This window comes from Lissotriton vulgaris, chromosome 8 (assembly GCF_964263255.1).
Source record: "Lissotriton vulgaris chromosome 8, aLisVul1.2, whole genome shotgun sequence".
In the NCBI taxonomy this organism is placed as follows: Eukaryota; Metazoa; Chordata; class Amphibia; order Caudata; family Salamandridae; genus Lissotriton; species Lissotriton vulgaris.
Genome location: NC_141696.1, coordinates 272,515,048 through 272,587,136, shown reverse-complemented (window position 1 = coordinate 272,587,136; position 72,089 = coordinate 272,515,048). Strand labels below are relative to the sequence as shown.

General features: G+C 44.6%; 1 protein-coding gene across 1 annotated transcript; it reads left to right on the top strand.

Annotated features, from left to right (window-relative positions):
- Positions 1 to 17,637: 17,637 nt before the first annotated feature.
- On the top strand, positions 17,638 to 30,670 carry LOC147696959 (inhibin beta B chain-like). Its single transcript, XM_086936093.1, has 2 exons — positions 17,638 to 17,779; positions 30,162 to 30,670. Exons 1-2 carry the CDS (start codon positions 17,638 to 17,640, stop codon positions 30,668 to 30,670), a joined length of 651 nt encoding a protein of 216 aa, XP_086792219.1.
- Positions 30,671 to 72,089: the final 41,419 nt, after the last annotated feature.

The following is a 72,089-nucleotide window of genomic DNA, read 5'->3' as shown; positions in this document are numbered from 1 at the left end:
ATGTTAAAGACAAAAGCGGCCATATTAGCAATACTGCGCATGAGCGAAAAATCCCTCCAGAACTACGAGTGCATCACATCACATGGGTATGACCGACGCATGCGCAGACTGGATTTCTGCGAAGCAGCGATTCTGTAGTATGCAAGCCTCATTACGATTAATAGACACATAGGCAAGCATCTCTGGGACACCCGCGTGTAGTGTGAAAGTGCAATATTAATGACAAATAGGTTGATTAATAACATTATAGATTAGGCGAGGTTCTTGAATGTGAGCAAGTCGCTTTACGTGCGAATCCTTGCTCCATCAATCCCCTCTTTGATGATATTTACTATCATCACTATTAATGGAAAAAGATGCCAACTTCAAATCTCATCCATCTCAATCTCCACAAATTTGTTGTTAATTATTTTTCCTGCATCCTTATTAGGATGGAAACTCTTGGCCTTTTTGTATATCTGGTTTCTCAGCTCTTCTAATTCAAGTTCATCTATATTCCGTTTCACTCCTCTCCTATTTACAGTATATTTCTTTCTGCATTTTTGACATTTGCAACAAATTATAATGATCAGCACAACCAAACTTATTCCAGCTATTGGCATCAGTATTTTTCCCACAATGCTCCTACCTATGTTAAAAAACCAACTACCTACAGAAGAGAGACCATCAGTTAGTCTCTTCCAGGCACTATCAACCTCCAGTGGTTTGAGTTCTTTTTCCAAATTAGTTATGTTTCTCACATATTTCTTAATTTCTACGCTCTTATCAGAAATGTAAGTGCAACAATGTTGCGCCTTCAACATCCTGCAGACTCCGCCCTCTTTTGCCAATAAGGTATCAAGAGCAAGTCGATTCTGTAAAACCATTGATCTGATCGCAACCATTTCAGTATTGTCCAGCAGGAATCCAGCAGCAGTGTCAGTAGATAACCGATCCACTACTGTAGACAATTTACAACTTCAGTGAGTATTCAGAACCACTCCCACTCCAGGTATCAGTGCACTAAATATATCACCTATAATTTCTCCAACACTTTCACGTTTACTACGTACTAAACCATTAGTATTTTCATTGCTTCCAGCAGCGTTGTTCACATGGTATATTTTTGGGAAGACAATGCCAAAATAGCAGCTTCCATACCAGTGATCCGGCAATTTGAAATAAGCCTTGTTTCCACATATATAATAAATTCCGGGAAACACAGGTTCTGACCCATTTTTGAAACCCCAACCTCCAATTACCTTGTAATTGTGTTCGCATTCACTAGAAGCGATGAATACATTGTTATAATAACTAGTCTTTTCTCTATGAAGACAGAGTTTCCCTTTTCGTTGGAAGTCCAGCAACAGTGCAGGATTAGCTTCACCATTTGAGGTGCTTTCTATGTTTTCAGCCCATTTAGGAGTTTTCTGTCTCTTATCATCTGCCTTTTTCTGGAAACTCTCCCATCTCTTTTCTGCCATTTTCAAGAACATTTTCTATTGTTCATGTAATGAACAAGTTAAATTACTTCTGCGTGCTTCACTTAAATCTATGTCACCTATAGTCAGAAAGTATTCTCCCATATAACGAGTCACGTCACTTTTGGTATGTACAATGTTCAGGTTTCCCCGAATAGGAAGTTCAGAAAAAATCTCGTCAGAGTGAATAGTAGTACTGTAAGGTGCTTCTATAAAATAAGCTTGCTAATATACTACAGGAAATTCCATAGGTCAGGGGTAGATGGTGATAGGGCACACCTTCAGCTACAGAAGTAGGTAGCTTCATGCAGACATAGCAATCTTTTATTTCCATGGCTTCTACATAGTGCACTAAAAGATTTGCAAAGACATTTAAATGTGTTCTGTTTTTGATTCTGTGATAATGTAGTCCTCCCTCATCTGATGCATCTTAGTCAGGTCTAGTTTGTTTTAGGCTAACTGCATTCTCACGTCTTTCTACACTTCGTGGTGTTTCTTCGGTTTGTACAACTTCAGTGTCTCGGGCCACTTGTTTAGTAGGGTACAGGTTAGTATCATTACTTATCATAAAAGGTATAAAGACTGTTAGCCCTATCCACACTATCAGTACTATTGCTACACTACATAAGCATATCTTACAGCAGGTTTTACAACAGTTTCCTCTAGGTCTTCCATTCACATTTGAATCAGACATTTTGGCTCACAAGAAGCTTTCCAACCCCTCTTTGTAACTTTACACAAGAGGCTTACGCAGTTTCACTTTCAGGTTGGGTCTTCTTCTTCGGAACCCTGATCAGTAATTGATTCTTTGTCACTTTTGTCGCTTATTTCGAGATCTTCAATTTCTTCCAACACCAAGTAAGTCCATTCAGGACTCCGATAATTTTTGTTTTGTCTTTTTATTCTGGTACTTCGTCTGTTTGGCTGAGTTCCTGTTTTCTGTCTTTCACTGGCAGCCCTTTTTCGGTCTTCTAATTTCTCTTCTACTGTTTTTAATCTTAGTTTCAGTCTTTTTATGTATCTGGGTTAACTTTTCTTCTTGAGCCTTTTAGCTGTTACTGTAGTTTGGCTCTCCTCACGAGCACTTTTATTTTCGTTCAGTTGTGGCACTATTTCTTCGACAGTGTCTTTTTCCCTTCCTGTCTGATTAGTCCCAGGTCTTTCTTCAGTTTCTTCTGCCTGGTTTCTAAGCTGGCCTTGTTCAGGTATACTTTGGGTTTGTCTTTGGTTTTCAACTGTTTCAGGTTCTGCTTCCTGAACACGTTCGTCTATTCCTATCTGTTCCTGTTCATGCACTTTGAACCCTTGATCTTCTTCCGCATGAACTTCAGCCCTAATTACTATCTGTCCCTTTTCAGTTTCTGGAGTCTTTGGAGGTGTGTCGATGACTTGGTCTGTCCCTACTTGACCTATTTCCTGATCAGGTCTGATGTTAATCTCGATAACCTGATCTTCTCCGTCTGTCTCATCCTCACTATCCCACTCTCTATCTAGATAGGAATACTTTCTGGTTCTTACTGGATCAAGAATAAGATCGTCTGCTGGGAACCATTCGTCTTGACTGGTGCTCGGTAGTATGACATCAGCTAGATCCGGACCCTCATCTGGAGACTCCTCAGCTGCACCACCTTCAGCTTCAGTCGCTTCTTCTCCGGTTACCCTTTTTGTATGACTGGCATGGATCCACTTCGGCACGCCTGCGCACTTCACTGCAGTTGTAGTGACAAGGATCACCTGTCTCGGTTTTCCCCACTTTGGTCCGAGGCAACTCTTCTGGGTGTGTTTCTTTAACACAACCCAATCACCAGGTTTCAGTTTATGAGCCGGAGTGGTTGGCCAGGCGACGGCGTCCTCCCCAAGCTGGTGAGCGATAGAACGCACTTGGTCACCCAGCTGCTTGCAGTATTCTAGTACCAAATCATCAGAAATACTTAGCAGTTTGTGTCCAGGTACCCATGCCTGTCGCATCACTCTTCCCATTAGTATCTCATGGGGACTCAGGCCTGTCTTTCAGTCTGGAATGCTTCTCAATCGCATCAGGACAAGGGGCAAAGCTTCTATCCAGTTCAATTTTGTAGAGTTACACATTTTTGCCAATCTTGATTTTACAGTGCCATTCACCTGTTCGACTACTCCAGAAGCCTCTGGATGATATGCACAGTGCAGTTTTGGGGTAATCTTGAATGCTTTATAGAGTTCTGTTAAGATTTCGTTGGCAAAATGCCCACCTCTGTCTGTTTCAATTGTCTCTGGAAAACCATACCTAGGTATTAGTTCCCTTAGTAACAATTTGGCCACGGTAATGGCATCATTTTTCTTTGCTGGGGAGGCCTCCACCCATCTTGCGAACAGGCAGACTATAACTAGGACATACCTGTATCCTTTGCACATAGGCAACTGAATAAAGTCAGCCTGCAGTCTGATAAAGGGACCCTCTGCCTTTCCAATCGTTCTCTGGTCCACTACTGTTCTTTTCCCTGGGTTAAATTTCTGACAAACCAAGCACCTCTGGCAAAGTGCCTCTGCAATGTTTCTGAATTTTGAATTATACCACACCTTTTGGAAAACACGGCACATTGCATCCCTCCCTACGTTTGTTTCTCCATGTATTAATCTGGCCATGGGAGCAACCATACTGTCTGGCAATACAGGCATACCCTTCCCACAGACAATAACACCATCCCTATCTCTAGGTTGACATCCATCTGTCTCCCATCTCTCCTTTTCCTCTTCTTCTGCTGCTTGCTGCAACTCTTTCAGTTCCCTCCAAGTAGATACATTCTCAAACACCATAAGTTGGCAGCTGTTTCCGCCTCCCCCCAATTTGATTTTTAGGGACATTTTGTATCGGGCACAATATTGGGCAATTTGGTCAGCATATCGATTTCCGGCTGTCACATCGTCGTTGCCAGATTTGTGAGCAGCACATTTGACCACCGCCAATTCTTTGGGCAACTGGATTGCTTCCAGTAGGGTCTGTACTACTTTTCCATTTCTGATAGGGGTACCTGAGGAAGTCATGAATTCTCTTTGCAACCACAATTGGCCGAAGTCATGCACAACCCCGTAACCATATTGACTGTCAGTGTATATGGTTACTCTCTTATTTTTCCCTTGTTTACAAGCTCTTGTCAATGCAATTAATTCAGCTACTTGGGCAGATTTTATTTCACTTAAGTAGGATGCCTCTAGGGTCGTTTCTAGAGTGACTACCGCATAGGCAGCACTCAGACCTCCATCCTCATGTCTTAAACAGGAGCCATCCACAAAAATCACAAGGTCTTCTGCAGGTAAGGCTGCTTCTTTTATATCAGGACGTGGTTTAGTGCTAAATTCAGTTAGGTCAATGCAGTTATGCTCCATTTCACCCCCAATTTCTGCACTTTGGGTGTTTGGCAACAAGGTTGCAGGATTCAGAATATTACATCGGAAAATGATCACATTTTCTGCACCTATAAGAATTCTCTCATACTTAGTCGGCCGACTGGGTGTGAGATACTGGGTCTTAGTTCGGGTCAGCAGAATCACAACTGAATGTGGAACATATACTGTTACAGGATGCCCCATAACAATGTTTTCACTTTGTTCTAAACTAGCACAAGTTGCAGCTACTGCTTTCAAACATCCAGGTAATCCAGCAGCCACCGGATCTAGGGTGGCCGAAAAGTAGGCTACTGGACGTCTAGTCAACCATGTTCTTGTGTCAGGACTGAGAGTGCACAATTGTCTCGTGTGTAACAAAACAATTCAACGTTTTTGGAATAGTCAGGCATTCCCAATGCAGGAGCTGAACATAGACAATTTCTTAATTTTATCCAAGCTGCAATACTTTCGTCATCCCAGGTAACTGGATCTTGTACTCCTTTCTTAGTCATTTTTATCAACGGTTTGGCTAGAACAGCAAATCCCACAATCCACTGTCTGCAGTATCCTACAACTCCCAGGAACATTCTGACTTCCTTCTGGGTTCTAGGTCACTCCATATCTCTAATTATTTTAATTCTTTCTGAAGTGACTCTTCGGATACCTTTTTCTATCTGGTGCCTCAGATATTTCACTGAGTTTTTACAGAACTGCAATTTGTCAGGTGAGACTTTATGTCCTCCCTTGCCTAGATGATTCAATAAGGCAATGGTATCAGTAACACAGTCGTTCCGACTTTTAGACACCACTAGGAGGTCGTCTATGTACTGGACCAAAACTGATTCTTTAGGCAGAATTAGGGATTCAAGGCATCTTTTTAAAATCTGATTGAAAATCGAAGGACTTTCGGTGTACCCTTGAGGGACACAATTCCAGACGTAGACATGACTGTCGAATTCAAATGAGAAAAGAAATTTGCTGTCTGGATGTAATGGGATGGAAAAGAATGCGTGACACAAGTCAATAACGGTAAACCATTCCGCATTCCAGGGAATCTGGTACAAAATCACTGCAGGGTTCGGCACAAGAGGACAGCACGGTACAACAATCTGGTTTACCGTTCGCAGGTCCTGTACTACCCTGTACTTTCCGCTAGGCTTTTTAATTCCAATTATGGGTGAATTACAAGGACTGCTCATTACTTCCTGTATTATGTTTGCTTCTAGTAACCTTTTTACTTCAATTGCAACTCCAGCTTTAACTTCTGCACTCATTTTATACTGTCTGGTTTTTGGGTAAACAGCATTTGTTTTAATGGCTATTTTAACTGGGTCCACATTTGCCATTAATCCCACATCTCTCCCAGTGAAATCCCACACATCGGGTATCACTTTTTGTTGGAGCTCTTCAGGTAAGTCCTGTATTGTCAATATTTTAATTTCCGTGTCAGGCCTTAGTAACATCAATTTGTACAGTCCATCTTCATCGGGGGTATGAATTTTGACGCCTTTTGGTGTGCAAAAGATGGTACAGTTCATTTTGCACAACAATTCACGTCCCAGTAGATTCACTGGACTAGAGTCACAGACAACAAATCTGTGCATTTCTTTGAAGTTCACTATAGAAATCTCCATTGGTTCAGTTACTGGAGTACTAATTATCTGATTTGACACGCCCACTAATTGGATGGCTTCTCCCGAGAGGGGTAGGTTTGGAACGTCTGCTGTTCTCACAGTAGAACGGGTAGCACCAGTGTCCAACAGAAAGGTGACATCATTTCCTTCAACCTTTCCTTCAATATATGGCCCAGTCTGGTCTACCGGTAAGGAGGCGCCAAGCACGCACTCCTCGTCCTCCCCCCTCAGGACCCGTCAGTATGGTTCATCACAGAGGAATGTATAATTTAACAGAAATTGCGAAGTTGCTGCATTTCTCTCATCCCCTCCTTCCCATACCTCGATCCCCTCATTTTGCTGAGCCTGATTCTTATAGTTAGGTCTAGGAGCTCGAGGCAAAGGATGCTGTTTTACCTGTTGCTGGTTCTTTCGTGGCCCCTCTTTCTGCACCTGTGGATTTAAACCATTTATGGGGGCATTACCAGCCTGCAAATGTGGACACTCGTCTCTCCAGTGCCCTATCTGACCGCACCCGTGGCAGGGGAACTTTTTCTTAGCCTCTTCTTTACTCATCTTTACTCGAGGCTTTCCCCCTCCCCATAGGTAGTATTTTGAGTATTATTTTTCATTTTACTTAACTGTTTCTCTTGTTGTTTGGCCAATTCTACTTGTGCCCACATGACTTTTTCCTTCAGGGCTTTTCTTTTGTTCTCCAACTCATCCTCACAGTACTTAGCGTACTTGAGGACCTCATCTATTCGTTTGCCCTGCCAACAGATTTTATTGTCCCTAATCCACTGGGATATTTCTGGCCTCAAACCCAACACGAATCGATAAATGTAATGGGTCATATCTTTCATTTCAATATTATCGATTCCACTGTAGGTCTTGAATACCTGTAGTAGTCGTTCATAGTAGGAGTGCACTGTTTCATCACGATTTTGGGTAGTTCTATCTATTCGGGTCCAATCAGTTTCTTTTGCTGGCACTTTCTCTTTTAAATACTGTATGACTTTATCATATTTTCTCATTACATCTGGCGAGGGAGCTCCGGTTCTGGAGTCTCTCTCATATTCCTTACTGGGCCAATCAACTGCAATTTTGCATTCTGTCCACAGATCTACAGGAACTACAATGTCGAAGAACCCATCCAGGTCCTTCAGGAGACATTTTTGAACCTTCACAAATCGCTCAACCTGCCGATACCATTCTACAGGTTTCTCTCTTAATTTTGGGAAATCATTGGTAAAGGACACAATATCCTGTCGGGACCATGGGACATGTACATATTTCCCACCCGGTACTTCTCTCATGGGATACAGATTTTCTGCCTGGCCTATTTCCTTTAGAACATATTCGGAAGTCTTTGGTTTGGCCTTACTGTCTTCCTTTTTCTTTGCCCACCTGGTTTTCCACTTATCTAGGTCTCCACATTTCTCTGTTATGCTCAGCAATTTCTTATCTGGATCTTTTTCCCTGACACATTCATATTTTCTAAGTCCTTGTCAGAAAATTCTGTTCTGTAGGGTTTCTGCAGTACCTTGGATCGACTAACATCTGTACCCATGCTTGCGGCTGTGTCCATTAATTTTTCATGGAACACTCTGGTATTCCGGGTAAGACTTTTGCATAGGTACAACAACTCTTCTTCATCAAAGGTATTCAATCTGTCTAATCCTACGTTCCCAGCCGTCAGTTCCTCCAGCTCTATTCTTAGCTTATATATATCTAATGGTTTCGGCTGGGGGGGTTTCTTTTTCCAATTCTCGGGACCATCATTTTATTTCTTCCGGAGTCACTACGGTGGCACTCCGGGTACCTGAAGCTGTTTCTATCAGGACTTCCTTTGCCTTAGTCTGGTTTCCCGATCGTGGCACACTGGTTTCAGGTTCCCTTATGGGCAGATCCATCAGGGAGATCACTGACTCACATTCGCTTGCCTGATCATCAACTATGAGCGGCTCTTTTCTAGGTGGTGCTACCACGGGAGTAATAACTGGAGTTCTAGGACTAGCCTGTCTATCCCCATAAAGGGGAACAACTGGACCAATAGTAACTGGAATTGTCAAAGCTTCAGGACTGGGATTTATCTGAGCTATAGTCTGAATTAGCTCATTTCTCTGTTTAATCAATGCTTCCTTTTCTCTTTCGTGCAAAACCCTTTCCATAGTGTTGTCATGCAATACTTGGGGTACTAATGGAGGGTATATACTCGGGGCAGTTGGGATTGCCAAACTTGGTCTGTCATCACCAAAGGGTCGGTAATTTGGGATTGCTGTGCCTGGCCTACAGAATTCATCACTACCACTAAGTTTGCCACTAGTACCAGCCACATCTGTTTCACTGGCCCTCCTTTCTCTAGGATGTCGGAAAATGGATTTTCCGAGCTTAGAGGTCTAGATTCTTCCACATAGGGAGGTGGATTTTTCATTAACAAGTCTTCCAGGTATTCACCCTCTGAGTCCCTCATAGCCATCAACTGTCGGGAGTTCTCTGTCCTTTTTCATCCCTCTGGTTCAGTTACCCCAAACATTGGAAATAGTCCCTCAACCATCATATTCTGTCTCCACTGTTTCATCTTTTTCTCCTTTGTTTCCCGCTGCAATTTTGGATACCACTTACTTACTCCTTTATCCATCCGGGGTCTGTCTCGCTCTAAAGACTCAATCTCCCATTCCTCTAAGGCTTCATATTGCGTTAATATAGGTCGGGGGTGTAGTTCATTCATTCGGGTCCTCAAATTAAACAGGATTCTACCATTAAAGGTACCATCGAGGGGAAATGCTAAGACTCCGTCATCTTCAGTATATTTTACCCAATTCTCCAACCATACACAGGTATAATACTGTGATGGAACGGCCCGTAAAACCTTATCTGAGGACCCAATCCCCCCTATCATGCCTTGTCCGACACCCCCGGGACTGAGTTTACCTCACCGAAACGCCAGCACCGAGACAGGACGCCGAGCAACCTCCATCACCAACGAAACCCCGCCCTTCTCTCTCCCACAGGAGCCAACCCGAGCGACAGGAAGGGAGGACCCATATCCAGCTGACCCCGGAAGTCCTGCCCCCCTGGCAGAGTCAGCACAGGATAAAAGCCCGGATTCAGCACAACAAGGCGTCGGAGTTTCGTGGCAGGACCCGCTGGCTGAAGACGGAGAAGGTGACCAGACGTGCGAGGAAGAAGTGTGGACAGAGGAGTGGTGGAGTCCCTTGGAGGTGGCGGGAGAGCGGCCGTAACTCACTGGAGAGTTACGGCGGACCGCGTGAGTGCCTTTTGCCTCCTTTATCCCTACTCACTAGGAGTTCGTGTTAAAGTCCCTGTATATATACCCTCTCTACATAGTCTCACTACCCTTGCATTGTATTATACGTATATAGCACCTCACTGTATAAAGCCCTTTCGTTACTCGCACACCCCACCCCTGCACCCTCTCTATTACCCAAACCTGTGTTCCTTATTCCCGGTACCTTCCTTCCCACTCTGTCTGTTTCCGACCCCGCTCTTGCACTACCTGGGTGAAGGTGTACAGTTGAGTCTCTCTGTCGACTCGATCAGACTAACGGTCCTTTGTTTGTTTCCTCTCTTCCGGTCCTCCTGGGAGTCTCCCCGTCATCGGAATCTACCCGGACCATCTGCGGACATCAAGAAGAGGAAGAAGCAGCGCCTCTGTGTTTATCGCCTGGTGCCACACCCTCGACCTGTTGGGACTATCTGTACTGTAAAGCTACAATAAAGACCGAATATTGCCCACTACATACGGCCTCCTCGCCTGCTTTTCCGGCCCGCTACACTCACTCCACGACAAATACCCTTTTTCAAACATCATAAATGATGCGGGAGTATTAGGTGGAGGAATGATTACACCCTCTCTAGATCTGATGGGCTTATCTTTCTTGAAAGAGTTCTTAATCTTTTCGGCAAAGGACATTTTTCTCTTACTTCCGTACATATTGTAAGGTCTATCTCTTAGCATCTGCTCCTTATGAAAACCTAGATGTTTCGGATCAGGTAAGAATTCAGGATACCACATACACCCCTCCAAACTGTCTTTAAGTTCGGATTGATTAATTTTGTTTACCAAAGAACTTCCAATGCTAGCGCGTCTTTCAATTTATAGCAACCAATCAGCGCAGAGGTTGAAAAGACTCTTAACCAATGGGTGCGCGGCCCCTTTGCGAGACACGGTCTCACTCTTCGGCACTCACCCCTCCCTTACAATTCTGGGTTCGCTACACACCCGCTGGCTCAACCAATACCAGCGCGGCACGGAGTGACGTCAGTGCAGCCTTGCGACCAACTCCCTCCTTCACAAGGTAACGGAAATTTTGAATTTTTCTTAAAGTGCAAGTGCTCAATTTAGTTAACAACGTATAACATTCGCCACTGTACTTGAGGGTTCTAATAAGGAAAAGGGTTTTTCTCTTACTGCAAGTAAACCATTTCTGTCTACTTTTCATTCACTACGGATAGATCTCCTCTGCCTATCCTCTCACGCAAGCATTAGAGAACCTGCTACTCCTTTGACTCATCCACTTCTTTCCGGGATATATACTAAGTCAAACTTTCACCAGCGGACTCCTCTGCTATCAATCAAGCTCCGAAGAACCTATTACTCCTTCCGCATGTGACCCTTACTAGGTGATATCACAACGGAGTTTCAACAATGGACTCGTAGCTATCATTTATTCAATAATTCAGTCAGAAAATCCTAATTGGTGCTTCCAGTTCTGCCTAACCATACACTAACCTCCCTCCCAGCCAGTGACCTCACAGCCAAGTGGATTCTACTCACCACTTGCTATTCTATTTCCCCGGGGATTCCCAACAACATAAAACAATTTACTTACAATGTAGTTAGTTACATATAATAAACTAGCAGCATTCCATAAATCTCAATTTTAAAACATTTTATAACATTTAAATGCAAATAACCTTATTTTTAGCAGCAATAAATTTTTAGCAGCACATTTTATTTTTCACAGTTCCTAAAAACTATCTTATCTACCTATCTTAACTAGTCCTAACCATACTACTGCTACCAGAAAATTACTGATAGAGCGCGCAGGTCTCCCGACTCCTTATTTTACCAATTTACACGCATTGGGCCCATGACGTGTTTAATGACAGAATTTTTGTGAATCGAGCGATTTTACACACTACTATCAGTAATTCTATGTGTTTTACTTACCACTATTTCCTGAGTACCTGACTTACCACAGGTACCTATTTTCCTGACGGATCAGGAGCTATCAGTGGACAGGAGATAATAATAACAAAAACCTTATACATTCAATAGCACTTTTACCTTTATAATGACCACAGACACCTGAAGGGTTTTAAAGATTTTATATAATAAATTTACATCAGAGTGCCATGAGGATAAAACTAATACAGATTAGAATATTAATAATCAGAATTATAACTATAATGTAACTGTGAATGAGAGCAAGCACCATTGAGTGCGAGTGGAAAACTACTGGGTAAGGGTAACAGGGAACATGCTGTTCAGTTTCAGGCTTATACTAAGGTAGGTGAGTTTAAAACATATTAGTCAGTGAATTGCTAAAGTCCTATAAGTGATTCAATCTGATCTTAGTCTAAATGCTATTTCACGCATAAATTCTAAACATAAGTAAAATTAGATCACACTAATTAAGTAAAACAGTTTCAAATACTGTCCTACAGGTAGGGGAAAAATTGGAACATAGCTAATAAACAGTTTGCATATAAGTCTAATGGAGATGACAGAGAGAATACCATGGGCAAGGATGCTTTAAAGAAGGAAAAAGAATAGATAGACGGACACCCACAAATATGTCTTTACCTAGGACGAGAATGAAGACTAACCCCGGCCACGGGTCAGTTTGGGAAAAGGCAAGGACAAGGACCCTCAAGGACTTAGGATGTCAGTAGGCGAGCAGGTACAGCTCATGGACAGTCAGGACAGGATACCCCTCAGGATTTGGATCAGGACTGGGCTCACCAAAGGACACGACCAACACCTGCAGCTTCGGATGCAACGCCTGCGCTACTCCCTCACTGCACGGAATCCGCCAGTAACCCCGATTGGGTTCTCCAATCTCCCAGCAAAGTGCTTCGCCAGCACTTAAACTATTCCACCCCTTGGAGTTTGTTGAAATTACGGACAGAGTGCTCCGCAGCTCTCTGTATCAATCACCTATAGAGTTCGTAGGGTCGGTGACAGGTCAGCTACTCGGACAAGTCGGACAATTTCTCTAGCTAAAACTAGGCTAGTTATACTGTTTTCGGGTCCCTAGACCACCCACCAATGTTGCAAGTGACAGGATCCCCCACTTCGGATTGGTCAAGAGAGGTTTTTAGGTCATTGTCACCACCTAAAATTCTGTGTCCCCATAATTAATATTAAATTTTTTGTACCCACCCCTTACATTCCAGTTCCCATGGCATACGTGTGAAGAGAACAATAGTCCATACATTGAACTAACAAAATGTATCATCTTCAGGTGCATTTCAGCTTCTTCTCGCTGGTTCAGGGTGCAGGTCCCCAGGAGCAACTCAGCTTCGGAAGCCAGCTGGATTAGTTTTACTTCTGCGCAGTTCGGGTTTTCCCTCATCACGTGATTAGGGTGACATGGGTTTCAAAGATGGATCGGCTCCCCACTCCCAGGAACACAAATACGCGGTACATGAAAAGTAAGCGAAAACAAATTAGAAACACAGAAAAAATGAATACACTGTACACCGTGAATAGCTACACTGCACCCCTTATTTTATAATATCTATAGCATTAGAGGTTACGCAGAAATAGACAGCTTGACAAAGGCGGCAGTAGCAAGCAGAGAGCATGTTAAAGACAAAAGCGGCCATATTAGCAATACTGCGCATGAGCGAAAAATCCCTCCAGAACTACGAGTGCGTCACATCACATGGGTATGACCGACCCATGCGCAGACTGGATTTCTGAGAAGCAGCAATTCTGTAGTATGCAAGCCTCATTACGATTAATAGACACATAGGCAAGCATCTCTGGGACACCCGCGTGTAGTGTGAAAGTGCAATATTAATGACAAACAGGTTGATTAATAACATTATAGATTAGGCGAGGTTCTTGAATGTGAGCAAGTCGCTTTACGTGCGAATCCTTGCTCCATCACAGATACGTCAGAAATACTGACGTATCTGTAACTCCTTGTGCCATGATGCACCATACTATAAATATGACGCATCATTTGTCTCGCAAAGAGGTCGCAGTGAAAAGTAACGCATCGCTGTTTTCACGCAGAGATGCGTCACTTTCATAAATGAGGCCCCTAATATTCAGAGCTTTTGATGTGTTTGCACAGCTGTGCATTGCAGCACGATCTTTTTACTGCTCTGGACTTCTGCACTAATTTGCTACAGTGCAAAGTGTCCATTTGCAGAAAGTGCACCTCATGTATAATAATGAGGCAGGACTCCCTCTGCGAATCCCTTTGAATGGATTTGTATGCATTGGGGACAGGCACTTTTTTTGCTCATGAAACACGGACTGAAGCGCACAAAGGGAAAAGAAGTGGGAAGAGAAAGATGGGGAAACAGTTGCAAAGGGAAAAAATAGGAACCTAGAAGTGGCAGGGAGTTTTTGATAGCGGAGGAAGAGCCAGGAGGTAAATTTGTTTACCCAACCCTGGTTTTAGGTGCGCTGACATTTCAAAGCATCGACCGCGGATGCCAATATTCCTGAGCTGTTATTAACAAAATATGTAGGGTCTTTAGCATTACAGAGCCTCAATTTGCAATATTGGACCTCACAAATGGGGAAATGCAATAATTACTATTCGTGGAATATAACGTAACTAAACTACATTTTACAGCCACGGAGTAGAACCTGTTGCACTAATCATGACTTGGGTATTGAAGTCGACACAGGAGGTGGAAGTAGTGAGCACTGTACAGAATTTTATGATGACACATCTCAAGAGAGGTTACACTGATTAGTACATTTTAAAATAAACATTATGATGATTAGTGAATTTTACATTAGGAAACCTACAATAATGCGTATACTAATAAGGAAACCTGGTAAAACAGCCACATCTAACCTTTGCTTAATTTGTCAGTTTCATATTTAATGACAATTGCGTTTTTTATGTGATAACTTAAAAAGCTCTAGTTGCAATTTCTCAAGCCTTCCTTTTTCCCATTTAATATGAGACTGATAAAAGACACAATTTTAATAACTATAATTATTTTAGACAATGCATTATTTTATGCATTTTTTATAAAGATATGATTGGTCAAAACCAAAAATCTAAAAAAAATTATAATGATTAGTTGATGTGTAAGCCAGGTTTGAATAATGAACAAACCCAAATTTCAGAAAAGAATGTCATGGGAACTCTGCGGAATGAACAAAGAGTAAACACCTATTCATCGCCAGCCAGTTTGCACATGGTCACGGTTACTTTTAAGTCTCCATGCACGGTCACTGTGAATGACATGTGCAGCTATCCCAATAGCAGGGTGCTTCTAAGCTGTATAAAGAATATCACAGTTTCTTGGAAAATATAAACGAGCAACGTGCTTATTTCTGGGAAATGTAACCTTACTGGAGTGAAACAGACCCCTGTTAAATAGGACGTGGAGATGCATGTAGAAAGAAATGGATGTCATGTTTTCAAATCACTGTTGCTACACTGCTGTCTGCAAACCGAGCATCTATTTTCAGGTTAGTGAAAAGGAAAGTGCCTTTGTGGCTTTCTGCCTGCTGCCTCTGGAGAGAATCGAGATCTTATCGTGATACATCACAGCGAAATTAGAGAACTTCATGCTGGAATTACAAGTCTGTTAATAGAGGCCACACTTCGGTTGGATTTGCCATAGACCAGTAGACATCTTTTTGAGCTGAGTTTAGTTTGTAGTGTGAGAGAGAATATTGTGTTATTATACAATTCTTCATAATGCACTTGGCCATGCAAACTCATGACTGACTGGTCACCGCATATTTTAGTAGCAAGTGTGCAACTATCTTAGGTATCCTCCTGGAGCTATATCCATGCATGCCCCACAGAACTCTTTTCTATAGTAAAGGGTTTCTGCAAAGCTCTCCTCTAAATAAAAGACAAAACCCAGAGGGTCTCCAGGCAGCCGACCTCACTGTACAACAGCACCAGCAGCGGAACAGCCCCAGCCCTATGCGCTGCTCTTCCGGGTCTGCTCAGCCTCCTGTCTCGAGGTATGGGGGTTTGACTCATCGCTCCCTATGGGTTCTCATCCACCTGTGTGGGGGGAGGGGGCGTGCTGTATTTTACCATATACAGCCGATTGCCCAGCATCACAGAGACGAACACTCATGACTTACTGCCTCTGGGTGTGCACTTACCTCCCTCAGGCCCAGTCCCACCACCACAACTCGAGCAGTGCTCGGATTGGCTAAGCATTGGCAGCCCTTGACCCAGCCATTGGAGCCTTGGAGGCTGTGTAGCACCCATGCCGGGCTCCATCATTCCAGAGCCTGGCGAGGGCTCAAGTGGGCATGTTGGGGTGGTTTAAGCAAGACACCTGTCCAACCTGAAATACACACTTCACACCAAGGACGGCCAACACCTGCCAATTATCGAGGAGGTTCAGAGCGAATGCTTACCCCCCCCCCCCCCATGTAACTTCTTTTCCTGGGTGACTGTCATGCCATAAAAATCTTTAATTGATTAATATTTTTGGGAACAAATCTTTTATTCGTTTTGTGAGACAATTCTACGACATTGCACAGCTGTATGCTTACAACCACATTGGCCGGCAGCGTGGAATAGATGCATAAATCAGATATAAACAGCTTCCAAGTCTACAACCCTGGGGCTGGCAGCGTTGTCTGGATTGCATGAGTATGCATTGCAACAAGAAGAGCAAAACTATTCGCAACGCAAGAAGAGAGGAACAAGTCATAAGCCTACCACCCCAAAAAAAGAGAAGATACAAGAACCGTTGTGGCACAGAGACACCGGGTGACGACCCTCCCTGTGCCCATATACAGATAGCACCCATAAAAATCATCCATATGTAGATCTAAGTCCCTGAGGATGGCAACATTTAGCTATTCTAGAGAAAAGAAAGCAATGGTATCAAACAGTTGGGGAAAGCAGCAGCTTGAGCAATCAGGAGGCCTGCACATGAGAACTTCTGAGAAGGGAAAAGTGGGAGCTACCTTGAGGCAACAAATAAGGCCCTCAATATACTCTATTTGCCTCTGCTGCCCCTTTATTAAGTCTCGCGCCTAGCGTTACACTGCGCAGCAGTGATCAAGCAGCAAGAGTCCTTTTGTCCGGGTTTTCGAAATGGACCCAGAAAATGAACACGCTCATGCATGTTTTTTTACTTATGCGGCCTGCTATTGGCCTTTCCCTGCGCGTTCCTTTTAAAGATAGCACACAATAGGCCAGAGGCGGGCGCATAGCTCCTCCCATGGCCTATTAGTGTCTATTACGCGCATTTCCTACCATATGGATTCAATTATGGTGCCCAGACCCGGGCGCGATAATTGAAAGCATATGGGCGGGCGTGCACCACTCGCAGCTTTGCTTTTTTTTTCTTTCATGCTTGTTGAAATTGCTTGTAAACAACTGCCGGACTCGGCGGCTCACCTTTCCGAGCAGACATTTTAAAACAGAGCAGAGCTTTTCAACTTCTTTGTAGGATTTATATTATTGTACTCTGCAAGTGTGCAGGCACTCTGCGACTACAGTCGCCTTAAGACACACAGAGCCGGACTGCTTCTGCGACATTGAAACAGAAGGTGTCGATTGAAAGTGACCAAGAATAAAAATGGAAGGGGCTGCACCTCCCTCACCCGGTGACCACTGAAGAGGCTTGCGCGTCGCTCCTGTTTCCTGGGTAGCCGACCTGCCTGCTCGCCCTCTGCTCCTGTGCCGAGGCTGCCGCCAGGAGTGGGGCTCCCTGCCGCCTTGCTTTCTTCTTCTCCTGGCCAGCATGGCTGAGGGATCCCTCGCCTAACTGCTGGTCTGCCTGCTGTGCGCCGCCGGATCCCCACACCGGATCCTTAAGGCTTCCCCCCGCCGTTCCCGCAGCAGGATACCTGTTCGTCGTGCGGGTTCAGGCCCCCCGAGGAGGTGGGCCGGCTGGACCGGGACTTCCTGGAGGGGATGAAGCGGCACATCCTGCGCCGGCTGCATATGAGCAAGTTGCCCAACATCACGCACGCCGTGCCCTAGGCGGCCATGGTCATGGCTCTGCGCAAGCTGCACACAGGTAAGGTGCGCAAGGACGGCCGGGTTGAGATCCCCAACCTGGATGGGCACGCCACTTCCATGTCGGACCAGCAGCAGCAGACCTCCGAGATCATCAGTTTCGCCGATACAGGTAGGGGGCCTCAGGGCACTCTGTTTAGCACTGTTTCTTCACCACTGCTCGCCGCCGGTTGCGCTGCTGTTCTGTATGATTCCGCACCCACCCTCTAAAGGTGTCCATCGCCACCGCCTTCCACCCCCCACTATATCAAGTTATTCACTGTCCTCCATCACCCACCATCTCAGAGTATCCACCACCACTGCTACCCATTATGCACTATTTCAAGTATAATGTATTTCTCTTACTTTCACAATGTAAAGATCCCTACACACCTCCAAAACCATTATATATAATTATCAACTGCATAATATCTGTGTCTATTCTTTAGAGATGACACCAAGTCTGTCATCATTCTGTGACCACAACCTTGTCAGATGACAGAACAATGCCCACCCAGTCTCGAGATACCACCTCAATTTTTCTTGAACTTCCATGTAAAGTATGGACCATTAAGTCCATCATGTGAGGAGAGGAACCCCCACCTTCCTTTGAGGGCACCCTACTTCAGAAGGAGAGTGCTAAAACTTCTGAGCATGGCGTCTGCATACTGCCACTCTGTAGCCGGCAGTGGTCACCAGGACTGGAGCACATCAGTAGGTAGAGTCTGCTGATGAGTGGCATTATTTCACTGCCACTGTCCGGCACAGCTCCAGTAATTCACTAGGCCAACATTAGCTCGTCTCAGCAGGGTTCCAATAAGCTGCAGGTTAGAATTGTTACTTGTCAGCAAAGTTCTAACAATTCAAGAGCTGGTACTGGTACTTCCCAGCAGGACTCAAGATTAAAGAACTCAGTAATGGTACTTCTCAGCAGGACTCCAATGATCCATAAGGCGGTACTGTTACTTCCTAGCAGGACTCCAATAATTCACAAGATAAGTAGTGCCACTTCTCAAAAGGACTCAAATATTTCACAAGGCAAGTAGCAGCGCTTCTCAGCAGGGCTCCAATAATTTATCAGGCTAGCTAGTATTGGCACTTCTTGTCATGGTACTATTAATTCACAAGGCAGTACTGGCACCTGTCCCAGCATGGCTCCAATAGATCACTAACTGTTAGCACGTCTTAGAAGAAAGCAGTCAAAGGTAGGCTGTCATTTCCTTCACATCTTTTTTTCCCCATTTCACGCTCCGCAAGTTCCAAAAGTAATCATTGAAGAAGTGTGAAACCGTGCTGCTGGGTGCTGCAGGCGGTGGAATGTACCCGTTCTCAGCTGTGTTAAAATAAATGTTCACCTGAACTGTGTTTGTACCAGGCCTGTGTGCGTGTACGCATAGTACAGAGTATATCTAACACAGGGTGAACAGCATACCTACCCCTCATGGCTCTCTCTCTATGAGTCCATGAGTAGGTTTGTAGGTTAGACATGACTTTATCAGGATATTTGCCGTTTTCTGCAGACAAAGGCATGCAAATAGACCTTAAGAGCAGTACATGCCCCAAATTGTGCAAAGGTCACTAAAATAGCAACGGCAAAAACTGGAAAGCTGAAATAAAATGAAAAACAAACTGCAGTTGCATCACAGTAGGTAAATACCTGTGAACATACAAGAAACTCTTGACCAAAGGGCAGTAGGACGCTTGTAGAGAAACATGTCTGGTCCTAAAGGGAGTACAAACAGTCCAAGCATCTACATTCCCACCTAGATGTCACACAGAGAGTTAGCGGAGGAAGTGCCTCATGAATGACATTAGAAAATATTTCACAGAAGGGCACACCTACAAATTTATTTTATAAGAATGCTTTATTCAAATTGGCCTAAAAGATACATTGCACTACACATGTTTTCAATGTATGTGATAAAACATAGGTTTCAAAGACAGTTACGAAAAGAAACTCATGGAATAAGAGACTACTTCCGGGTCTTAGTTGTTTCAACCCTCCTATAGTCTACAAGGGTTTTTCCAGTGAGTCGTAAGGCCATTTCAGAGCTGGTATCCAAAATCTGGTGGACATGGTGTTGTCGACTGATGGATATGGCAGGCCTTCTACTGCACTTGGTGGTCTGCGTCTGAAGGGCCTTGGGACTTGAGAGGTCGTCCTTGATATCTGATGAGTCTTCCGCTTCATCTGATGGGCCTTGTAGTCCATGCCTTATGCACCTGGTGGTGTTGGTTATAATGATGGTCTGAGGTGAGTGTTGTAGCTCTTATCTGATGCACCTTGAGGTCTGCATCTGATAGGCCTGTTGTATTTCTCTGTTGGTGATGGAGTCCACATTTGCCACCCACAGCAGTGCACATCTCTGATGCCTGTCTGGCTGATCGGCTTTTCCTCCTCTTCTGATGAGTTTGGCTGACCCCTCATCTGATGCATGTGATGGGTCTTGCTGTCCCGGTATTTAATGCATGAGGCGGCCTTCATATGACGGGCTTGGTGTACTCTTACAGAGGTGGCAGTCAACATTTGTTGTACCTGCCTGTTGACATCTATTACAACATTTTGTCTTCATGTGATTGATCTGGTGGTCACATAAACTGTACTTGGAGGCCTGACTCTGACAGGTCTTTTGGTCTTAGGAGCCTTGAATCGTCATCATGATTACTCCCCTGCCTCATCTCAAGAACCCGACTTTCCATATAGGATGGGCCTGATGATATTTGAAACGATCACCTGATATCTGATTCTAAGTTCTGATATTACCTAACATAGGGGCTCATTAGGATGACAGGCGGACTTTGTTCGCCCGCCATCCTGTCGGAATTCGGGACTGCCCGCCATTAGGGTGGAGGTCCCGTGGGGGTATTAGGATGTGCCCACCACAGTGGCAGGCAAATCCTGCATTTATAGCATTGTGGCGGGCGGTGCTCTCTGCACTGCCCGCCACAATGCTATAAATGTATTATTGCATTTGCATGAACAAAGCGGCAGGCACCGCCTGCCACTTTGTTAATGCAAATGAAGGGGGTTACAACAGGTACCCTCCCCGTGTGCACCCCCACCTCTCCACCAGAGTTAAGACTGCATGCCTTTTGGTGGCGGCATCGCCGCCGCGGAAAGGCATCACCAGAAGCCCATTGTAATATGGCTGGCACCATATTAATCCTTCCCCCTCCCCCCCCGGCCGCAAGGCGACCAGGGTGAAAAAGCGGCAGACGGTCTTTCCGCCCGCCGTGGTCCCCCCTGCCATTCTAATATGGCGGGGTAATTCAGGAGACGATGTGGGGCGGATTGCCACTCCCAGGCCGGCGGTGGCTACCGCCAGCCTGGTGGGGGCAATCCGCCCGACATCCTAATGGGCCCCTAAGTGTTGGGCAACCAGCCTAGTGCAAATCGAGTTCTCATAACAAAGGTTAATAATTTATCCTAGAGTCTCATTAAGCTGTGCTCACAATGCTGATTTTGTTGCAATATTTTGCCTCTTTAACCTACAGTGGTGTGCCCTGCCAGTGCCAACAGCAATTTGCAGATTGGCACATTTCATCAAAGAGTAGCAGTGCAGTTGGTAACCAAGATCTCTGGAATGCCAACTGCGACCTCAGGAAGAACTTGGTTTGCTAGGAACAGTTCAGGATGCACAATTTCCCACAGTGTTTCACTTAATGTGGAGAATATTATCCCTTGAGCAATTGTTAAAATACCGTTTTTGTTTGGCTCTCATAGTTTGTCTTTTGAAATTACACTGCCTGGGCCTAGTGCTTTTTTTCCTAATCTAATTTTGCTTTGCAAATTCTAGCATTGCTTTTTAAAAGGCACGTGCCTTACCCCAAAGCCCTTTCCCTGAGTTTTACTTTTTTTTACTTTGATTTTAGTTGTGTGTTTCTGTATAGTACCATACATGCTAGTGAGTGGAGCTTCTGAGTTCTTACGATAGACATGTATTTTGAATATGTGTTGCTCGAACCACACCAACCAATGGTAGTTCTGGTGTCTAGGGGGCATATTACCAAGCAATAGCGATAATTATCGCTATTGCTTGGTTAGAGACAAAAATTTACCGCTGCGCTGCGGCGATTTTTACCGCAAATAAACCTTGGTATTACCATGGTTTAACGCAAATGCGGTAAAAATCGCCGCAAAGCATGAATATCGCTGAAAAGTCAGCGATATTCATGCTTTAGCGAGCTAATGCTCTTAGCCATGTTATCCACCTCCCATTGGATAACATGGCTAAGAACTGCTCAGGGCAGGTGTTAGCTTTTGGAGATATTCCCGCTTAGCGCGAATATCTCCAAAAGTTGGTAATAGGAGATAGCGATGTTAGCGACTGTTTTCAGTCTCTAACATCTTGGCACGCCCACTTTGCATGTCATTAGTGATAAATATCACTGTCATGCAAAGTGGGGCCCAAGATGGTCGCTATCTCCTACTAGCTGTCGCTAACTGGTGTTAGCGGCAGCTAGGTAATAGGGAGATAATTTTATCTCCGCTTTCTTGGTTTTTAAAGCCAAAAAAGCGGAGATAAACCCCCTTGATAATATGCCCCTAGATTCCGTAGAGTGCGAAGGCAAAAGAAGGAAGACTTTTTGAATTTCCAATATCTCTTCTTCTTTTGGACGCAATGAGAAAATTGTGATTTTCATGGCTTCGGACCCTCTACAACTCAGCAATATATTTTTGCTGGTCTCCATCTTTAATCAGAAAGCTAGCATGTACCTCGTTGCTATTGCCCAATTTAATACACAGATGAATACAGTAGGGAGTCTGTTTAGATTGAATCTGTCATTTAAAAAATGCGTATATATCGCTAAGATGGTTGTACTTTTGGAGTTGTTCTTGTACCATTGAACAGTGTAGAGCGGTTGTATGCTCATCTGGGAATGCTCCGTCCCTCTGGAGAAGATCATCACAGTGCTATGAGGAATGGGACCAAAGTTATCTCACTGAAAAGAACGTCAAATATTCCCGCTATTTTGAAAATCGGCCCTTGCTGACATTCAGTGTTTATTATTCTAGTCAAAAAATGTTTGCCTTTTATTTAGCAAACTCACCAAACACAGGCCTAAAGTCCTTAACTAGCAGGCTAAAAAGTTCTTCCTTTGCTACTTTAAATTACGGTTTGTGGAAATGTTTTACTTCCTGAATATGGTCCGTCTACTAACCTGCTTTTTTTCTTTTTAAGATGCAATCAAGGACCCACGGAAAACCCGCACCCACATTAGTGGCATGGTTCATCATGGTGTCTTTTCCTCACTTAGGCCAGTTGACAAGAGTATGGCCTATCCAGAGTCCTTGTCACAGAGATTGGTTTTATGGCTGTCGAGTGTGGCTATCAGAGGCGCAACTAGAGCCAAATTTCGAGGGGGGGCTAAGAAAAAATTTAGGGGGGTGGCTGAACCTTTAAGCAACATGCAGAGTGGAGCTGCTGGGGCTCTTAGAAGGGGTGAAACAACAGCAAGGCCTCATTAACATGCAAATTGTCTTTTAAAGACCTGTGAAGTACTCGGGTGGGGCTGTGTGTGCGCCAGGGAAGCTCTCTGATCCCGGGCTGCCACACACGACGGGGGAGGCTGAAGCCCCTTGAGTCCAATGGGTGTTGCGAGCCTGGTGGCTATTCAGTTTACCTTGGAAGTCCTATACGTTTTTTAATTCACTGTCTTACTAACACAAGGTTAACAAGCATTTTTTTTCTTTTTGCAGTTTTACCTAGTACGAACTCGGATCAAGGGCACTGGAGCGCTTCACAGGAACATGAGTTACATTACACAAGACTAGGGGGCATATTATCAAGGGGGTTTATCTCCGCTTTTTTGGCTTTAAAAGCCAAGAAAGCGGAGATAAAATTATCTCCCTATTACCAAGCTGTCGCTAACACCAGTTAGCGACAGCTAGTAGGAGATAGCGACCATCTTGGGCCCCACTTTGCATGTCAGTGATATTTATCACTAATGACATGCAAAGTGGGCGTGCCAAGATGTTAGCGACTGAAAACAGTCGCTAACATCGCTATCTCCTATTACCAACTTTTGGAGATATTCGCGCAAAGCGCGAATATCTCCAAAAGCTAACACCTGCCCTGAGCAGTTCTTAGCCATGTTATCCAATGGGAGGCATGGCTAAGAGCATTAGCTCGTAATGCATGAATATCGCTGACTTTTCAGCGATATTCATGCTTTGCAGCGATTTTTATCGCATTTGCGTTAAACCTTGGTAATACCAAGGTTTATTTGCGGTAAAAATCGCCGCAGCTCAGTGGTAAATTTTTGTCTCTAACCAAGCAATAGCGATAATTATCGCTATTGATCGCTATTGCTTGGTAATATGCCCCTAGATTCTTTTTTAGGCACAGGGGAGTGAGTGATTTGCCCAAAATCACAGGATGTGTAGGCGATGGCAGGACTCGGACTCTAGTTCCAAAGTCAGCAGTTCTGGCCATAACAGCACACCCTCTAAAGTAGCAAGCATTTGCAATGCAATAGGTCTTGCATTATTAAAGTTTGAGCTATTGGTGTTGCAATATTAGGAGTAATGCCAATAGCTCAAACTTTAATAATGCAAGACCTATTGCATTGTATATTCTTGTTTACATTTACTTTGAACATGTAGGATACAATATCCAGAGAGAATGGCAAAAGCTAGGGCTCGGGCAGATATTTCCTTCAGCCATGTTTCGATCAAAAATATAAAATCCCACATATTGTCGCAGAGTAAGGTAAACGTATCAAAAGAGTGTTTGGGGGGTAGCCTTCAGTTAACGAGGCAGGCCCTGAATGACGAACATATATTGTTTGGGTGGGTTGTACATAGGATAAGACACCCTTTACCAGGAACGCGTCTTGTTCTGTGACCTTGCTATGAAATTATACAAGTGAATGTTATTTAAATGTGTTGCTATTCAATCACCTTTTTTTTCTCCATGTAAACAGTTTTACTCAAGCCTTTTACAGGAGTAAATCCCTGACTATTTCTTGGGAGGGAAAGGGTCAGAATAGTTTGCGAATGCCTTCAAACTGAGATGTTTATGGGCATTCAGAAATGTTTTGTTGTAGCCACTGTAAATTGATATACACCTGCTGTGAATCCTTTTCCTAATCCCGGGCACTCATACAGCCATTTCTGGCCATAAGCAAATGTTTACGACTGACACCACCTGTATTGTCAGCTTTAAACATACTACTTTTTTTTCAAGTGTATGGTACTAGAATATTGTAACCATGATATCATGGGCCAGAACTATTGTGTGCTAAATAACATTTACAAAAGTATTTCTCAGTGGGGATCATTCTGATGTAACCATTTTCAAGATCAAACCCGACCGAGGAAGATGATGTTTGATAGCACACTCCCAATGGTCCCTCTGAGCACTGAAATTAATATCAGACTACACACGACCTATGGCCCTTTTAAGATCATTATATTCTGCCACTAGATCTTTATGTTTCAAACCTTTTATCGTTTGCAACCACTTTTGAGGGAAACAAGTGGTGAAAAAAGGGTACATTGTTCTCGTCAGCTACTGGGCGGTGCCATAAAAAGAAGCAATTAACTTCGGTGCTCAACATAAGAAAAGTTTACCATGTCTAGAGTTGAAGCTGAGACGTTTCAAGTTGGTCATATTTGTGCCTTATTTGATTCTTAGGTTTAGACCCGAGTTGGTTTGCGGAATACAGGTTGTATGCTGAATGGAACTATTGCCTTTCAGGCATCTTTAGCAAATGGCTTATACAGTTTGAAGATAGTGCATAGGTCTTCCAGAATGTGAAGTGATGAAAGTGGAAATATCTGCTGCATAATCCATGCTATTGATCTGATTACATTACCAACAGATACACAGAGTTTGTTTCCAAGTGTACGTGGCAATGGAATAATGTAAAAAGAAATGTCTTTGACATTAGCATATATGGACATGTGTATGATGTACAAGTCATAAAACGGAGATCTCTCTTTGGTTTTGGATTTTAAAAAAATGTGCATACTGATGTGACAGTTCATTGCGCCCTAATTCAAAAGTGGAAGGCTTAATTTAATTCTGAACCCTTACATCTTGAGTACGGTTGTCTTGGCCATATAAATTGCTCTTAAGTCGACACACTCATTGCTGTGGGACCATTGGAACCATTGGAAGCGAGTGAAGCAGCAGCAGCCAGAGCTCCCTACCTGCAACCACACCAGGACACCAGGATTAGCACGCCCACTCGCAGCCGGAGTGCGGGTAGCACACGGAAAGATTTAGGGAAGGGCGGTACACCTGCAGACCGCCACCACTGCCTCGTATCCTGCGTGGAGCTGCTGAGAGCCGCGAAAGGAGAGCGCAGCGCACGGCGGGCTCAGGAGGAGGCTGCGGCCAACCGCGATCGGAGTGTGTGAGCTGTGCCGCAGCCACAAAGAGATACGCTGGGAGCCGCTGTAGAGTAGAACGTGGGAAGATAGTGCTGCCCAAGGTAGACGGGCAGGAGAGGCTTCCCAGCCACCCCTGTCACCCCTGCTACCACTGCCGGAATGACAACGCCACAGGGAGAGTGATTGCGGCTGGAGGTGAGGCGAGGCGGGGCGGTGTTGTGGGAGAACTGTGGGCTGCAGGGCTGCAGGCAACGTGCAGAGTGGGTTTGGAAGTTCAGAGGAGGTCGAGAAGAGGGATCGAGCAGGACCCATTGCATAGGTTAGTGCACTCTGCACGCCTGATCTCCCACCGCACAAACAACAACAAAAACGAGTAGAGTCCTGCAGTATCCCAGCAATCTATAAGAGCCCCCGGTAAGATCACCCACTTCACAAGGAAGCCAAAAAACCTTTCCAGCCACCCAAATTCCAGTTACATTACAATACGGTCTGGTAGGCTTAAAAAAGAAACAACAAAAACCTGCAAGAAGACGAATAAAGACCTCATAGAATCACCCGGGGAACAGGAGATGGTGCAATAACACCCCCAGGTGCTATCACCACCTTCTGCACAGCATTATGACTACGAATCCGGCCCCTCAGGCCATACTATTAAGATGGAAATAACAATTTCTCCAGTACCCTCCATCAAACATCTAAATACGCAGGAAGACATTACTAATGACCCAGAAAAGAGGACCCTCAGAGACTACTTCAAGAAACATGGATCTAAAGTCCAAACCTCAACCAACCCCAATCAAACATCGTCCTCATTAGCCCAGTCCCTGATATTGCTCCAGTCCAGATTAAAGTGCAGGCCCTGATCCATGAACAGCTGTATAACCTGGGTACCGTCACATCCACAGATAGTCACCACCCAAGAGACGAACCCCGGATGTCAGAAAAAAAGGGGTTAATATCAGCCACTCAGCCTGGTGACATGTCCCTCACCTTACAACAAGTTCATCAACTAAATAAGGATCAATGCTTAGCGCCAATATCAATCTCAAGCGAAGACACTCCTCTCAATACTAGATTATCCCTGCAGCAGGAAATGAACCCTCATGTAGATAACTCAATCTCCTCCAGAAATAAAATACAATTTACTCCACAAGCAGCACAGTGGACCAGGACTACTCCGGGTACCATCAAACCGTTAACACCAACGACGCCACCTGTCTTGGTCCATCAGGAATCACCTGAAGCCAAGCAAGGAGAACCTAATGATCGCTCCCTCCTAGATTTATCTTTTTTCAAAACAGAATCAAACAACACAAAAATTGAGACTGAAGGTCACGAGTCAACAGTGTTTGATCCCATTGCCGTCTGGCCCCAGCTTTTACAAACTTTGCAATCTACAGTATTTGCATTAAACTATCACTCAGACAAACTCGACTTACAAGTTGACCTTCTAAACACATTAGCTGTCTACACAGCAGGGATTGACAACAAATTGGAAGGCCTGAATGCCCTAATTACAAATGCACAATCCAAAGTCAACCTGACCCAAGCGATATGCTGCTGCTCACCAATCATCGATAGCCTGTCAACGCTTCCCCAGCTCCTTACCCTGGTCTTGACAGAAATAAGGAAATTACCATCAGGTTCACATGATACACCACATCGTACATGTTTGCCCACAAACAATGTAACTATTTATAAAGCTAATGATCAAAACATAAACCAGAATAAAACAAGCAAGGTTAACAAGGCCTTACCAGCAAAAACCGAGCACTCAACTGACCTACGTCCCAGTATCAGTAACATCCCCAGATAAGCAAGTGGCTCCTAAAGAGTCCAGCATCTTTCAAACCACCAAATGAAATAATAAAAACAATATCACGTAAAAACATAAATAGCATCTACGTCTGAGATAAAGCAAGACATTGACACCCGAGACGTGGTCCCGAGATCGAGACCAATGATTAAACCCCCCTAAAACCAATACTTAAGCAAAAGGGAAAGGAAGAGACTAAGGAAAAAACGCAATAAACGCAGCACAGTGGTCCACCCCATGTTGAAAAGGACAATACACGTCGCAGTTCAACCAACTCTGCGAGTTCGGATAACACTTTTTCACCACCACAAAATTCCTCTCCGCAAGCAACTACAGAGGCAATCAGTAAGACGCTATTTTCACCCATCCTCAGCAAAAACCATAAGGATTCATCGGCGGCTAGGGGCGAGGTCTTAGTAAAGTCTCTACACCACCTGACTTTAGATGACCCGGAAAGAGCTATCAAACCAGAAACATTGCCTCATATTGCTATGATTAGACCAGAAGACCCGACAGCTTCAACAAACATGGCCAATTTATCAAGAGAAAACTAAAATAGGGTAATGATAGACCAGCATGAGGACGAGTACAGGTCAAGATGCAAGGAGAACTTCCAAATAACACTATTCAAGAATTGGGACACAATACAAACGGGCAAACATCCCTCCAGGTTCAAGGGCCCCCAACCCCAAGAAGAACAAGTGGGTCAGAAGCTACAGTTACTATACCCAAATGAGAATTGATTTACCACAGACAATAGATAAAAAGAATCATAAGACCTCAGGTCAGGTCTTTACAACAACAAATACAAAAATAAAATTGTTATTTATCCCTGAATATTACACCCAAGGACCTCTTGACATCCTGAACAGGGGGAACATCTTGAAACTCTTCAAAAATATCCCCGAACTCCGCCATATTGAATCCAATGATACAACATCAATCAAATGCAAACCTATTGGAAATAACCAACTCTCTGAACCAACATTAATCACTTTTTCAACTGTAGCAATTAAGGAGCAAGATTTATTAATGTCTGACTTACTCAACACATGGGGAATTAAAATAGCCCAACAACTTGAACAGCGGTACCCATCAGTTCTTGCAAATCCACCAGCCTTATTAGAACAACCAGGCCCATCAACCCTTTCAATACTAAGATCTGCCAAAAGCTGATCCCCAGGAAAGGCAATATGCCCTGAAACAGAGGAGGTTAAAATGACGGTGTCTGACTGGGCCCTGGACAGGGATAACCAAAATTGAACAGGTATTCAACCCCATCTCTCAGTATGCTCATGGAATATCAACGGTCTTACCTCAAAACTTCAATCCACTGATGTGATAAAGTTCTTAAAAACCCATGAGATCATACTAATGCAGGAAACATGGTCTCTGGTCAGTCTTCCAATAGAAGGATACCTGGAATACAGAGTCCCAGCTCAGAAGTTATATAAATCCAGTCGACCCAGCGGCGGTCTTTCAATCTATATTTCAGTCAAACTTAATGTCAACATTGTAAAAATGACATTCAGGGTAGATTGGATCTCTGGGAAAAGGATAGATAATACCAAATACATCGACCAACTGATCCTGATCAACATTTACATCTTACCAAGTACCAAGGATAAAAATATGAAGTTCAATCATCTAATTCAGGCTTTGTGTAATCTAGGAAGTAATAGTTCAAACAACAGGAGAGTCAGGGCATAAATATTCACTCTTTTACCCCTAGTATCAATGATAATAAACAACAAAAGAGTGAAAAAAAGTATGACGCCTCAAATGAAAACTCCTATGAGGGAAAACGTGGAACCTGGTGAAAAAACACATAGAAGTTAATTGTAAAAAGAACCCTCACTCACCAACCTAGTGGTGACATGCTTCATCATTGGGTTCCCACTGGGAGGACCTAGTGTCCTTCCAGTGTGCTTTAACGCCTGTTTACAGCGGAGCTGGTTCTTTTGTGTGCTGATGTGGTGAAAAAAACAAATAGTGCAAAGTGAGTGCAAAAAAGTTTAAAACATGCGTAGTTGTGACTGTCAACTACTTTATTAATAGTCCAACCCGCATTGGTTAAAAACAGGTGATATTTGGACTTATAGATAGGTTTGGTTATTTGGAAACCCTTAGTCCTATGTAAATTTGACCGACCAAATTTACATAGGACTAAGGGTTTCCAAACTAGGTCCTTCCAGTGGGAACCCAATGATGAAGCATGTCACCACTAGGTTGGTGAGTGAGGGTTCTTTTTACAATTAACTTCTATGTGTTTTTTCAGCAGGTTACACGTTTTCCCTCATAGGAGTTTTCATTTGAGGCGTCATACTTTTTTTCACTCTTTTGTTGTTTATTATCTAGAAAGTAATTACAACAGACCAGCTTGTCTAGTATCCGGCGACTATAATACAAATCTTTTTCAAGAACTTCCAGAAGAATACGTGGCCCCGTGGCCTGACATCCTCGAACAAACAAAACCATCCGGCAACAAATATAGTAAAGTTGGTGAATATATGGTTCTCCAATTCAGTGCCCTAGGTTGCATAATCTTGAATGGTCATTTCCCTAAGGATAACCCACCGAACTGGACAAGGTCAAATGGCCTTATTCATTCCTTCCTAGACTACACCGTTTGCAACAAGGCACTCTTCCCCCTGATCGAGAATTACACCATAGTTGCTCGAGGTGACAGTGATTACCGTCCTCAAGTGATCATAATGTCATCTAATCTAGCACATCACGCCGTAACCAACCAAACCTCAGGAGAAGATTATACTGAAAACCTCAAAAGGTTAAAATGGTCAGATCCAATTATACCACTAATAATGAGTAAATGTACAGTCTTGCAAAAACCAAAGGAGCACCAATGAATTATCACCAGTTACGGCATGGGACCGCTTCCCCCAGGAACTGCTTAAAAACTTTGCCTGGACCTCAGGAAACACGAAAAAACGCAATCCAGCAACAACAACAGATGAAATCAAGAAATTAAAATCAAAACGTAATAGTATGTTAACCTCTTCGAGGCTATTGACAGAACCGTTCCGTCACGGCTCGCAGGTGAGCTGTGCTCATGACGGAACGGTTCTGTCACGGCCCGGCCGCTGCGCCTGCACGGCGCTGATTTCGCGCCTGCGCGGCGCGTTTAATTGAGTGGGTGGGGCCGTGACGGAACCGTTCCGTCAGGAGCACAGCTCACCCGCGAGCCATGACGGAACGGTTCTGTCACCCACGCAGCTCACCCGAGCGCCTGCGACCGTTAGCGCTGCGGCGGAATAGTCGCTGCAGCGAAAGAGCTAAGACAAGTCCGTAGGTATCCAGGGGAAGATCATAAATTCAATAACTACGAGGTCGCCCAGAAAGCACTTCGACAAGCAATATTTCACGAAAAAAACAAACACTCTGAACAGTTTTGGTTAAAACTGATACAAGCAAATAAAAGTCATAATCCAAAAGCTTTCTGGTCACTTGTCAACTCCAAAGTACACAAGCAAGAAGGTCTAAGCAGCGCTAATATCCCTGAAGCCGAATGGGTACTTTATTTACCAACGCATTTTGAGGAACAAGAAAAAAAAGCTGGTCCTCCTGTCAATTCACTGGCAATGGTCCAACAACCCAATTGCTGCCGAACGCTGGGCACAACGGATGCAGCCTCATCAAAGAAAAAAGTTGAATGCAACACAATGATGCCACTGGCAAACAATACTAAATCCTCGCTTCTGTCTTTAGAACCACCTGACCATGCAGTTACAAACTTAAAAATTACCATGGATAAAATAGTTCGAATCATTACTGAGGGTCGCACTGATGGAGCCCCAGGGCCGAACGGCCTACCACAGGTGTTGTTTAAACAAGACACAGAATTCTGGGTCCATCAACTGGCACCCCTCTTTTTCCACTGCTGGTCTAACTCAGAATTACCAGAATCATGGTGTGGCGCCATCATACATCCAATCTTTAAAGGAGGCAAGAGATCAGACCCGAAAAATTATAGGATGATTACCCTATTGGATGTAAAATCGAAATACTACGCCAAACTGCTTCTTCATGATCTGGCATCCTGGGCAACAAAAAATCTTCTAATACCTTTTAATCAGACAGGATTTGTGCAAAAATCAGGCACCACAACAAACTGGCTCGCAATATCTGTCCTGTTGGACAAAGCGGCTGCCTCAGGAATGTTTATGCACGGCTGCTTCGTGGACTTTTAGGCCACCTTTGATCGCGTGCCTCAAAGCCTACAATGGCTCAAATTGCGGAAATGGGGGATTCCACCAATGCTTCTACGAGCTATAATTGCGCTACACACCAACACTTGGATCCGCATAAAACTTAGGGACGGATCACACACTTCAAGGAAAATACTAACATCACGCGGAGTGAAACAAGGCTGAGTGTTAGCGCCACTTCTTTTCAACCTCTTCATTTCCGACCTGCCAGAGTCACTCGACAAAGTTAATTCTCACCCACCAAAACTCGCCGGGGTAAGAGTTAGTAACTTATTGTACGCGGACGATTTAGTACTGCTAAGCCATAACAGGGTTGTCTTGCAGAGACTCCTCGATCAACTGTCCCTTTACACCATCAGAAACAAACTAGAACTAAACCTAACAAAGACAAGGGCAATTACCTTTGGGTTAAGGAAATACAGAGGCGGTAGTTAGTTATACAACGGTAAAAGTGTAGATAAAGCCATCTCTTATAAGTACCTGGGGGTCCACATGGACAGAAGGGGCTCTTTCTCCAAACACAGAGATGAGGTAGAAGCTAAAGCCCTGTCAATCCAGGTTGCCTTTAAGATCCTTGCCAGACAACTTTCCTGGCCATCCCTGACCCCGCTCATAACTGTCATGAAGGCAAAAATTACCAGCTTCCTCCCCTACTGCCAGGAGATTATGCAAGGGAAGGACAACAGTCTTGTGAATAAAATAACAACAAGAACATTCAAACAAGCATTCAGCCTTCCGGAATCCTCATCCCCTGCTCAAATACGTCTTGAGTTTGACCTTCAAGATCACCTAGCAGTAGGGGCTGGAGCATTCATCAGGCTGTGTAATAAGTTGCGTAGCTCCAGAAAAGAAAGCCTGGAGGCACTCCTGTGGCAGGAAATCTCAGTCGGTCAGCTTGGTAGATCATACCGGCGCCATCTACAAGACTCCCTAAAACTCCTGGATTTTGAAAATATCTGGAATTTGAACCCATCGCAGCAGGCACTCAAAATCCAGTTCTAAAGGAATGTCTGCCTCTGGTCCTTTTATTCGGACAGAGCTCAACTGGCCGAATGTGAGCTCGCTTTGACAATTGTATCATGGTTCAAGCCAGGGATTATGGCCCCATACCTGTCATGTACTTACTCTGCGCTGTGGAAAAAAAGATTCATGGCCCTCAGAATGGGCGAATCGCCATTCCTGTATCACCTGCCGAGCTGCCAACGAGTGAATACCAATGTATTGTGCAGGGGGTGTGGGAATAGCAAGGAATCAATCGAGCATGTGGCATGTCTTTGTCCTGCACTTCTCGACGACCGGAAGATCATGTTAAAGAGCGAATGGAATAAACTCGGCATTCGCACATGCAGACAAGCTATACTTGCATCAATGAGCCCGGACAACCCAATGCTCAATATTCGGTTTACCAAGTTCATGACAAGAGCAGTAAGAAGATTTACAACCAGAGAAGCCAGTAAGTAAACAATGGTCAACAATAAATGGGAGGACCGACTCCTCTGTTCCATCAAATAGCAGTTGACCATGGCTTCATTCTTTACACAGACTATCTCTGGGCCCCATGTGTTCCAGGACCATTAAGCCATCATATGTAGTGTCTTTACCATATTAGCAGATTCACGCCTCCAGTAGTACCTATTATGTATTCTCAGTAACCATGGCTTTGCTCTGTGTTTTTAGCAGATGTTAAACCACAAGGGACAACAACGGCTCCCAAATGTTTTCCTAATACTCACTAAGAGGTTGTACAACTATGCAAACTAATTCTTTTTATTTTTAAACTATTTTTAGATGAGTGTTACCTTTTAACTTACTGTGATGATACGAACGGACTAAAACAGACATTCACAGGAATGTTCTTAAAGGGAAAAAAAATAATTTTTAGAGATTAGACACGTGTTTTTTTTTTCTTTTCTTCTCGTTGATATATGTTTTCTATTGTAATGATTTTAATTAATCAAACAAGAAAGTTCTCTCTCTCACTCACTGCTGTGAGCAAATTGAGCAAAGTGATGGGGTTTCCAGTTGGTACTACCACCTGGTCCTACACTTTTGTTCTATATGTTGCTTTCAATTCTAATGTATCACTAACTTCATGGTGAGTTTTCCTAGTCATATAGAGCTCCTGTGCTCAGTTCTTCATATGTTTACTCTTTGCGTTGGTATGTCTGCATATTAAAGTGAGCAGGGGCATGTAACAAGGTAGATTACCCTATCAGTTATTAAACATTACAATATGTAGAAGCAACAAAAGCAATGAAAATTGAAAGACCACACTTTTTTTGGTATGTTGATATAATCAGCATTGTGCAATAAGCATCAGGTATCGTTACATGTTTGAGCCATATTTGGAGTTACTAAGGTACTGACATACCAGGTTCCATTGGACAAAAATCCACAGAACGTGGTCTATCGGTACATTACTACCAACAAACATTGCGTAAATGATCTTTGGCAGGGCCAGCTTTAGGGTGGTGGAACTAATGCAGCCTCACTGAGCGCTGACCTGGGGAGAGGACGCTGACGTCAGGGGGGCTGTGTTTAGCAGTACTTTATGAGTTAAAAACACAACAGAAGAGTTCCCTCTGCATCCAGCATCAAGGCAGCAATAAAAATGTCAGGATAACTCTTGTGGTTAATGTACTTGCTAGAGAGCGAGATGGTAAATGTGTCTAATGGCAGTTTTGACTCATCGTAAAGTAGTGCAGAGGGTTAATATGCCAGTAGAACAGTGACTGTCATGAAGGAGTTGCATGCAAACTTTATGAAATACATTAGCAAGTTATGTTTTACCCCTGTCCTTTATTATCTATGCATGTGTTGCTGAAAAGGATTCGTTTGGGTAGATACACATTCTTTTTTAGAAAAGCCAAACTGTACCAAATTAGATGTAAGTGAGAGAGAGGCTATATAGAGATGAGTGGTACTTTGCTTGAGTAGTAGTGAGGGAATCCAAGGTGGTGGTGGGGGACTTGGTGCCAAAACATTTGGTCACACCGAGTGTCACCAGCGACAAAGCCAGCCCTGATCTTTGGATTTCACTTTTGGGACATTAGCCCTGATCAAGTTTGTGATTTAAGAGCAAAGTGCGTTGGCTGCTTTTCTGTATTTTTAATGCCACTTCACATCAGAAGCACAATAAAGAATGATTCTAAGGATTCCGGGACTTTGTACATTTTAGGACTGGAGAGATTTTTTCATTGCTTTTGTTTCCTCTCCATACTGTAATGTTTCAGAAGTGTGCATTTAGGACACTGGTTCCAGGGAGGTGCGGAACATATAAATTTGATATTAGGGGGACTGATTGGTAGTTGCGGTAGAATCCTTCAGCTGTCACTTAGTAGTAATATTTTTGCAGTACGAGTCAGTGTTCAGTTTCCATGGATATAAATGGTAAGTCTACTTGTGGTGTGAATAGTCTTGAGGCATACTGTACATTTTGTGCAAGGAAAATGTCGTGGGACGTACAGTAAGGGACACATGGTATGTTGGTTGCATAACTTGTCTGGCTTTGGTCTTGTGTGAACCATGTGGTCTCTCAATAATTTTCCCTGCTTAAAAGAGAGCAGTAGTCTTTCCATTTTATTGTTACCCTCATATAGAATTTTCTAAGGCTTCTTTATGACGTTCTTAAACCTATTTGAGAATGATGAGAAGATTGTCCATTCACCCTTTTTCCTTATAAGGTATCATGGAAGGATAGTTTGTTATTCTTACAATGTTGCATGCATATTAAATGGGAATCTTTATTCTTCAGCCAATCCAAAAACAATGCAATGTCTTCCCTGTTGTTGTGTCAGATGATAAAAACATTGTAAACGTAAATTTTCCTAAAGAAATTAGGTTGTTGGGTGAGTGGAGTGTTAACTCTATTCAAGAGCAACCCCAAACCTTGTCAAGGTGAACCACAAAGTCACTATATTATCCTGTGCTTAAACCTCGAGTAGCTTTGCATAAAAGCAGCCAGGCTTAACTTGTAGAAAAGGTGTAAATTATGTATGCAGCCCACATTCAGTAATAAAGTGATACTAAATATCAGAATAATCTAACACCAATTTAGAAAAATAGAATACATTTTAATTAGGGCTCCCGGCTTTATGGTATTTATTTTTTTACCATTTCCATCTGTATTTATCCATATTTAGTTTTGGGTCATTTTATCTGTATATATATCCGCATTTATTTTTGGAGCAAGCAAGATCAGACTCTGGAGCTAGTATTTTTCTTGTTTACTTTAATAGACAGTGCACACGGTTGTTATTGGTTCCGCTATATTTATATAGACGCCAAATTAAGTGAATACAATACATTTATGAGCTGTTGCTGTATTACAATATTGAAAACACTATGGGCCAGATGTAGGTGGCCGAAAATAGCCATTTACTGATCGGTAACGGCCAAATTCGGCCATTACCGACCGGTAAATGGCCATTGACATGTAGGGGCCCTTAAATGTTGCATTTTCGGTAATTTTACCGAATCGGTAATTTTACCGATTCGGTAAATTTATGGATTCGGTAATTTTACCGAAAATGCAAGATTGAAATGTGGGTAGCCAATTTTCCATTGGCACATGGCTTTCAGAATCGGTATTTTACCATGGAATACAAATCCATGGTAAAATACCGATTCCTGTGTACATGCACACCTGTGCATGTACACATGTGCCATGTGACAGACAGACGTGCCCTTAGGGCATATCTGTGTGCCACATTGCACACATGCCCGCTTTGGGGGTGCTAGAGGGTGTCAAAGTGACACCCCCTGCACCCTTGACAAATTCGGTATTTACAGATTCGGTAAATACCGAATCGGTATTTGAATTGAATCTTATGGGCTTCAAGGCCCATAGGATTCAATAGCAAATACCAATTCGGTATTTACCGAATCGGTAAATACCGAATTTTTAAGGAATCGGTAAAAAATCCAGATGTTGGTACCTACATCCCATTTACCGATTTTGAAATACCGAATCGGTAAAATTCGGTAATATTCGGTATTTCAAAATCGGTAAATGTGATTTACCTACATCTGGCCCTAAGTCACTAGCCATGATTATTAGATGTAAACACATTTAAAATTTCGACAAGTGCACCTGTGTACTGTCAGTGACCTGGCCAAAGAGGGCATGAAAGAACTGACAGCTTTCATGATAATTTATATATTTTGGGTGCCTCCTTACTCTTATTGCCAGTTCCATGCACCTCTCTGCAGCATGCTCTGTGGTGCAAGTTGCTGTCCACAGCGGAGCGAGAAAACAACTTCCTTTGAGGCAGCGGGCTCTTCTTTCTGACCACCAAGGATCTTTAAAGTGTCATGCCAACACCTTTCTCAAATATCCGCCTTTTGCCACGATCTCCCATGTGGGTGGGGCCGTCTTGCGAATAAATCATCTGCCTGGTGTGGGAATAAAGTTGCACACCTCGGAAATTAAAGGCCCTGCATTAGTCCTGCCGGGGTCTATTTCCATCACACTGCTGAAGCCTGAAATAATGAACAACACCCACATGAGCTGGCAGCTTTTGAGTCCCTTTTTTTCAACTAATTCCTTCGCTACTGCAAAATAAATTTTACAGAAGGGAGAGACAGTCTCTGCATTGAAGAGCCTGGCCCTTAGACGTGTATCATTTGCCTTATTTTACCTTTTACCGTCTAGTAGCATTGAACCTTTTCCTGAATATAGAAGGCAAAGTTCTGTTTGTTGAAGACGTTTTCGGTGAATCACACATCACACAGTGTAACTGAGGCCACAGTGGAAAAAACACGATTTAACTTTGAAAAGAGTTTACCGATATGCCCTGGCTGACTCTGGCAAAATGCACCTCACAGGAATGTTTACATTCTGCTATTGTTTTCTTGCTGTGTTTCTTCATGCCAACCAAAGTCAGGTTGGAAAGTTTTGTTTTATGGCCTGGAAGGATCCGAATGTTAAACTGACCGAATTCCCCTACTGTGTTTATGCTGCCAGTTTTTTAACCCTTTTCGAGTCGCATTCAAAAGATTTATTTTTGTTTCTCAACGTGACTCGGGGCCACTGGTCAGGAATTTGTCTGTAGCACTTCCCAGTCTTCCATAGGAGTGCCGAGAGGTAATCAAAAGCTCTGCACCGACCCTGCCTCTCCTACACCAGACCTTGACTCCGCCCTAAAGCAAGATTGTAGTATCATCCATTTCCGACAACAACTAAAGTGCATCTAAGGCTTCATAGATTTATTTCTGCACCCACTTCAGAAGCTTTTGCGTCGGAAGGGGTCTTTATAATGGCACGTTGTGGCTGACCGACCAGAGCTGAAAGGAGATCGGTGGTGCTTGCATACCTAGCACACTACATCATGGCGATCGCCTGGATGTGGCCAGTGTTAAAACTCTTATGCTTTTTCAGTTTCATTTTAGCGCTTGTTGAAGCCACAGAGTCCATTAAGTGCGAGGGGCTCTGTCTTGGACAATATATTTGCAAAGATCCAGAAATAAGTTACACAACACAAGAACCAGTGAAATGCACACATTATACAGCATATGCTCCATGTTATCCAGCTCCTAATATTACTTGTAAGGATCCAAATGGCAATGAGACACGTTTTAGGGGGAAATCAATTGGATTTTACAGGCCCATACCGTGCCGTAATGTAAATTGTTAGAACGGAGCAAGACTTAATCAACTATTACCAACAAAACATTTAGAAAAACATAGATGTATCCATTTAAATCTAAACATTTCTAAGGATAAAGGGGTTGCAAAACCACACGAGCAGCTTTAACAGGAAAATGGAATTTCTTATGATTGTTACTTTAGCAGAAGTACTCGGTGTGCAGAAAGTATTTTTTGTCCTTTTAAGGAGCAGACATTGAATTTTTTTTACTGAGGGGCATTGGTAGAATATGAAATTCATTTTCAAAATGACAGTTTCGGAATCTTTAATAACTAATGCCATGCCAAATGAATGTTTTGTTCCCAGGCTTCCACTCTGTCAACTTGAACAAAACCTTACGTATCAGTTACTTTATTGTATGGGCTCAAGCATAAACATTGTTTATTTTAGGGTTTGGGAAGGCACAGACTTACAGAACAATGCTATGAATATGAACATAATTCAATTTACCATCTTTCATGTAAATATTGTTTATAGGCTGTATTGTGTTTTGCTTTTAATAAATAGGATTTCAAGACTCGGTGACCATTTGGCTAATGACTTATTATTGGGAGGGAGGGGTGGGGGAGAGTGAGCAGACCAAGAAACCGAAAGAGTGTGAAAAAGGCCGCTTTAATGAAACAGGTGCACATTTACACATCAATAACCTCGGCAAATGCCTAACAATCTAAACCTTACCAAATTTGTTTGTATACTTTTCAAACCCCCAAAACCCGCCCCCGCCCCTCACCCTCCATCGAACCCGCCCCCACCCGTACATACCCAATCACATAATAAACCATACCACAATCCCACAACAACATTATAACTTCAACATTTCCCAAAGCCATAACTCAAAACCCCAATTACATCCCAAGCCAATCCAGATCCCCCAACCCATATCTCCGAACGCAAACTCAACCTGTACAACTTCCCCCAACAAATCCAACTTCAGGTCCCATCATGGCCCAAAACTGGCAAACCAAAATAATCCGCCCGCACCTGTTCCAAGCGACAAAGCATAACAACATAGAAAAAACCCCTATGTCCACCTGTTGAAACCGTCCGCCAAAATTACTTAATAAATGCAAAAGAAAAGAAGAAGAAACAGCAAAAAATCACAGAAAGGGAGGGAGGGACAAAAACTAGCTGCAAAACCAACCGGCCACCAGGTCACCTAAGCCTAAAATGGTGACCCGGAGGGGGAGCCCAACCCATTTATAGGCTGGGCTCCAAAAACAACCAAAAGAAGCCCAAAAGAAGCCCAAATGGAAACTGCTCGAAAAGAACCCCACCCAAACCTCCCAAACAGCCCGGGCGAGGAGACCTCCCAGGGGTCGGCTGCCCTCCCCCAAGCCCCCCTTCGGAGGGAGGGGTGGGGGAGAGTGAGCAGACCAAGAAACCGAAAGAGTGTGAAAAAGGCCGCTTTAATGAAACAGGTGCACATTTACACAACAATAACCTCGGCAAATGCCTAACAATCTAAACCTTACCAAATTTGTTTGTATACTTTTCAAACCCCCAAAACCCGCCCCCGCCCCTCACCCTCCATCGAACCCGCCCCCACCCGTATATACCCAATCACATAATAAACCATACCACAATCCCACAACAACATTATAACTTCAACATTTCCCAAAGCCATAACTCAAAACCCCTATTACATCCCAAGCCAATCCAGATCCCCCAACCCATATCTCCGAACACAAACTCAACCTGTACAACTTCCCCCAACAAATCCAACTTCAAAAACTATCAGGTCCCATCATGGCCCAAAACTGGCAAACCAAAATAATCCGCCACCCAGAAAGCAGTGGGGGAAGAGGCCGAAGGAAACCCCCCACCTTTCTGCCCCCCACAAAGAAACCAAATAATTGGGGGAGGGGGGGGTTGACACGAAGCAGAAAAACACCAACAGGATATACTATTCACCCAAGAAATTCTTGAATCGTCAAACAGCGAGACAGTACCTCTCGCAATTCAAGGAGATATAAATCCATCCCCATTCTAGACAAATGGACTCCATCACCTTTAAAAAATTCAACAGCATCGTAACGTATGTCACTATGCACAATGCGCCCGAAGCCTAAATCCCTACAAAACCGAGAAACCTCAAGATTGAGTTTCCTACGGGATTTATCAATGGCCTTCGGTTTCACAGCATTCCTCCAAACCCTCCTAGGAATCAACTCAGTCCACAAGACGTGGCACCCTGACCAATGCTGATGCAACAAAGAAAGATCTTTTTTCATAGCACGAAGAAGAACAACACCCTTAACCAAACCCAAATCATTTTCCCCAAGATGGATAACTAAAACATCTGGACAAACCCCACCTACCAACCCAGAATTTAGGGCTGGAATCAAGTCTTTCCACAACATACCCCCCTTCCCCTTCCAAACAACATTAAATAAACGATCATTAAACCCCAACATAGAGCCAAAATAACTCAGACGAGCTTGAAGTTGCGCTCTCTTTATGAATGAATGCCCCACGATCCAAACAGTTAAGAACTCGGCGCGAGGACAAGCCACGGAACCTGAAAAAGAAAAAAGTATCAGAGAGGCAAAACAGAAGCAGACGCAAGCGCTCCCCCAGTCTCCCGTCTGACATAGCGCTGAAAGCAGTTTGAAGTCCAGCGCCCCAAGCCCATAATGTCTTCCCTCGACCAACCCCTGTTAAAGGCCTCGGTTGCAGCCCCAATCCTAAAAGAGTGTGTGCCATATAAAGTCTCATCAAGGCCAAGATGACGCAGCGCTTTTCGCAGTACCATGCGCAATTGATAATTGGTCACTACAGAACCATCCAGGTGTTGAAAAACAGGATGCTCAACAGCACCACCCGAAAGCTCCCACCAGCAAGGAGCCCACCACAAAGGGCAAGTCTCCGGGGGGGAAACTGCCTCCAGCCAAATTCCTTTGCCTGTATTCCTCTGATCCGTCTTAGAATGAGACAGCCAAATATGAACACCCCTAACTGACAACTGAACATCCCCCCACAAAATACCTTTTGAAACTTTATTGCCCAACAGCTCAGACACCCGAAACGGTCCAAAAAACATCCAAACCATCAAAGTGGCAAAAAGACAAGCTTCCGTCCTATCCGTACACACCACAGGCAACACTGATATGATACTGAACAACTTCTGCCAAGACAAAGGGGACCTCAGCGACCGAACACTGCCCCGCTCCCGGGACCACCCTTCCAACATTCTCCTACCCAGCTCCCCAGCCGACGGAGCATAGCCCCATAACAACTTACCCATGAAAGAAACACCTGCTAACTTACCAGCAATTGCAACTCTGGATAAACCTTTATCCATTAACCACAAAATGAACTGAACCACGTCTTCTGACCTCTGCCAAAGAATCTCCCTCTTACAAGCTCCTGAGGCCAAAAACTCATTCCAAGCCAACTCATATGCCAACTTAGTAGAAGGAGCCAATGAACCTAAAACCAGTTGAACAACCCTGTGTTGCCTACCGTCCACAGATGCTCCGGCATGGGAGTCGGCTCCTCGTCTGCCTCCAAAGCGAGCCCACGGAATCTCTCCCACTGTGAACGAGACAAAGCATCCGCAATGTCATTGTCCACCCCAGGAACATGCAGAGCCCTAAAGCAAATGTCAAATTTAAGGCAACCTAGCACAAAAACTCTGAGTAGTTTGAGGATCTGCAGGTCCTTAGCAGATTGTTTATTGATCACTTGCACCACAGCCATATTATCAATTCTGAAAAGAACCTTCTTGTGAGCCAAATCCTGGCCCCACAAAGTAACTGCCACCACAACCGGGAACAATTCCAAAAAGGCAATGCTCCTGCCTCCATTCTTCCAACTCTCCGGCCATTGTTGTGCACACCACTTTCCCTGCCAGTACAAACCGAAACCCTCGCTGCCAGCCGCATCAGAGAAAATCTGAACATCCCACAACCAGTCAACCTCCCTACATAAAGTTACACCATTGAAAGAATGCAAAAAAGTGACCCACATACGCAAATCTTCCTTGACCCCTGCTGACAAACGAACTCGGTGATGTGGCAAGTAATGGCCAGAGAGGGCCCTCCCCAACCGCCTACAGAATGTTCTGCCCGCCCTGACCGCCCTACATGCAAAATTAAGGTGACCCAGCAAAACTTGAACCTCCCTCACCAAAACTTTCTCCTTAGACAACATCACCCCCACCAATTCCAACATTTGTTGCTTCTTGTCCAGTGGTAGACGCGCCTGCATAGTCTGTGAATCAAGTTCGATTCCCAAAAAAGACATGGTCGCGCAAGGACCCATGGTCTTTTCAGGAGCCAGTGGCACACCCAAATAAGCCATAAGCGTTTTAAACGTTAACAGAGCATTCTGGCAGTCCAAAGAATCTGCCGCACCCACAAAAAAGAAATCATCCAAGTAATGTGTGACCAACGTATGTCCACTTTGTTGAGTGAAAAACCATTGTAAAAACGTACTGAATGTTTCAAACAATGCACATGACATGGAGCAACCCATTGGCAATGCCTTGTCCACGTACCATTTTCCAAGGAAATGGATACCCAGAAGACGCCAGTCCTCAGGATGGACTGGAAGCAGTCTAAATGCCGATTTAATATCGCATTTTGCCATTAAAGCCGAAGGGCCTGCTGTTACAACCAATGCCATAGCCACGTCAACAGAAGAATAGGACACAGAGGCAGCTTCATTGTCGATAAAATCATTCACCGACCCACCCTCTGGCCAAGACAAATGTTGGATGAGCCGGAACTGCCCAGGTTCCTTTTTGGGGACCACTCCGATGGGGGAAACAATTAAATTCTCCGAAGGCCAATCATCAAAAGGACCTGCCATTCTGCCCTCACACACTTCCTTATTTAACTTTTCTTGGACCACAGCAGTATGTTCACTTGCCGACTTCAAGTTCTTAGACCAACGCCTCAAACGAGGACCCTCGTAACCCAGAAGAAAATCATCCTGAAAACCTGATAATAAAAACGTCCGCAGCTCCGCAGGCTCATAGTCCTGCAAAGCGGCAGCCAGATGAAGAACTTTAACCGGTGTATGAGCCTTTGGGCCCAACGCCAGTTGACGATTTCCCTCCCCTGGGAGCTGGAGGTGGCTGTGGTGCAAAATAAGATCCTGACCCCTGCTGTGGCCCCTGGTGACCACCGGAAGGCCTAGGTCCCCAGCATCTCGACAAGGGGTGATTTTTCCGTCCACATTGGGAGCATTCATGCCGGAACTTGCAAAATTCTCTATTACATGACCCTTTATTGAAATCCCAACATGTGCCTGAACTGGACTGCGCTGGCGAACTGGCCCCCACCCCTCCCCGGGTGGGCCGTGCCTGAAAGGGGCGATAAACTGAGGTTCCGTGACAATTGTAAGCGGTGTTTTCGACTCGCCCGAATATGGTCGAGTCTGGTATCTATGAACCGCAAATGACGAGTTTAGTGGGTGTACGCGTTTTCGCTGTGCTAGCCTAAACCGTTAGTTTGTTTCGTGGGTTTCTTCATCTGAACCCACGGGTTCCATTTTAGATACAGCATCCATTTTGTTTCTTGCCCTCAAGTAGCCAGTGAACGGACGCAGTCCGCTTCGTGACCCTGGGATTCCCAAACTCTTGCGGAAGACACGTGTTCCTTTGAGGGTGTCTCTATGATGAGGGGGATGACACTGCAAGGCAGATGGCCCCGCTCGAGGCTCATCTTGCCGTGCCGGTCTATTGTCTCAGTTGTGCATTCATTAGGCACGTCTCCTTTGATCCCTGCAATCGTGTTTCCTGATACCACCCCTTTTACACCCTCCTCGATCTGTTCGCTATCCTCGTCTTTTTCTGCACCTGTTTCTGTCTCTTCCTTGATTCGTTTACAGCTAAACGGAATGTACTAATGGTGGGTAGATGTACTTTTACAGTTGGGAACTGCCAAATGCTACTGTAATTATGTTCCGGGCCCTGAATACATGAAAGCGACCCCCTATGACATTTACTGTGGGAACCAGGTTGTAATCTTTTGACCGTCATGTTATCCTATGACGAAAAACTGCATAAAAAGAGCGATCCACAGATACAATTTGAAGCAGTCTCCTAGAACCTACACGTGTTGTACTTCTTGTGACTTCTGTGTTCCCTGCAGTAATAAACCTCAAATCTTTGACGCCGAAAGGAAGTGTCCCGTGTCTCTGTCATTTGTACGCCGGAACAGGTTACCCACGAAGGTTTCAGGTGTTATCCCTGGCACCGCTGGGTCTTAGAAAATCCCAGTCCTTCAGTTGGCGCCCAACGTGGCGCTGCATCAGCGGTACCGGTCCGAAGCCCGACGATTGTGAGGAACTTCGTGTGAAATCTCCGAGGGAAAGTGCACCCCGCTTCATCGATCCTGTTGTCGAAACAAGTGGCCCGACGACTTTTCCCGCGAAGATCCCCGCCTCCTGACGGCTGCGACGGACTGCTGCCCTGACTGTAGACCTGTTTTGGTGCCTGGCGTAGACCTTGGTACAGCGAGACGATTGACGGGCCTTCCTGGTGACGCCATTGATCTTTGAGTTAAGTATTTGTGAGTCGCTCCCAGAGTCCTTTGTTGTTGTGGGTGCTTAGTTGTTGCATGGTTCCATTGCATTTGTGGTTCTTGGTATCTTGGTCTTTGTTGTGCTATTTGACGTCTGCAGTCGCCAAAAACCGAGGGTTTTTGCACTTTTGCAGGGACATTGTAATCCTATAACCCTTGACGTTTGTGAAACTCGATTAGTGTGCACGATGCCTGGCCGTAGTACTTTGTTTAGTTGCTTTAGAGGTTGTGGTGCGGATTCCCGGTTGGAGGACTCGTGTCCGATACCTCCGGTCGGAACTCCAACTTACGAATTATATAGTCGACATGGTTTGGGTCCAATCACATTCAATGAGTGTTGGGTTCGCTACACCAAAAAAGACGGTGTCCTTAGTTGGCCACCTCATGGTAGTTTTGAGGCCCCGATTTTAGATAATCTTGAAGCTAAATTGTTCCAAAGAAAAGCGAGGCCGGCCATGTTTGATTCCTTTCGGTTGTGGCGTAAAGAAGCCAAGCAGAAAGAAATCAAGCAGCTTAAACGTACTAAGAAAGAAGGTATTGTTACAACGATGAGAAATGCAGAGCAATTTCAGCGAGACAATGAGGAGAAGGAAAAGGAAGTTTTTGATAGATTGGAGCGTATGACAGTTGATAAGTGTTACCCCGCTTTACCGACGGGTACGGATAAGAAGGGAGAGGAAGCAGTAGAGGACCCTTTGTTGTCCTATCTACTGAAGTCGCCACCTTCGTATGCATAGGATACCACAGCTCCTGTGGTTCCTCCTGCCCCTCAACCTGCCCCTGTTCCTCAACCTGCTCCTATTCCCCTACCTGCTCCTGTTCCTACTGCTCCTCAGTCTATACCCACTCATACTCCTGTTCTCGCTACTTCCCCTCTCGTGGTTACTCCTGCTGTTCCTTCTGTTTCTGACCCTTCTATTGTTACCCCTTTGCTTTACTCGTCTACCCTGTCTGCTCGACGTCGTGTTCCTACTGTTGCTGCTAACTTCTTCACTTCTCTCAGACCGATTCTTGGGTCCGCTGGTTCTGATGCTCCCCAAAGACGAAGTCAGCTTCCTGGCGGTAGGGAACGTGACACACTATACAATATGGCGAAAAATTGGATTAGATACCCCCTTAAGAATCCTCCGCGTGTAGTTGTTGATACGTTTTCTCAATTCAATGAGCCAACGCAGCGCTTCGTGTTCGAAGAAATGTGCAAGCTCGTACGCGATGCGATATCAGTTGATGCGCCTGATGATGTATTGGCTGCTCTAACTGACCTTCAGCTTCAGTTTGCGAGCTGAATAATGGTGGGTAGCAATGTTCGACATGCTGTCGAGCAGTTGCTATCTTTTCGTCCTACTATAATGCCTCGAGCATTGTTTAAAGACGAAACTGAGGAATGGATAGCAACGCCAGGTCAGTACCCCATGCGCGAAGTTCCACCAGTGTGGATGCCTGGTGATCCACAGGCTAATCCTGCTATTTTACCACACTTCCAGAGAGTATGGATACATCTTCCGTGGAAACGATCGGAAGTTTTGCAGGTTGAGCAGACTTTGCCCGACCCTCGCAAAAATCCTGCAGGGTACTATAAAGAATTGTCTCAGCTAGTGGATGCTACGATAATGAATCTTGCCAACATCGATATGCTGTTAGGCAATGTCGTTCCGCAACCGGTATGGGCGAAAATCTGTCAGGAAAACCATGTAGCCGAGTTAGGCGGTGACTGGCCTGCTCTTGTGGCGGCTGATACCCGACAAATTGGTGGGGCTAAACCAGAACAGCTCATTACCGATCTTCCTCAGAGAATAATCACCCTTATGAAAACGCTTATGCCAGCTATGAAAGTTAACTGGGACATATTGTCCGCTTGCAAGCAAAAGAAGGATGAGAGTGTCTCTGATTTCTTTACGAGATTTGAGGAGGCATTCATTGATCACAGTGGTCAAGATATGGGCACTGAGGGAGGTCAGAGGTTGTTCGTGGACAAATTTGTGTCGAATTTGTTGCCAGACCTGAGCAACAAATTAAAAAATTCAGAGAGTGCGTGGGCTGTTTCCACTTCTGCTCAGATATTGGCTACGGCCCAATATTATGAGAATAGAGAGAAAGAGGAAAATGATCGTGCGGACAAAAAGACGAAGGAGCTCAAAACAAAAGTATTGTTGCAACAAGCGTATCCTCCGCGTTTGAATCATAATGATTTGCAGCAGCGGAATCGATCGCAGTCTCAGTCAAATAGGTCACAATCGCGGAATGACTCCTCTTCGCAGAGATCTATGCTTGGGTACAATCAGTGTGCCTACTGTAGGGGTGAGGGTCATTTGAAATTCGATTGTCCAGTTTTGCGTGATCGAAATAGTGGTAATTCATCTAGAGGAGGTCTTAGTGGTCCTCAGCAGGTTTCACGAGGTAGAGGTCGTGGTGTCACGCAAAATCAAAGCGATCGTTCTAATAGTTCCTCTGATTCTAATAATTGTTTCGATCAGCATGGATCGTCATCAGGCAGATCCGCACAGTACAATGTGGATGATTATTACGTCGATCAGGGTACTGACGACGGTAATTACTAGGACAGCCATAGACAAGGAGAGGGAGCAGTATCAGTTACGGTTGATCAGAGAGGGCCTTACGTCGCAGTTGCCACCTCGGGCGTAGTTGAGCCTTTTCTGTTGGACACTGGTGCAGCGAAAAGTTCAATCATGCATTCGAAACTCCCTGGCGCACCTTTGTCTGGCTTAACAAATGTTTCCGTTGGATTCTCTGGCGCCCCTGTTAGCAATCAGGTTTCACGCCCTTTGCCCCTTACAATTGGGCCTCGTGAGCTGCAAGCTCCTTTGATTTTGACTACTGGTTGTGGTGAAAATCTTTTGGGCCTGGATTTGCTGAAACGTCTGTATGCGACTCTGTATTGTTCTCCTGCGGGAGTATAGCTTACATTGGGTGAGAGAGTTATCTCTCCTATGTACTTATCCATCGATAAGCTCCCACCGGAATTGAGTTCCCTTCCTGCATCTTTGTGGGCAACAGGTCCCAATGATGTGGGCCTGCTTGACATCTCCCCTTATGTTGTTCAGTTGAAATCCAATGTGCGATTACCACGTATTCCCCAGTATCGTATCTCCCTTGATGATGAGCGAGCGTTGTTAGCGATCATCTATGATTTGATCGAAAAAGATGTTATCGAGGAGACACGAGGAAACGTGTGTAACAGCCCTGTGCTACCCATTTTGAAACGTACTGATCCTTCTAAACCTCCTGTTTATCGTTTTGTCATCGATTTACGGGAGGTGAATAAAATTGTGGTTCCTCAGTTCCCTATGGTGCCCGACATTACGGCTTTACTGACTCTGATTCCAGCATCTGCATCCTGGTTCTCGGTGATCGATCTGAAGAATGCTTTCTTTAGCATTCCGATTGCTGAGGAGAGTAGGGACCTTTTCGGTTTCTCTCTAAGTGGCCGCAGCTTTAGGTTTAAACGCGCTCCTCAGGGCTACTGTGAGAGTCCATTGATATACAGCCAAGCCTTGAAGAGCCAACTTGATGCGTTTGTGTTGCCGGCCGGTGCGGCCTTGATCCAATAAGTCGACGACTTATTGGTGGCTGCGGACACTCAGGACATTTGCAAAATTGCTGCGGTGTTGTTGTTGCAACATCTCTGTGACTTACATCACAAGGTGTCACCTTCTAAACTGCAATATTGTTGCCAAGAAGTAACCTATCTAGGTCACTTATTGTCAAAGGAGGGAAGAAGGTTGACCCCAGAGAGAATTGCAGCGATTGCTCAAATGACTGTGCCAACAACTCAGAGAGATGTGCGTACCTTTTTAGGTATCACGTCATACTGCAGGCAATGGATTCCAAAATTTTCATTGCTAGCGAAACCATTGGTAGCCCTCACGTGTAAGGATGTTCCAACTCCTTTGCCATGGACGGAAGAATGTCAGAAGAGTTTTTCTGAACTGCGTGATGCGTTGTGTTCGGCTCCTGTGTTAGGTACTCCTGATTACAGTAAGCCGTTTACACTATACGTTCACGAGAGGGAAGGTTGTGCGTTGAGTGTTTTGACGCAACAATTTGGTGGTAAGCAGCATCCATGTGCATATTTTTCCTCGACCTTGGACCCAGTAGCTAGAGCATTGCCAAGTTGTTTAAGAGCAACAGCGGCAGCTGCGGTGTCCATTCGACAATCTGCCGGATTGGTCATGGATAATATGCCTACGGTGATGGTTCCGCATGCAGTTGACACTCTCTTGAATCGTACGAAAACTCAACATCTGACGAGCGCAAGGTTGTCTGGTTATGAGTTGACGCTTCTGGCAAGTCACATTCAAATAAAGCGCTGAAATGTCCTAAACCCGGCGACTTTGTTGCCAACCAATATGGAATCAGATGAGGTAGCACCCCATGACTGTTACTTACGAACTGAGGAGGAAACAAAAGGTCGTGTTGACCTAAAAAACACTCCGTTGGAAGACCCCGATGGTACCTTGTATGTGGATGGTTCGTGTTTTAAGTTGCCGAATGGTGATGTGACGACTGCGTATGCTGTGGTGACGTTGAGTACGGTTGTGGAGACAGCGAGATTGAATCAGAATTCTGCACAGGCAGCGGAGTATGCGTTTGGTGTTCCACACAGTTTTGGACGATTGTGGAGAGAGAGAGGTTTTAGGACATCGCATGGTACGAAGATTCAGCATGGACAGCTTGTGAATGATCTTTTGGATGCACTTACGTTGCCCAAGCAGGTGGCGATTATTAAATGTAGTGCACACCATAAGGTGACGGATGATGTTGGTCGTGGCAATGCATTTGCTGATGAGATTGCTAAGGAGACTGCAAGAAACCTTACAACTAGAATATATGTGACGAGTTCGGTAAGGTGGCCTGAAGAAGCTCGTATGTGTGAAGACACTATTGAGAGTGTGAAAGCGATTCAGAATGAGGCCACCGAGACTGAAAAGACCAAGTGGAAAGAGAATACGGGAAAGCTGGATGCAAATGGCTGTTGGATTGATTTGTCTGAGAATAAAAGGTTCATGTTGCCGGATGCGTATGTGCTGGCTGTTGTGACTATGGCACACGGCTTGTCACATATTAGTGCGAAAGGTATTTGTAAGTTGTTGTCCCCTGTATGGAAGAATGATGGTATTGCTAAATGTGCTGAGAGATTGGTTTAAGAATTGCATGATATGTATGATGTACAATCCTGGTAAGGGAACTCCTACACCCCCTGGCCATTTTGCTCCCCCTTCATGTCCCTTTGATGTGATCCAGTTAGACTTCATCCATGTGGAGCGATGCAATAACTTAAAATACATTTTAGTTGTGGTTTGCGCATTCTCCCGATGGATTGAAGCCTACCCTCTTAAAGACAATACTGCCCTGTCCACCGCAAAAGTCCTACTGAAGGAATACTTTCCTCGGTATGGAATGCCACGGATTGTATGGTCTGATAACGGAAGTGAGTTTGTGGGGAGTGTGATGAAGAGTGTGTGTAAGGGCCTTGGAATTACACAAAAATTCCATAGCGCCAACCATCCCCAGTCAGCAGGTTTGGTTGAGGGGTACAATGGAACTCTCAAATTGAAACTCGCGAAGATTCAGGCTACGACTGGTCTCTCGTGGCCTGACGCTTTGCCCTTAGCTCTTCTGTCAACTAGGGCGACTGTACACTCTCGAGTAGGGCTCAGCCCATATGAGATTGTGTTCGGCCGTCCTGCCAATGTTTGGGGGGTCCCTAGACCCAGTGTGTTTTCTGATCTTGAGTACCCAATGTAGATCGATTACCTTCATGATCTGACTGCTAAACTGAGGTTAATTCACCAACAGGTTTTCGAAGCACTACCGACGCAGACGGAGGGTTCAGGCCACCAGCTCCAGCCCGGAGGCTGGGTGGTTACGAGGAATTTTGGCCGAAAACGAAATCTCGAGCCAAGATTCATCGGACCCTATCAGGTGCTCCTTGCCACGAGAACTGCTGTTCGTTTGGAGGGTCGCAAGCACTGGGTGCACGCCACCCACACTAAGAAGGTACCGATACCTTTGCCAGCGGACTCGTGGGTGAGGAAGGGCATCGCCTCGTCTGAAGCTGAGGTTGTACCGAACTTTGTTCCATTCAGCGACGCTCAGCCTGTGGGAGATACCTCAGTGCAGCCGGACGATATTGTTGAACATTTGTCATCGGAGAACTCAAGATCTGAACAATTGTCTGGTCGACAGGATTCTGTTTCATCATCTGACCAACTGTTTGAAGATCAGACTCATCCTGGGAGAAGCAGATATTTTCTCCGCTCCAACACCAGAGACAAATAAAATATTTTTGCTTACTCCCCTGACATTCACGTTACCCCATTATCACTCTTCACTTTGAACATTTTTGAATAACTGTAATTTTTGTAAATTTTGAGTCCTTTTTTACATATGTGTATTTGTTTCCACAGCTAGGAGATTTTGTATATATTGTTTAATTAAAGTACCTTACATCAGGGTGGACCGTAGGGCCGTGCGGGTACTTCCTTTTGGTTAGTAGGTCCTGACACTAGGTTGGAGACCGTCGATTCCTAGGAACTCCTGGGGATTGACTATTGCTACACAGAACGCAGTGCGTCAAGAACGTTGCGGACGGTTTTAGAGGATGACTTTCTCGAGGCTGTCGGAATTGGAAAAGGCTCAAGCTCAAAGATTCGAACTGCATAGAATTGCAAGTACTAAATGCTTCATTTTTCAGGTGTTCCTTCTATTCCTAACTGTTTCTTCGTTATTGGTGGGTGGGGTGAATTACATGATACAGTCATTTTTGCCTTCTGCCTCACCTACCCCTCCTTCTGAACCTAAACCTATCTCCACTGTTTCTCTTCACTCCTTCCACATCCTACCTCAACACGAGCAGGTTAGATGTGCGGAATTTATGAACAATTCCTTCGTTCAGCTTCTTCATCAGCATCAGTTGGTGATGAACACTACCAATTGTTGGGTGTGTGGGCTAATGCCACATACCACCGATAAGGGAATTCCGTACTTGGTCCTTCCTTACAGTTCCCAGGGTTCAGCTCGAGCATTCCAAACAATGTTTCGAAGCGCACTAGATTCCTACCCCAATCGAGAGCCACATTCTCCACACTTTGGTCCCGGTCCGTACCATAAGTCTTTGGCAATAGCGATTGCTGATTTAGATAGGGATATCTATGATCCATCGCTTATCCCAGAGGAAGAGGTGCGAGCCTATAGGGATCTGAGTGAGGCTGAGTATAGTCTGCTAGTGGGTGATAGACAGCTCAAAAGCTCATCTCCAATATGGATTGTACCCCACCTTGGTAATTTCTGTTTGAAAGGTCGTGGCCGAAGCCCGAGAGCTCACCTTGGGGAGAGTGCTTGCACTGAAACGTATGTTTTACCAATGCTCTCTTCCCCTGTTCTCCTGACTGCCAAGGGTACGTATTTTGTCTGTTACGACCGTGCATATACATGGTTGCCCCTTGACTTCTCGGGCACCTGTTATATTGCAAATTTGTTGCCACCGACTTTTACGGTTGCCTCAGACTATCATAAGACCAGAGTTGTGAGAGGCGTGATTAGCAAAGAGGACACTGCTGGTCAAGAAGCAGGAGACTTCTTTAAGAGTTTCTTGCCGTTTTGGGGACCTATGATTAATAGTAGGAACTGAGACAGTTCACTCGAGTGGTGGAATCGACCGCTAATATCACAGCGAGTGCCCTTGGCAACATAACAGCAGAGCTTCAGGCGGACAGGCTTATGACGTTACAAAATCGTATGGTTTTAGACGTCGTCTTAGCAGATAGAGGTGGAGTATGTAAGGTGATCCATTCGAGCTGTTGTATTTTCATTCCTGACAACGCTCCGACTGTCTATCAAGCCATCTCGAAGTTGCATAAGATCTCCGGTTCCATACACGTGGACGTAGGGGATTGGACGCTACTAGGGTGGTTTTGGGGCCTGATGTCGACTTGGGGTTGGAAGATTCTGATGATCATTGGGGTTGTTGTAGCATTCCTATTCACATGTTGTCTTTGTGTGCAGTGTGGTCCTGCCTTATGTGGCCTCTGTGCTACGACGTGTATAAAGCGGCCGCCTGTTACCAAGGAAACGCTGATGGATAGAATAATGTTGCAGCAGCATCTGGATGGTCTGATGAATATCGAGATCGATTCTGATTCCGACTAGTGCTTGCCTACATGAGGGCAAAAGGAGCGCCTGAAGTTCCATGACAATTGTAAGCGGTGTTTTCGACTCGCCCGAATATGGTCGAGTCTGGTATCTATGAACCGCAAATGGCGAGTTTAGTGGGTGTACGCGTTTTCGCTGTGCTAGCCTAAACCGTTTGTTTGTTTGGTGGGTATCTTCATCTGAACCCACGGGTTCCATTTTAGATACGGCATCCATTTTGTTTCTTGCCCTCAAGTAGCCAGTGAACGGACGCAGTCCGCTTCGTGACCCTGGGATTCCCAAACTCTTGCGGAAGACACGTGTTCCTTTGAGGGTGTCTCCATGATGAGGGGGATGACACTGCAAGGCAGATGGCCTCGCTCGAGGCTCATCTTGCCGTGCCGGTCTATTGTCTCAGTTGTGCATTCATTAGGCACGTCTCCTTTGATCCCTGCAATTGTGTTTCCTGATACCACCCCTTTTAAACCCTCCTCGATCTGTTCGCTATCCTCGTCTTTTTCTGCACCTGTTTCTGTCTCTTCCTTGATTTGTTTACAGCTAAACGGAATGTACTAATGGTGGGAAGATGTACTTTTACAGTTGGGAACTGCCAAATGCTACTGTAATTCTGTTCCGGGCCCTGAATACATGAAAGCGACCCCCTATGACATTTACTGTGGGAACCAGGTTGTAATCTTTTGACCGTCATGTTATCCTATGACGAAAAACTGCATAAAAAGAGTGATCCACAGATACAATTTGAAGCAGTCTCCTAGAACCTACACGTGTTGTACTTCTTGTGACTTCTGTGTTCCCTGCAGTAATAAACCTCGAATCTTTGACGCCGAAGGAAGTGTCCCGTGTCTCTGTCATTTGTACGCCGGAACAGGTTACCCACGAAGGTTTCAGGTGTTATCCCTGGCACCGCTGGGTCTTAGAAAATCCCAGTCCTTCACAACCAAAGGAAAACCACTAGCAGTAAAAATAGTCTTACCACTAGCAGAGGAACCCATAGTATGCTGCCAAAGATCTGTGTCTAGCTCCCCCCATTTTGCCTCCGGGTCCCAGGCCATGCGCGCCCTGAACTCTTCATCATACTGCGCCCATGCAAAATCATTCCTGGTTATTTGTGCTTTCCGAATAACATCCATATATGTAAACAAGGAAACACAGCGCTCAGGGAACTTTTCGCAATAGACGCTGGCATAGATTAAAAAGGCTGCCGTCCAGTTCTCAATATTCAAAGGGACCTTAGGGCGCTAAGCCAACTCGTATTCTTCTTCTTTAGAACCTTCTTCGGCCCAGACCTCCCTGTGTAACAATTTCAACAGTTCCACGTACTCACCATTCCATATCCTTTCTTTGGTGCTGAGCATTAAATGAGACCCCAAGGGCTTAGTAACACCCATATAGGGCAATTTTTTGATCTTCAACTCTTTACTATCTAAGACATTTTTGGGCGTGTCCAAACCAACTGTGGAAGTACCACTGTCCACTTTTGCACTTACTCCTTTATCCTCATCAGCCGTACCCACACTTTGGTCCTTCACAATGCGACCCTTATACAACTTACCATCAGCTCCACCAGAAACCAAATCCACCCCAAGCCCAGACACCATTTTAGGTTGCACATGATGTTCTACATTCTCACCTGGATGCAACAAAGAGGCTGACTTGGCTCCGTCCTCCATGCCGCACGCAAAACGTCATCCGCCCTCCGAGGAGCCCTCACCGAGGGGCCGAGCACTCGTGGTCTGGACAACTCTGCATGACTCTGCACGACCGGTGCCTGTAACAAACTACGAGAGACATGAGAATGCCCCCCCCCCCCAGACACAACTTCCCGCACTTCGCCCTCCTCAGGGCTATCCTCATCATAATCCAGAATTAACGACTCCTCTAACTAGGGAGGAGCAGGTAACACCACATTACTCTGAACATTTTCAAATGTTTGAGAACGTCCACGGGCCTTACCAGCCCTCAACTGTGACAGTGGCGGGGAGGCCGACTGTACACACCGGTACCCTCCTCCGCTATTACCACTTACAACAGCTTTTCCAACCGGCAAAACCAAATTATAACCTCGAAGAACTTGAGGCACAAGAGAAGTCGTGCCTGACCTGCTCTCATGAACAGCGCTGCAATCCCTCGATGAGGCCAGTAAGGTCGCGCTTGACCTACTTACACTGCCTGTGGTGACTTCCCTCGTTGGGGCCATCGAGGTCGCGCTGAACCTGCTTGTGTTGGCCACGACGGGATCCCTCGATAGTATGGGACGTGCCGCGCAAGGCTCCACCCGCATTTCACCTTGGCGTGACTGGGCTGCCTGCCGCCCTACCAAGTCCGCTGCTCCAGACCGATCTCTAACCTGTAAAGAAAAAGGCCAGACTGATGTGCCGGGTCCCTTACTACATAACACACCAGGAGCCGAAGACAATTCACCTGCCACTCTACCAAAACCCTGACCACTCTCCTGAAAAACAACAGAACCAACAGGGCCTTTCCCTTTAAGAACAGCGCTCAACCGAGGGGGAGAGGGGGAAGGGGCGCACACCTCTTCATCAGTACTACCATCTAACAAAGCTTGAATAAACTCGGAAGCCGGACCTTGTACCTGGGAACCCTGAACCACCGACCCCCCCAAGGCACCCGAAACCCTATCACTCCCACCCACTTGCAAACCTGGAAAATGCAACTCACCAGACAAAGCAGGCATACCCCCAAGGCTCCCACTCCTCTGCCGGACCGAGGCGTCCCTGAGCCCCTCCTCCCAAGATGGAAAGACATCCAAACCGCCCCAAGACCGAACCCTGACTCCAGATTGAGGCTCACTCAAAGGTTCCCCCACAGGATAAGACCCTTCCACACGCCCGGCTCCCTCAAAGCCCCCCATCTGCGCCCACTCACCCTCTCCCACCGAACCACTGCATACAGAAACCACCTCACCCCTAACAGAGACCGAAGGAGAAAACAATAAGGGGCTAACTTGACCCATATCTGCCGCAGCACCCCCAAAATCCCCAGACAAATCAGTAATTTCAGGACCTGCAGTAAAAGAAACTGTATGCGAGTAGGCGTAGGTAAACTGTCATTCTGTACGTCCACAGGTGCCGAAAAATCAGCCTGCCTGAGACCACTCTGATGAGAAAACACCTCAGACACAGGATTAACCAGACCGCTTTGTAACGGACGAGACGCCACTGCCTGGCGCTCCAAAATGGCCTCCGCCCCACCCCCGCTAATCACATCACCAACCGTCACCGTAGAGGCCGAGGCAGAGCGGCGCGTGCAACCGCACTGTATAGAGGCACGACGACCTCGCAATACTGGAGCTGAAGCAGCTCTGTCACGTATTGCTGCCGCTGATAAATCACCTGGTGCCGTCTGAAACTCACCCACCAACCCAGGCCCACCAACAGCAAGCCCCACGGCACCCGCCGGCTCAGAAGGCCCGAACCACTCCCCCGGCACGCCCTCACACCCGGGACCGCTCTCCTAGTTCTGGAGCGGCCCCTTTCACTTACCGCCTCCTGACGCCGTCGTTTAGGAGAATACCAAGCCGCCACAACCGCCGACACCCCTGCTGACGCCAAACGCTGGGGACGCTGGGGCTCGACCTGCTCTCGATCACCTATAACCAAATCCAAGCGGCCCGCCTCGCTAAGCAGACGAATCGCTTCAAGCACTCGATAATCTTCGCCAGCCATCACAAACCTGAATAGACAATCACTACAAATTCGAGACTGAAAAGACCTACAAAAACTAACCGACAAAAACTAGCTGCAAAACCAACCGGCCACCAGGTCACCTAAGCCTAAAATGGTGACCGGGAGGGGGAGCCCAACCCATTTATAGGCTGGGCTCCAAAAACAACCAAAAGAAGCCCAAAAGAAGCCCAAAAGGAAACTGCTCGAAAAGAACCCCACCCAAACCTCCCAAACAGCCCGGGGGAGGAGACGTCCCAGGGGTCGGCTGCCCTCCCCCAAACCCCCCTTGCCACACTTCCAATAAGCAGTTTAAAAAAAAAAGAAAATAACTGAAGCCGCAGGTAAAAGAAAGGATTGAAGGAGTTTTAGAATGCTTTGTCACCCTGCCGATCTTCACAATCTATCCTGCAATCAACTCGTTAGCGCCGTCACCAGCCTCCTTTAAGAGCAAACAGTGAAACAAAAGGGCTATGGAGGGCAGGCCAGAGGTCAATACAAGACCCTCATAGGAACAATTCCCGCGCGTAATCAAAGAATAATGACCCCAGCAGGTGTTAATGTGGGTAGGCACACACTGAAATCAGGAAGAGCTGCGAGGCAACCACTTGGCTGGAGCACAGTTTGCCAAACATTTCTCTGATTCCGGTTTGGTCGTATTTTTCCATTTCTATCTATAAATACAGACGGAGGAAAAATATTTTTCCATCTGTATTTATGTGTAAAAATCCGTTTAAACGGAAAACTGGGAGCCTTAATTTTAATATATTATTTGACACCAAATCCAGTAAGGAGTACGGAATTTTTTAATTCAAAGGTAAATACTAGCACTTAAAAGATCAAAGCACCAACTGCAAACATCTAGCCATGCTATTCTGGGTAAAGTGAAAAATATGGCCTACTGCGATGAAGTGTGAGTTGTATACAAGAAGAGGATTGGGCCCTGTCGATGCTTACCCTCAAACTAAGAAGATATTTTTAGCAAAAAGTCTCTGGAAAGGTAGAAGTTCAGCAGGGCAAGGCTGCAGGTAATGTCTGAGGACCAGATGTCATCATCGGGGAGACGCTGAATAACACACAGTGAAAATGTCTATGTTTGGACTTCGAGTCTTATTTGGAACTTGAAAATCTCCAGTGAAACAAAGTTGGCGGCCATAATCAACAAATGTTCCAAAAGGCAGGATACTGCTTTAGAGAAGGACCACCAAACACATTTGCTGCTGTGGAGAAGAACATAGAAGGAGCTGCAGCGAAATCAGGCCAAATAGTGATGTACCTTGGGCAAATAGACAAGCTGGTTAGCCTTGTTCTCCTCTTGGTTCCCAGAGAAGGTATTAAACAAAAAGTTTCCAAGTACATTTTTTTGATTTTGGCTACCTGGGCACCTTTAACACCCTCACCAAGTGTCCATGACTGGAGGGCATTCACTTTGGGGATTGGAACTAACCCAGGCTGGGCCCAGGTGCAGATTCAAGATAGTTGGAGCGTTTTTATGTCCCTGAGGCTCTGATCAGCAGACCAGCCTTATAGCCCTTGGAATCACTCTAGTAGGCCTGGGTTCAAGAAGTGGAGCAGCGCTCAAATAGCAGGGCACACCTCTGAGTGATCAAGACAGGATTCTGGCAGGAGAGAAGTCCTTCCAGGGGCAGCAAAGCAGTCTTCTGAAGTACACAGCACACCGCAGTAGCAGGCAGTCCTCTGAGAGTATTTTTAGGTCCAGAAAGTGAACTGAAGAGTGGAACTGGGGCTCCTCTCTTCATACCTGGTACCTTCTTTGAAGTAGGAGAACTTTCACAAAAATTCTCTTTGAAGTTCTTGATGTTTCCTTCCTCCCCTGTCCTGGCTGGCTGCAAGATCAGTGGTAATAATCCTTTGTGAAGGTAGGGCACTGCCTTTCTAGTTGTAGTTAGGGCTGTGCGCAGCACCAACTCCTCCGTCCTGCCACTTGATGGCCTATCCAAGCACACCTAATCACTCTTTTGTGCGGCTTCCTGGGAAGAATATACCAAGTATATACAAAGTCACACTACAGCCAGCCATGTGACACAGGAACAAGTTACAAGCACCAAATAGTTAGGGCAGGATAATGCCAATTTTCCAAAAATATACAACAACTTCTGATTGGAATGCTAGAATTATTCTCAGCCACTGATAACTACCCAGGTCACATCCCAGGTCATCGGTAATTTGCATTTTATGTTATGTAAGTTTAGACCCAGCCACATGCAAATGAATCTTGACCCTGCTCCAATGGGAAGAGTCCAGCCCAAACTGCCAATCTAGGTCCTTCCTGAACCTGAACACAAGCAACCAAGGACCTGATGTGCCCTTGTTATAGGCTCATTAGCCAGGTATGGCATGGTTACAGTGACACAGAGTTTACGGGATCCACGTCTTGGCATACATGTCCCACTTAGGGTGATATACTAATGTATACAAAAAGTGACAGCACACTTGGATTAATCTCAGCCACTGGTAATTCCTGAGGGCCACATCCCAGTCTATTGTTATTTTGCACATCATGCTCCATCAGTTTGGACTCAGCTATATGCAAATCAGCCCTGACCTAGGAAAAGTCCAACCCAACTTGCAGCCAGGTCATTCCTGAACCGGAACACAATTAAACCAGTACCAGTTTTGCCCTTGTTGTGGGGTCATCAGCCAGGTATAGCTTGGTTAAAGTGACACAGTGTGCACAGGACCATGTCTGGGCATACCCGTCCCACTTAGGACAACACAGTAAAGTGTGTAAAAAATATGATGGATGGAATGCTTGAAATAATCTCAGCAACTAATATTTACTTGTGACTGCATCCCAGTCAATCATCATTTTGAACACCATGCCACTGGTAGAACTTAATAAATACAATACCCAATGTTATTGTGAGTAGTGAAAAATGCATTTGGGATTTTTTTACTACCAAGCCATTACAAACTTAAAAGTACATGTCCAACCTTTTAGTTACAATGCACCCTGCCTTATGGACCTCATAGAACCTAGATCCGGGGTGACTTATATACAATAAAGGGGGCGTTTAAGGCTTGGCAAAGGGGTTATATCACCCCGTCGATTTAGCAGTTTTAAGGGGCTACCAAAGTGGGTGACACAATAAGCACTTCGGGTCTGTTAGTAGCATTTATGTTACAGTCTCTGGGTGTATAGTATACCTCTTTACTAGGAACGTATAAAGATTTAAATGTGGCAATGAGGTGTAGGCCAATTTCACCATGTGAAAGGGGTGAGCACAAGTACTTTAGCACTGGTTAACTGTGGTAAATTGGACAAAGTCCTAGAGACAACAAAAGTAAATTCAGCAAAACTGGAGAAAGTGAGGGCAAAACGTTTGGGGGGAAAACCACCCAAAGACGGATGGGTTTAATAATTTCCATATTTTAATCTTCTCTAAGAAGGACCTACATGATTCATAGGTGTATGTACTTTTGAAGTCATGTATATAAAGGCAAGTTCGTTGCCCGTTAATGCCGATATAATTTGATGACAAATAGTGGTTTCAGATAGGAAGAAGTTATATGTAAGTGTTAATTCTGATGGAGCCATTGTCAAAGATACTGGTGTATTGTACTTAAAATCATTTATCCTCAGTAGGATTTCAACTAGCCTGAGAGTGATATTGTGGGGGATGTTGGTGTAAAGGGAACCCATATCCAGAGTTATCAAAAGTTCCTTTCTAGGATCAAATCTTAGCTCCCTAATCATGTTAATTATGACTGAATTCCAAAGGTCTAAAGGCATGGTTTTTAAATGTGGTATAAGAGGTTTAAACATTCACAAATTCAACAAATACGAAACACAATGGGTCATCATTGTAGTGAACCAATCCATTCTAGATTTTGGGCTTGATAAAGATGTAAGTCGCTAATATTCTTTACCCATTAAAAACATTTCCTCTTGTTTAACAACCATCCTGCCTTTACATCCTCAGTTACAAGATTTTTAATGGCATGCTTGATTTCATCAGTAGGGTGTGTATGTAGTTTTTTGTAATGTGCCACAAAATTAAGTTTCCTCTGATATTGATTCCTGTAGTACGATTTGTCGGGTAGCACATTAGCCCCACTTTTCTTGGCTGGTAAGATAGTACGCTCTTGTGCTTTTTTTAGGTTCAGATTTTGTCAAAGTGTTATTGTATAACAATCTGATCTTCAGATTAAGACTGATATTTTAAATGTCTCTACTTCAGTAGGAGTCGAGGAAGTAGGGGATGAAATGTACATTTTTGTCTGAGACCAGTATCTGTTTTGTCACCTATTATAGCAGGTTTGCTTTCAAAGAAGAACTTACATTTTACTCTGCTAAATTCAGTTATAATCTTGAAAGGTTCATACCACTGGATAGGGATGAACCCAAGTCTTTTATTCAGAACACACAGTTCAATGTCTGTTAAAGTCACCTTCATTAGCTTGAGAACCAAGTTGCTAAACACCATTACTTTTTGAGGAGGTCTATCCTTCTCTTGTTCCACAGTCCCGGTCGCTTCAGTGAATAGGGTAGAGGGTTTACTTTTTAAATTAACCTTGCCTGCTAATTTTAGCTTCTCCAGTGCACTAATCTACAGAGCCCTGGGCTATAATTTGAATTGCCCTTCAAAATGAATGAAGATGGTGACACAATATGCCATCAAAGCTGTCAACTTTATGATCTTAGAAGACCACAACTATCATAGTGATAAAAGGACAGATAAGATAGCACAGTTTTTTTGGGATGAGTGTTCAGCATTCCCCTTTACTCAAGTTGTCAACTAAACCAAGGCTACAGCTGGAAATAGATTAGATCTTAATTTCATGAACTATGAGTATCTGTCTTGTGACAGACCATTATTATTAGATGGCTGGATCACTTGGCAATCCCTTTCTCGATTAAGGTGACGCATAATAGCAGTAACACATCAAGAATTTGTCCCACCAGGCTCTGGTATAGTATCAATGAACAAAACTTCAAATCTTTCTTGGCATTGATTTCCTCTTTTTTCCATGATGACGTGATCTCTGATAACAATTTGTTTCAAGGGCTCCTTGGTTCACCCCAATATACTATCTGTAAAATGTCAGAGACACCAACGGGAGAAGAAATGGTGCCTCTCGTTAATGGCAATAGACAAAGAAGTATATGTAGCTTGTATGAAATTATGTCACAAAGAAATTAAGAAAGCCAAGTCCATTTTTTACATCTAAGATTGAGTCAGCAAAGCACTTCATCAAGGCAGTATTTGGGATTGCCAAATGTATTACTGCCCCTGCTTCGATTACATACTCATTCAGTGCTCTCAAGCAATGTGTGATTCCTTAGTCTGCCATTTTGAGGATTAGAACTTTCAAGAATCTGTCCCTTTGCTGACTGAAATGAGTCAGGATAGTCCCTCTTTCAGAAAATGTTTCCATATTACTAATGATGATTTACAGAATTAGTTACTTCAATGTTTTTCAGGATCTCCGAATACCTATTATCCTCCACATATTTTAAAACTGGGTGTTGTCACCATTATTCCATCCCTCTGTTCACTACTAATCTCATCTATTAAATCTGCTTTAATCCCAGTATAATGGAAATATGCTGTAATAACTCCCATTCTAAAGAAACCTAACGCGAACCCTTCTAACATGCCAAATTATAGGCCTATTTCTTTACTACCTGCACCAATTAAGTTGATAGAATCACATATTAACTCATCTCCTACTCAGTATCTTTACACCAATAATGGTTTGAACCCCACACAATGTGTCTTCCAGGTAGCACCTTCCACTGAATCACGTTTGCTCATGGTGAAAGAGAGCTTGAAACACAACTGGATATAAAGGCTACCACCACACTTATACTGCTTGATTTTTCGGCTACCTTCAACATCATTTCCAATCAGATTCTTATACATTGTTTGCTGTGTATAAGATGTTAATCAAGTTATCAAACTTTCTTCTTATTCTTCCTCTCTGGTGCTGATTGATTGGGATGGACCCCAGAGGTTGGCAGCGAGTTCAACCCTCTATATATCTATATGGATCCCCTTGCCAGATTTGTAAAGCAGCATGGTTTTGAAGTGTTTTGTTACGCAGACAACACTCAATTAATTGTACCACTAATGTTGGACAATGGGCGAAAAAGACTGAAGTAAATTCAATATACTAAGTGGATGTCCCAAAATCATTTATTGGTCATACTCCGATAATATGGAGTTATTGATTTGTAGTCCAAAATCCCATATTTTGACAGATGATTGGTGGACAATGGAACTAAGTGCATAACTTTGATTCTGTATGTAATCTGGGAATCAATTTGGACTCCCAGTTATCTTCCTCTTTATAGGTTCAGGCAGTCACCAGTACTTGTTTTGATGTTCATAAAAACACTACATAAAGTACTTTCATTCCTACCATTTCCCACCAGGAAAACGGTGGTTCAGGCATTCCTTACATCTAGACTAGATTACCCTAGTTCCTTATCTCTAGTAATCTCCAAATGACTTGTTAAAAGACTGCAAACAGTTAAAAATGTTTCAGCCAGAGGGTTACTTAATATCCCAAGGCACTGCTCAGTCATCCTGACACTCAAGGACCTACATTGGCTACCCATCTCTATGTGCATCCAGTTAAAATGTTAATACATATCAATCGTGAGGTGCACAGGTTTGGCTCATTAGGTCTTCAGAACATTTTTTCCTTCTATATCCCACCCAGACCATTGAGGTCAATTAAAGCGTTTTTCCTGCATCTACCCAGAATTCAGTTAGCGAGGCACGGTGACAGCTTAGCTGCCATTCTGGGACAGAGATTATGAATGGCTTACTGTTTTCCCTCAGCTTGAATATGAGCAATCACTCTTCTGTAAAAGGCTCAAATCATGTTTTTTTAAGCAGACATTTAAGTAATTGTTCTATTTCATGTGTCTATTAAATTTACATTATATTATCTGTTCTGTTATTGTAGGGATATTTAATCAAGCAATTAGTGCCTAGAAGCTCTCTTCTGAGCAATATGGCACTTTATAAATCCTATATTTATTTCTTTATTTCTTGCCCTCTGTGCGATTCTAGACAGAGACCCACCTTATGCAAATCAATCGTGGTCCTGCTCCAATATTAGCAGTTTACCACGAACTGCAGACCATCCCCCTCAAGATTGGAACACTTTCAACCCCAGAGCGGATTCGACCCACCTAGGTCTCATCAGTGGGGTATAGTTTGAGTCCCAAGGCACTGTGAGCACAGGATCCACTTCTGGGCATACTTGTCACACTTAGGGAGTCTACTACAAAAACAAGTTGATGGAAGTAATGCTTGAATTAATCTCAACCACTGGCAATCACTCTGAGCCACATTCTGTGCACTTTGGCATTCTAGACAGACACCCACTTTCTGATAATGAATTCTGGTCCTGTTCCAATAGGAACAGTCCAACCCACACTGCCAGGCAAGGTCCCCTCCAGAGATCGAGGATATGTCCAAAGATGTCTGAAGGAGCTGCCAAGAATGGTGTTTGCCATAAGGATTGATATAATTTCCTAGGATCTCTTTATCACTGCTCTCTTCTGTAGGGCTGAAAGTTCAATTTCGTGGAGTGGTTATCCAACTCCCATAACATTTCTTTTTCACTTGAGGTGGTTGATCATAATAGTAATCTTTTGCATAGAAGTACATTTTTTCATTAGAAAAGTTGTTTGCGTCCTTCCTCAATTTAATGATTTTGAATTTGTGAAGAAGTTCTTCACATACTCACCACATTGTCAGTAATTGTTGTCAATAAGTCTCACCCATAGATTCATGTAGAGAATATGAGTTTTATTTGTGACCAAAAGACCTGTGGAGCTGATATGGCTCCCAGGTATTGGATAATCATTGCAACATGCAGTGCAGTCTTTATCTGATCTATGTTGAGATTGTTGATGATTTCCGCTTATATACATGTCTGAGTACCTGCATGATATCAAAGGCCCTTAGTAAGGATGGTACTGTAAGACTTTTAACCTCCTTCTCATCTGTACAGGCCAAACTGATTCCTTCAGAATTGGCAGGCGTTGTGGAAGAAATTAGGTCGGATTGTGGTGATACCTGCATTATTTGTACAAGTGGAATAGTCTCATCAGGATTACTGAAGCAAGATCCTACATTTTTGAATGATTCTCTTTGCATAATGTGTCATCTGTAGGATCATACAAAAATTGAAAATCTGGGGGCATATTACCAACAACTAGCGATACTTTTTGTCTCTAACTTGTTTAGAGACAAAAATTATCGCCGCACATCGGCGATTTTTATCGCAGATAAACCTTGCTATTAGCAAGGTTTATCGCAAATGCGATAAAAAACGGCCGCAATGCATGAATATCGCTGAAAAGTCAGCGATATTCATGCATTATCGAGCAAATGCTCTTAGCCATGTTATCCACCTCCCATTGGATAACATGGCTAAGAACTGCTCAGGGCAGGTGTTAGATTTGGAGATATTCGCGCTTAGCGCGAATACCTCCAAAAGTTGGTAATAGGAGATAGCGATGTTAGGGATTGTTTCCAGTCGCTAACATCTTGGCACGCCCACTTTGCATGTCATTAGTGATAAATATCACTGAGATGCAAAGCGGGGCCCAAGATGGTTGCTATCTCCTTTTAGCTGTCACTAACTGGTGTTAGCGACAGCTTGGTAATAGGGAGATCATTTTATCTCCACTTTCTTGGCTTTTAAAGCCAAAAAAGCGGAGATAAACCCCCTTGATAATATGCCCCCTGATTTATTATTTGTGAGGCAGTTTAATGGATATAATATAATTTATCAAGAACTTTCCACCACTGAGGCTTTTTTGTGTTAGTGTCTCTTTAGCCACGGTTTATTGAGATATAGAATGAGAACCCTGTCAGTGGACATCATATTTGTAATATGTCTTGGTGTAGTTCCTTTTTAAGTTGTCTATTTAACTAAAAAATACATGAATATGTGCTTGCTTATAATTTTTGAAGACACATTTTCCATACTTCCTCTCTGCCACCTGGGGACATAAGTACACATCCATTTAGTTTTTCTATATTTCTCTGCATGAGAAAAAATTATGCCCAATGACGAGGATCTCAAGTTTGGTTCCTGTTAACTGATTTCTTAAGGAGTTTTTCCCACTTATGTAGTTAAATCTAACGCTAGGAGCCTGATACACAAACAAAGTTGCGAGCATGGGAATTACTACTACAAGAGTCTTTTTGTATACTCTTAAATGCCTTTGAAAATAAGACCCGCAAATGTTCAACTCCCTAGTGGGACATCTGGAAAGCGGACACAGTCCTTTTGATCTGCAGTAATAGTGCGAAATGTTTACCTGAACATATTATTTCCGTTGTATTCCCTGATGTAAGTTCTAAATTAGAATTTACAAAGTGCTAATAAATTTTCGTAAATTGATTTACTCTTATATAAACTCATACTACTAAGGTATCATTTTCTGTACAGTAAATCAGATTTAATGGACAGGGAATAGTAGATCTGGTGCGGGTGTTGCAAAGGTGAAATGGGGAACATCAAAATACTTGTGAGTTTGTGAATAGTCATCACCATCACAAACCTCATCCTAACAATGCACACTCACAGACGTGCTCCTTTTAAGTGGATCCGTATACAAGGAAGTAATGGGGAGGGTGACCCCCAAACATTGGTGGGAAATGTGAGAAAGGGTTACTTTCATAGAGAAACATGCCAATTTAAGAAGTAGTTTCATGGGCATAGAAAACTCAGGGGCATATTTACAAGGAGTTATCGCCGAATTAACAGCACTTTATCGCAGCCAAATAGCTTTACCCCACCATTCACAAGCAGGTGCTAACAGCCCACACCATCATTATTCCTGCAATAAAAGCCGCACAAAACATCGCCACAGAGGACCCCCGCAACTATCGCTAATGAGATGCAGAGTAGGCGTTCCGGTGACAAAACCCGAAACAACACCACACCTCAACATTCACAATGAACAGCCAGATCGGCAATAGGAACACAAAACATGTGATAAGGCGCGTTAGCAGCAGGAAATATACACCTGCTCCAACCTGGTGCAAAGTCGGACCACAGTCTGCACCACAAAAGGGAGAACAGCCCACAGCCACACCTGAAGACAAACAGATGCCATGGAGCAACTGAACATGGAGCACGGACACCCAAGAGGGCCACAACACCCACCCAAATCACACCCAGGCCCGCAACATCCCCCTCCAGGCCCAACCCTAAACCCCGACAAAGAAACTTCACACCAACACCACTAATCACAAAACAAATATGTTGCCTCAGGTCGCATAAGCAGGAAAATCAACATTCATGCTTGGCCAGAAAATGAAGAACCAGTCATATAGCACTGCAATCACCAACACAAAACACCATGCAAACAAAAAAATATCCAACCATTTGGATGAGGCATAGTAGGTCCACACTGGACAATCCGTAGGACACAGCCTGGAAGATGAAATACAACAGAAGAAGGTGTGCCATGCACCCAACAGAGGAAAGAGAAGGAGAGAGCGAGGAAGAGATACAGAGTGAGACTGCACAAGCAACGCAATGCCTTGCAGGGCACCTGGCGCCACATACCAACGTGTGTGTGTATGCCCATCTGTACAACATGAGCCCAAGGCTGTGTAACAATCGCAGCCAGAAAGCCAAAATCACATTCCAAAACCGCAAGTAGTAGTCAGGCAAACCCCAGGGATGAAAGCTCCATTGTCCCAATGCAGAAGGCGGGAGGATACCTGTACCCCTGACCTTGGTCCAGAATGCGGCTGGAACACAATACACAATACATACACACATACCCTGAGAGAGATGCCATTGCAGATGCGGATGACTCCCACACCACGTTTGCACAAAATAACTATCCGACTTATCCACTCCCCACACACCGAAGCCCCTGCCTGAGGTACCCCCGCATGGGATGGCCTTGACTCACACGGAAACAGCAAGCCATTCTGCCCAATGTTGCACACACATTCAAACCATTGCTCAGAGCCGTGGCATATGTTCCACACAACTGCCGCAGCTCAGAAAAGTGGGAGTTCCACAAGAAGCACAAAGGCAATGGCAGGCCATACCAGGCACTTGCACAGCTCCTGTCACGTGAAACACTACTGTGCACGCATGCTGCATTTACTGGGCGCAGTGCTGCGGATCAGTTACCAGCTCAGCTTCCGCATTGCCTAAATCACCTGTGTCCAGCTCCGGTTCCACTGCTGAACATGCACGTTAGAGTTTCCGCCTATCCAACACCACTGTAGATGAATTGGACTATGACTTTAGTGTGCACCCCCTGATGGAACACGAACAGGAGTGGAACCGAGATAGCCAAGCATGGAATGTCTTGACATCCTGCAAATGTATTGGCAGTTGTGCATGGGAGATTGCATAATTCCTCGTGCGCAGTGACCACATTGAGGAGCTACCCTATTGGGCTGTACTGTGGATTGGTGAAACGGCGTGGGCTGAGCACACCTGCCCGGACCAGTTAATGGAGTGGCTCACCCTGGTGTTCCTTGAACACGACAACAACGTACTATTGGATCACATTGCATATCAAGCTGTGCGGGCATTCATGGACGAGTAACAACGTCCCTGTAGCCACATCCGACTGTTACCCACAATACAGGTCCCAATGACATATTGCTACGTGGGGTTTGCTCAAATGTCCAACTACAACAGAGGACACGTCTGCCATTATCTGATCCCTGGATACATGTGAGTGTAACAACACTTTGCAAGGTAAGGTAGGTCCATGGTTGTAGCAACACAGCTTCATTTGGCAACGTTGCCATTTCGGACACACTGCTGGCGTACTGTACACACACAGCACTGTGGCATGACATGTGAACACGTCGGACCCGTTAACCTGAGCACTGTCGGCAGAGCAGATAAAATGCACACCCCGTTGGCAGACCGCCATGCAGATCCCAAGGGGGGTGAGTCATGCCTCCTCACATGGGGCAATGGGCTGACACCAAACAACACATGACTCATCCAGCATTTCAATGTGGGCTGGGTGTGTTGCCATCCATGATGATTATCGTCTATTTTTGCAACAGCAATGTCTGAACCTCAACATGTACCCATGCTGTGTGCAAGTGTCCTAAGCATGTCCTTGCCTGTTGTGGCTGTTGCCTCATCCTTACTGACACGCACATCCCAATACATTACATGTCACCCCACTGGTGTCTAACTGTGTGGGTGTTGATTTGATTGTCTACTCGTGTGACACAATGAGCATCGTCCCTACACACGAGGAAACTGACTGATGCTTGTGCAATGGTGGTGTCCCTTTCGCAAGTTCAACCTCTGTGAGCCAGACATTGTCATGGGATAGGTGCAGGCAGACATGTGCACTTACATGACTACAACAATGTGAGTATGGTGTCCAACCTCTGACCATGTGGAGCACCGCCATACATGATAACGGAATGTGGCCACACAGATTGTGTAAGTGGATTTGTGACGTTCAGTTCTGTTGTCACATATGATGTAGGGCAGCACTCCTGGGCTGCTACAGATTTGGTCACTCCTACCCACCGCCCATTCAACACATTGACGTGGGGCTATAGTGTGGGGGGGGGTCATGAGATTATTGTCGAAGTGCCATGGGGACACAGCTAGTACTCACCTTAGAACTCATCCAATTTGCCATGTGTCTCAGGGATACATGTGTGCAGAGACGTAAGTTACCATGGTGTACCTTCATGTGCAATCATTGTCCCTACATCCATCCATGCTTCCATACGTGAGAGAACATAGTAATGACACATCTGTGTGATTCAGAATGTTTTATTCAAATTCAGGTGATTGACGGAGCTGGTGCTGTACATGACCATCCAAGCCCAATTCACATGCAAGCCCAGTGATTGAGCAGTGATTAGGAAGTGGAAGAGTGCATCCGCAGCAGGATTGCTGTGAAATTGACCAGTAGTGATGAAATTTGATTCCGTTTCAGGATCCGGGTGAATGTCGCTGAGTGTTCCGGGGTTCAGTAGGCGGTCTTTTCCAGGGCATGCTACATAGGTCATCACCAGGCAGGGACAGGGCACATGGCGGTGATGGATGCTAGTGCCACCTCCTCACACAGTAATTCCACACAGTAATTCCCCTCCCCTTCTTACTCCCCTGATACAGGTTCTGTGTCCGGTGTGTGTGGCAGGGTGATGGCTGCATCGCCGTGTGCCACTGACACAAAAGACTGTGAAGGTGATGGGCCACTAACACATCAGGCCTCAGAGCTGTGTGTGTCGAAGTTCCTGCTGCTGTCATCTGGGAACAGCTCAGTGGCTGCAATGGCAATATGAAGTAGTGCAGGGCATTGAGGTTCCCAGTTACTACTCGCTGGTGTACTCCTGTGGCAGACAGACTTCTAGCCTGCATCTGCTCCATGGTCTCCATTGACCTCCGTATCTGTGCCAACTCTATGCTGTGATCGCTGGTGCCTGTCTGACCACACAGCTCTTGTATTATGTTCATTGCTTCAGCAAGGTCAGCCAAGGTCTGTGCTGGGGCATGGTGTGTCCAGGGGGTGTTCCATAGGGACTGTACATGGTCCCTGATGGGACTCAGACACCCACGTATGGCATCGAGTTTGGCTGCCATGAGTTTGAAGCCCACCAGCAGCTGGTCAGCCAACTCCACCTGGCAACACCACATACGTCGTTGGAACTTCATGAATTGGTTGGGGGTGCTGGGGGACAGCCGTGGTGATGTGTGTTTCCTGCTGTGTGGTCAGTGCAGTTGGTGGGCTCACCTCAGGGTAGCTGGCCTGCCCTGTGTCTAGGGATGATCCGTTGGAGGGTGTCGGTGCAGATGACCAGGGGGTCCTCTTCATCATCACCGAAGATATGTCCGGTCTGCTCTGCAGGAGATGTTGTTTCTCCCTCTGCAATGTGAGAGGTGAGATGCAGGATTACAGAGTCGTACATGTATGTTGGAGATTTGCTGATGTATACGTTCTGACTGCATGTCAATGTATATTGTGGCTGTTTTGGTGTAGAATAATCTAAACTTCTTTGGTTCAATAAGAAATAAAATTGATTCAATATTGTGAGTTATTACTAATGATCTATTATCTCACTTCGACCAAAGTAATAAATCTTATTAGCCTTTAGCTGCATTTCACCCCGTGAGACACTTGTCAGCTGAAATGTCTTATTTGTGTTGACCAGTGACGAAATTATTTATATTATACATATGATGTAATTGACAAAAGGATGCATTAATTAGCAGCAAATAAACACGACAAATAATTCAGCAGTATAGTTTAGTCTGAGTTTTTGAACGTTTGTCTACTTTTACAGGTTACACAGATTGGTTGCTGTAGGCGCACTTTGTATCATGCCAGTCTGGGGATGCACGCTCACTCTTACACGTTTGTATTGCATGTAGTGGGTGGGAAGGCCACTGCCAGTGCAGCTGCATAATATTAAACTATTTACTTTTAAGAACCCAGTGATTGCAGTTCTTTGATCCTTTTGTCGGATTAAGCCCCTACAATCAACACTTAACCGCATGAAATATTTGTAGCAATACACCTGCTGGCCCGACCACATTTATTTTGGGTTGTTAGAAAATTATTTATTTAGGTTTATGACGAAAATAACTATATTTAACTTCATGAGGGTTGACTTGGTAGACAAGCAGTGATTTCAAATTGAGCATCAATTTAGTAATTACTTGAATGTCACGTAGAGAGCAGGAACAATTTCCCTAATTCATCTGTGGACTTTAAAAAGCTAAAGCATTTTCTTTGAAGAAAAAGTGGTGCACGTACAGCCATACAAGTAGTCTCACTTGAAGCAAACAAAATAGAAATGACACTTATCCGAGAGATTGACAGAAAATGACAATTTGGGGAGCAGAAGGCAATACAAAAATGAGAGAAAAAAAGGCCATTTACGCAGCATTTTCATCAAAACGCAACTCCATCCATGTTACTGCTGCAGTGCGTTGTTGGAGTGCTACCTCCAGTCACAGATTGGACTGAAGACTGATAATACAAATTTGTTTTGCGCCCTTGTTCTTGTAGTGC

What these genes read in the sequence shown, in the direction of transcription:
- LOC147696959 (XM_086936093.1), top strand. Translation starts at nt 17,638, where the DNA reads ATGGTCATGGCTCTGCGCAAGCTGCACACAGGTAAGGTGCGCAAGGAC. An exon ending in CATCAGTTTCGCCGATACAG is followed by an intron (nt 17,780 to 30,161) that starts GTAGGGGGCCTC and finishes TTTATTATCTAG; the next exon opens with AAAGTAATTACAACAGACCA.